The sequence below is a fragment of the Triturus cristatus genome, chromosome 7, assembly GCF_964204655.1.
Source record: "Triturus cristatus chromosome 7, aTriCri1.1, whole genome shotgun sequence".
Lineage (NCBI taxonomy): Eukaryota > Metazoa > Chordata > Amphibia > Caudata > Salamandridae > Triturus > Triturus cristatus.
In genome coordinates this window covers 924082229-924154317 of record NC_140590.1, presented here as the reverse complement: position 1 = coordinate 924154317, position 72089 = coordinate 924082229, and positions in this window count along the sequence as shown.

Below are 72089 nucleotides of genomic sequence, written 5' to 3'. Positions count from 1 at the left end.
AGAGGAGTTGATTATCTCAGTCCAGCAAGGAACAATGGCATGGGAGGCAGCAGCAAGGCAGTTGGATGGTAGCGGGTCATTGAAGTGGTTATTTGGGTTTAAGGAAGAGAGGATTTTAGCAATGGAGTCTTCGTCATAGTATTCGAAGTCAGTCCAGCAAGCTTCGTTTTTAGGTGAGGTCAGTGAGGTTAGTGCAGAAAGAGGGGGTTGGTCATGAGGGGGTTGAGAGCAAGAGGCGGTACTGAGTTCGATTCCTAGAGAGGCGATTTTCTCAGCGAAGAAGGAGGAGAATTCGTCCGAAGATATAAGAGACTTAGGGGATTCTTTAGGGGTTTTGGCCAGCTTGTTAGATTGGTGTTTGACCAGTTCAAAGAGCTTGTGGGGTCTATTCGTGGCATTCCCCAATTCCGATCTGAAGTATTCTTTTTTAGAGTTGAGGATGTGCTTGTTGTAGGAGTTTCTTGCCTGCCGGAGAAGTTTAAGGTGCTCAGTGGAAGGGTGCTGTCTCCAGATTCTTTCAGATTGTCGTAGGGATCTCCTCTCTGAGTTGAGGGAAGCGGAGAACCAGGGGTTTCTGTCTTTGATTTGTGTTCTTTTTAGTTTTAGAGGGGCAAGGTCGTCTAGAATGTTCGATATAGATGCCGAGTAGTGTTCATAGAGGCCACTGACTGTAATTATGTTCGAGGGAGGGCGGAGGTCAAGTTTGCAGCGAGCCTCCAGCTTCATAAGGTCAAGGTTTTTGGTGTCCCTAATCCAAAGTTTGGGAATCACCGGTTGTGGTGTCTTTGTCTTGAGTGATCCAGGTAAGATGAAGGAGATGACGTGGTGGTCGGACCAGTCACAAGGGTCTATGGAGATGAGCTTGACTGAAGATTCCTTAGATATGATCCAGCCAAGGGTGGCTCCTTTTGAGTGAGGGCTTGGTCAGTTAGGAGGTCTTTGATGGTGTTGACGTAAGGATCCTTGGGGTCATTCCAATGCAGGTTGAAATCACCAAGGAAGATCTCTTTGGAATTAGAGCAAATTTTAGATGTGATGACTTCCAGGAGGTGATCGGTGAAAGAGTCATTTGAACCTGGGGGGTTTTAAAAGATGTGCAAATTGTAAAGATGTAAGGCGTTGCTGGAGATGGAGAGGGTGAGGTGTTCGCAGGAGTCAGTAGTGTTCGTTCCGAGTTCCTTGACCAGGAGGGGGGATCGGTAGATGCAGGCGATGCCTCCGCCCTTCCTGCTAGACTGCCTGTCTAGTCTAGCAATGTTATAGTTAGGAGGGACTAATCAGTCCAGACAAGGGGAAGAGTATTAATTGCGCCAAGATTCAGTTAGTATAGCTAAGTCCAAGTTTTTGTTCAAGATGAGGTCAGCGATATCAGCTGCATGTTTAACTGCTAATCGGCAGTTGATTAAGAGACCAGATAGTGGGGGGTCTAGGGGAGTGTCCGGTGTCTGGGTGGATGGGAGTATAGGCGCAAGATTGCTTTTAACCACATTTCTGTTATGTCGGGTGGCTGGCCTATTGGGGTTGATGGTGACTGTGCTGATGGGGTGTTCATGACTTGTGTCAGGTGGGCAAGAGTTGACTTGGGCAGTGTTGTAGTCTTGGAGGATAGCAAGGATTTTGTCTCCCGTGAGGTCAAGTGGAGTAGGGGAGGTGGGGGGGATTGTAGGTGAGTGCCAGAGCTCGGGATTCCTCCTCAGTATGGCGGCAGGGTTGTTTGCGCGGCGTAGGTGTCTCAGGGGAAGCGGGAGAGGGTGCTTGGGATGCTCAGTTAACTGTGGGGGGGAGGGTAGGTGTGGCTTGAAGTTAGAAAGGGAGAGCTCGGCAAGGTGCAGGAGGTTCATAAGGTCCAGAATGGAGCTATGGATGTTCTGGGTTAGATTGGACGCTCTGGAGTGCAGAGTTTTGAGATCAGTAAAGGCTGGGGGTGTTAGCGGGGAGGGGTGAGAAGGTTCGGGAACCGTGTCGGTGGCATTTAACGGCAGTAGAGGCGACAGGTTAGCATGAGCAGACTCTAGTGTCTTTGGAGGCGTAACTGGCTCGCAGTTATTGAGGGTGGCAGGTGGGGCGGTGAGCAGAGGACTGGGGGTGACTCTGGTAGAAGTGCCGAGGGGCGAGCGATAGAGGTTTGTATGATCCACGTTGGGGCCTGGTGAAGGGCTAGTCTGAGCTGTGTAAGGGGTCTTTGAGAGAGTGCCGGGCACCCAGTTTGTTTTTGAGGGGGGTAGGTGGGAGGGGATCGATAGTGTAGGGGAGGGTCCCTGGCTAGGGTCAGAAGATATGCTGGGGGGGGGAGGATGAGCTATGGTGGGGGCCGTAGGGGGAGTATGCGGGTTGCTAGGCATAGTAGGCTGGCAGGACGAAGGGCAGCTGGTGATGGAGTCAGTTCTCCTGTCCGTATCGTGAGCGTGGTTTCTGAGGAGGGTGACTTACTTGGAGAATTCAATAGTAAGCCCTTTGTTTTCCAAAATGCTCAAAACTTTGATGAGTCTAGAATCATGTTCCTCCTTAGGCCCACCATAGATCAGAATATCGTCTTGAAAGAATGTTACGCCCTCCTCCTTCTTAAATAATTGAAACATCGAGGGCTGAAATACAGCCGCCGCTGAGGCGAGGCCAAAAGGCATACGAGCAAATTGGTAACATCCAAAAGGAGTTAAGAATGAAGTAAGATGTTTTGAATCATTAGACAAGTGGAAAACCACTTTGCTCCCTTGATGCAACTTACCATCTCGTTAATCTTGGGTAGGGGAAACCTGTTGATTACAATATTGTTGTTAAGATGGCGAAGGTCGACACAGAGTCAGATTTTCCCATTGGACCGCTTGGTGATAACAAACAGAGAAATCCACTCCGAAGCCTCTATGGGCTCTATTACTTTTGCAGATACCAGTTTTTCAAGTTCTTTGGCCACGTCATCCTTAACCAAGATAGGCACATTACGACAACGATGAACCTTGGGAGTGGCATTCTCTTTAAGACGGATTAAATGTTCGAAGCCACGTAAATTGCCCAGCTTACCACTAAAAACAGAAGGAAATTGTTTCATCATTCTTTACCCTAATGATGAGCCTTCATCAACAATCAAAACCTGCTCTTTGCTATTGGGATCTGAAATAATATGCAGAAGCTTCTGGTCCAACCAACCTAAAACAGGTGGAACGCTCTTGGCTACATACAATTTCCCACGACTGCGGCTGTTCTTGAATTAAAAAACAAACCACCTGTAGCCAAGAGATTAATTTTCTCACCACTGTCACCCTCTGGGTGAATATCTGGTTCTAATAAATGCTCACCTACTTTACCAATGAATTTACTTTTCCATAATTTTTTATCAATTATAGTGTAAGGTGAACCTGAATCAGCGATAATATCCACATTCACACCACCAATCAGCATGTTGCAAATAGGTTTGTTGGTACAAGCTACACCATCGATATTGAGCATCATGTTACTTCTGAAATTCGTAGATAAGTCATCATTCGAAATAATATCACTTGAATCAGTAATAGAGTTGTCTATACCATAGATTGAACTATTCGCAACATACTTCACTCTAGAATTCTTCCTTGTACAAACTTTCGCAAAATGACCTACAATTGGTACACTTTTGCTTAATGGCAGGACACATCTTACTATGAGCAAGATGATCAAGACTGCCACATCTATAGCATTTAGCACAATCTTTAAGGGGGGGTCTATCCTTAAATCTGGAAGGACCCTTATAGTGATCATTAGGCATGTTAATTTTACCTATTAATGCTACATCCTGAGTATTATTTTTTAGGGCAACAGCGACCAGGGATTTCAGCTTTCCTTACGATAGCAAGTATGTCATCCAATGAGGCATCGCCATTCACCCACAATCTATCCTGAATCACAGGATTGGAGGTATTCATGGCGACTTGGTCTCTGATGAGATCGTCATGTAAGGCTCCAAATTTACAATCAAGAGCCAACCTTTTTAATTCAGAAACATAGTTATCAATAGTTTCAAATTTAGTCTGTTTCCTCTGAAAAAATTGGTACCTAGTTACACCAATACAATGTTTAGGTTTAAAATAGTTATCAAATTGTAATAAGGCAATTTCAAAAACATTAAAATCCCCATATGTCACAGTATTGGTCAATTGGTGGTAAGCTTTAAGACCCATTGGACCAAGGGCATGCAATAGTAATCTTTTCTTCTGTTCAGCAGCTATCTTCTTGGCTTCATCAACAGCTTCAATGTAATTAACAAAGTAAGCTTTCCACTCGGACCACTTAAGGGGAGGATCAACTCCAGTGGAACAGAACGGTTGGGGAGAAGAAATGTTGAAATTAGGAGTGTTGACCATAGTTGTGCTTGAGCCCTCCGTAGTCATGGTGACAATGATATGATCTAATTCTTGACGTGCAGTACAATAAAGGAAGTATGAACTGGGAAATACCTAAAATAGGTGATGCAGTACAAAGAATGCAGGTTCCAGTTGCGTGAAAACGACGATAACACAGCTCCGATCAAACTGGTTGCTTAGTAACGATTGCACACAGAAGAAACAAATCCAAAATGGCCGTCTGAAAGGTCATGCAGCATGACCCGCGTGATGATATTGCTCTGCTGATTCAGGAAACATAGTATAGAGGGGAAGGACTGTAAGAAAGTGGGTTTCTGTTGCAGTAACCCCCCCTTTTTTTTGTCTGATAACTGATGCACTTTTTCCTTGTTGCCCTGGGCTCCTGCCAATCAGGTGCCCAGGGCCTGTGTTCCTTCCCTAAAAACTGCCTAACAGCCAAAACCCAATTGGCATCTCTGGTCACCTGTCAGCCCCTGGTAAATGGTACCCTAAGTACCCAGGGCCTTGTGACCAGGGAAGGTCTCTAAGGGCTGCAGCACTCATTGTGCCACCCTTAGAGGCCCTGTACCCTAATACACACACACTGCCCTTGCAGGCTGAGTGTCTGGGTACAAGACAAAACAAGAAGTCGACATGGCACACATCCCTGTGTGCCATGCCCACCACCTACACTGCCCTGGCATACATCAGCCACCCCTCTAGCTGGATGCCCTATGCCAGTGGTATGGGCACAGGAGCATGAGCCCTGTGCCCCTACAGTACCTAGGTCCATTCCTGGGCCCTGTAAGTGCAGTGCTGCCATTTAAGAGTACATGGTGCTGAGAGCTCGTCATACACAAACTCCACAGCACCATAATGGCAACACTGAAGACTGAGAAGTTTGGTATCAAACTTCTCAGCACATTAAATCCGCACTGATGCCAGTGTGGGATTTAATATACCAAGCACCACAGAGGGCATCTTAGAGATGCCCCCTGAAACCTACATACAATCCACGTCTGGTCTGGGAGGCTGCCACAGAGCAGACATGTTGCTGGACCCCTGGGTAGGAGAGCCCCTGCTCTCCTGGGCCTGCAACAATGCACATCCTGGGCGAAGTGCTAGATCTCCTCCCCCAGGATGGACAGGGGGAAGCTTCAAAGGCATGCCGCCTCTGTGAGCTTCCCCAGGCCACTTGCAGCCCCCACTCTGGCGGGAAGTCTGGCCGGAAACCCCAAATAAGGACGGGGGATGTGCCAGCCTGCCAACCCCACCCCTCAGGTGGAGGAGGCGAGGTGAAGCACATCTCCGGGCGCTCGCCATCTTGAAGATGGAAGGCCCTGCCCAATCAGGACTAGGCTACTGCCCCCCTCCCACAGGAGAGTGGCAGAATAGGGGGTGTACACACCCCAGGACAGGGACCCATTGGTCCCTGCCCCTTACCTACCTGTAACGCCCCTAAATCTAGTATTTAGGGGCACCCTGGACCTTCCTTCTCCAGATTCCAGATTCCAAAATACAAAGAAGAGCAAGAAGAAAGAAGACCTGCCGTGCAGCTGCTAAGAAGAGGAAGACACCAACTGCTTTGACCCCAGCCCTACCGGCCTGTCGACCCTCAAACCTGCTCCTGCTACAACCCGGTACCTCTTGTGGCCAGTAACCTCACAAACCCCGGAGGACCTGGCTACCTTTTGGCTCTAAGCACCTGGGACTCCCATGAGCAGAGGCTCTGCTCAAAATCAGCTTCCAATCCCTGGCATCAGCCCGGAACCACGAGCCCTGCACACTCTGCACCCGCCAATCCTGGCCTGTGCCGGAGTGAACTAAGACCACGAGACAACCCCCCGGCGACTGTGACCCCGAGTCCGGCACCCAAGGGCTTCCCTCGACGCTCCTGACGAAGCCTGCAGCCTCAGAACCAGGTACCCCCCCCCAACCGCGATCAACAGAGGGTACGATTTCCCCACCACCAAAAGGAACCCCTGCACCCGGCGCCCTGCGGCCCCCTGTGCCCAACTCCTGGGTACCTACCTATCCTCCAACTACCCAACTTACCTCTCGAAGTGGTGGTGGCACCTGAAGAATCTTTGTCCCCGAGCTTGCAGCCTTTTTCCAACCAGGAGCTTTCCCATTGAAATCAATTGAGCGCCCGAAGGCTCAAAAGCACCCTGCACCCAGTCGCCCGAGTGGCCCTGGCCGTGTAACCTCTACACCTATCTACTTCCCCATTTGCCCTGAGCAAGTGACCAGGAGCCCAGCTCCCACAGCCGCGTGGGCTGCTAGTCAGCAGCCACCAATCAAGGTCCCCCTGCCTCCCATAGAATAACATTGGTCCTAACTCACTCTGCACCCGGCTGCCCCTGTGCCGCTGAGGGTGTAACAACTGTACCTACCTGACCCTGGGAGACCCCTGAGTCTGTGCCCAGAACCTTAACTTTGCCAGTCGAGTACTTACCTGAATGCTGATAACTCAATTTTCTCCATAGGGTAACATTGACTGGTTTCTTCTGAAATTTCTTCTAAGTGTGGAGTTTTCAAAACGCAAACTATTCACCAACAATCAGCCGAGTAACGAAAACGAAAATACTCACCTGCTATTAGGTGAGATCTCAGTGCTGGATCTTGGTGCCCAGCACTGACCCTGAAAAATATTCACAACCGTACTTACCAGTAACCCAATTTTCTTCCATAGGAAACCATTGACTATTTTTCTGTGAAATTTCTTGTGTCGATTTTTGCAAACTTCAAATATTCTTTAAAAATCGTACAAACTGTGAAAACGTAATTACTTACCTGTTTTAGATAGAGGTCCCAGTACTGAGTCTAGGCACCCAGTACTGGATTACAAAAGTAACGAGAACATACTATACCTGCAACTTGAATTTTCTTCCATTGGGAATCATTGACTGTTTTCTATGAAATTTCTTCTGTCAACATTTAAAATAGCAAAATATTGCCTAAAAATCATAACAGCAACTAAGTCGACTTTTATCACTTGTTTCTAAGAACTGTCCCAGGACTGAATCTAGGATCCAGTCCTGGAATTACAAAAGTAATCCTGAAAGTAATCTATTAAAAATGACTTGAAACTTCCATAGAACTCAATGCATTATTGGGTTTAAAATTGTGTTGCCTATTGCAACAACCTGTAACTTTCTACAAAAGCCAATTGCATATTGCAAAAGTATTTACCTAAAGCATCTCATTCTGAGAAAGTATATTTTAATACCTATTGTTGGTTCTAAAATAAAACATGCATATATTTTTTATATAAACCATTGGCCTAGAGTTCAGTTATTGAGTGTGTGAGACCATTTGCTGACTGAGTGTGTGCAACAAGTGCTTTACCCTGTCCTCTGATACTGCCCGACCAAGCTACCACTTTAGAGAGTTAGGTTATATCTAACTTTAGCCTCTGCCAAACCTCTGGGGACTGTGGACTCTGTACACACTGTACCTGTTTGGGAACAGAATATACAGATCCACTTTCTCACAAGGATGTCACACGAAGTCAGGCGCTTGCGAGGATCCGAATGGAAGGCAGCCGAGAAGAAGGAGTACAGAATGTTGAGGGAACTTCAAACAAGGCGATCCCTCAACGGCATCCAAATGAATGATGTGGACGATCCTAAAGCGATCCATCAGCGAACTCCGCAAGTAGATCAAAACAGAGCGGTGCCGCTCGAAGGCTTGCCACTGCTCGCTTCATACCTGGGCTCCTGCTGCTGGATCTCGAGGCTCACCGAGGACATTGCTGTGGACGCTGTGCTGAGAGGGGGTGTTTTAACCTTGTGTATTCCAGTCCGGGACTGCGAGGACCAGGCTGCTTGGCGGTGTTCGCAGCTGTCTCCTCTTCCCGGCCCCTCCCCCCGGAGGCACTTAACGCCTCGCGGCCCCCGCTTCGCGGGGGCCGCTCGAAGGCTTGCCACTGCTCGCTTCATACCTGGGCTCCTGCTGCTGGATCTCGAGGCTCACCGAGGACATTGCTGTGGACGCTGTGCTGAGAGGGGGGTGTTTTAACCTTGTGTATTCCAGTCCGGGACTTCGAGGACCAGGCTGCTTGGCGGTGTTCGCAGCTGTCTCCTCTTCCCGGCCCCTCCCCCTAATTTCCCCAGTCTTCATAGCTCATCCTCGTCTCCACGCGCAAGCGGGACGCGCGCGGGACGTAGCCCGGGGCTAAGCCTGGGCAAAGGGTGGGCCCTCTTAGGCCCTCAGAGGCCGAGCGAGGCCGGGCCGGGCTTGGTTACTAACTCGATAGTATTTTGTAGCGCCTGTATAAGCGCGCACCCTATGTTAATTACCTACCATGACTAACACTTCTACCAAAGCTGTATTGGAACTGACGGGAGGCATGCCAGCCGGCCCTTTGGATACCTACTTCAAAAAGGTGCTTCATGAGGAGGAAAAGGACAATACCATGGCCAAACGCAGAACTGAGCGACGTCGCTCCATAGAACACCTAAAGCTTAGGATCCCTGAAAACTCCAACTTGCAGGTCCCCTTTTGTGTTGATGTCAGTTGTAATGTCATAGCAGACCCTCCTGTACTGCCGAGCGATCCTCTCCCGTTAAGGGAACACGCCCCCACTCCATCTGCTCCTAAAGAGCAGGTTACTCAAGAAAATCATGCTACTGGTCTTTCTGGTTCCCCCCAAGTCGTAAATAAATCCACGCCTTCACTTGGTAAACAGGCCAAGAAATATACTAAGCCGTGTAAAGCAGTTAAGTCTCACGGCCCCCCTCCGTGCAAGAGAAGATGCAAGAAAGGGGGAGTTTCAGCCAAATCTAAGTCCAATCACTCTGATTTTGGGAAACATGCATTGTTGGCCATAAATTTAACTAAAGGGATAGCAGTCGAAGAGATTATTACATCTAAATCGCCTCTTCCAGCTTCATTAGACACCCTTGAATCCGAAGCGCCCCCTATCGTGTCAGGTTGCATCTCTGTTGACTCACTATCTTCAACTTCCCTCTCTGTTGCTTGCCAGGACATTTGGGGCCAGGTGATCAAGTCCCTTATTGCACCTCTTATTGAAGGCTTAGTAAGAGTTGAGAAAAGGCTTGCGGACTTAGAAGCCGCAATAAGCATGAAAGCAGACCCGACTATAGGACAGGGGAAGGCGGTTGCTTCTAGTAGCTTAGATCCCACAGCTGTGATTCCTAACCTTAATCCCCACTTTTCTAAGGCTACAATTCAGCCATCCAACCAGTTAGCTGCAACTCAGTATGTGTCTCTACCCTCTACGACTGGGAGCACCCAGGGAGCGACCACACTGGATGATTTAGAGGGGGGGGGAACAAACACCCATATATTCACCTTGCGGGACAAGAGGGAAAGTTCCAGTATTGACAAACCTGTAACAAACAACATGCCACAAGTTGACCTGCCTCCCGAAGCTGTGCCCCTGGTGGTTGTTTTGACGGGGGTCCCACCTTTGACGGATAATAAAAGAGAAGGGTTTACTGAGCTAAAAAATAAAATCATGTTTTGGCTTAGTAGATATAGACCTATTGAGGAGAATATCAACGGAGAGATATTATATGTTAGACGTCTCCCATGGCTGGGTGGTAAAAGCAAAAACATCGAGCGAGACATCGTGGTAGTAAACTTTAGAGACCCACGAGCAGTTAAGCACATTTTGGACTGGCCCCCCGATACTGGTAACAATGGCATCATTCCCCGCGCGCTAACCTACTTTTACCCCAGATCGTTGGTGTTCCCCCCTTCCCGCATAACTAAGCAAGCCCTATTGTACCCTATTCCATCAGGTACATCTATACCCAGCTATTTGTCACGTGCCTCACATACCACCCATGTTGCTGACCCTTTAAGGTGGAACTTTGTTCCCCCTAGATCCATTAAAAACTACAATAGTGGATGGCACCATTTGAAGCCTTCTACTCCATTAGAGACAGTGAACCGATTCGAAGCTCTCTCTAGCTTGGCAGACTGTGATTGAAGATTAAAGTCACCACAGGGCCAAGAGGGGCAAATAGGTTCACCTAGTCCTGAGGCTGGCACACGCGAGATGTGTCTGGAAGACCCCGGAGTTGCCCCTGTGGTTATAGGATTATTCCCGCCAATCGGAATTGCTACTGGAGGAATTGTATCCCCCTATCAACTTGCACCCTTAGGCCACAGTGCTGTAGACCCTAGGTTGATAGACCCTTTTGTTCAAGTAGATTCTATAGGTGCCCAAACCACGCCTGACCCAGACATGCACCCGGGGGTCCTCTCTGAATTGTATTTAACAGATAATAAAATCTTACATCTAGTCTCATGGAATGTGGCTGGTCTGCAAAGAAAGTTGGATCTACCTGAATGGAATCTTTTCATCGATAAATTCGATGTATGTTTGTTCCAAGAAACATGGAGCATACTTCCACTACATAAATCAGGATATACCACTTTTTTTATACCAGCTCAGAGTAGCGGAAGGGGTAGACCAGCCGGGGGTCTACATGTATGGATCAAGACCGCCCTGAACTGGGAAGTAACTACTCACGATGCTGGGTGTTGTGATATCCAACATATTTCATTTGAGGGGGTAAACAAGGGCAGTAGGATAGACCTATTCAATATCTATGCTAGAGGGAACACAGGGGATACAAATTCAAGCACCGTATCTATTCTAGATCAGGCATTAGCCAATTGCCCCCCTTCCTCTAAAATCATAGTGGGAGGGGACTTTAACTGTACTTTTGAACCACTGGAAGGTGACGATCCCCTGGGCATTGAGGAGGCGGACTCTAGATGGTCTATTCCGACCTTGTCCTTGGCCCCAATAAAAAAATGGTCATTAAAGGTTATACAGATTAATTCCCTTATTGTGGAATATAACCTTAGAGCTCTCAATGGTAGGACTCCCTCCGACCCCGACGGTGCGATGACCTTTAATAGGCTAAGTAGCCCGTCAAGAATTGATTACATCTTATTAGATGTGACACTGTGGTGTGATTTAGTAGACATGGAGGTGACCCCTTCACAGGACAGTGATCACAACCCTTTATGTATGACGATAAGATGGGGGAAGCGGATTAACAACAGGAGGTTAACCTACCCGAGGTCCACCAATGAGGTGATACCATACCAGGGAAATCGTAGGCTAAAATGGGAGAAAGTTCAATCACAGGTTTATAACATGGTAAAGATTAGGGCGCATGTTGAAGAGCTGAGTTCAGATTTGGCGGTGCTTGACCAGGATCCAGCGACCGCTCAGGGCACGTTCTTTGCTCAGGCGTACAACAACTTAATAGAGAAAGTAGGGAAATTCTTTATAATCGATAACAATAAGGGCAGGGGAGGTAGTAGGGGAAACACTACAACTATAGCAAGTAACCCCTGGTACACGGCCCATTGCAAGGTTAAAAGAAATGAGATTAGAACTGCCCTGCGTAAAAAGAACCAATCTCTGGTTAGTGCAGCCAGGAAAGAATATGCAAGGGCTTTGGAGCAAGCTAAACGAGAGTGGGAAGAACAACGCTGGCAAGACCTCAAGGCAGCTTCTAAAAGAAAGAACTCAGCGCTGTTTTGGGATCTGCTCAACAAAGCTAGGTTGAATAGCTCTCGCCCCCTAGATAGTCACATAACAGGCCAGCAATGGCAATCTCACTTTTCCAACCTGTATGGTGGTTCAGAAGTGTCCCTTTCTCCCCCTGACCATGTTTTTAGAACCCCTCCCCTGCATCCGGTCAAGGAACCCTTTTTGCCCTCAGAGGTGGTGCTGGCCATTAGACATCTTACCCCGAAGAAAGCTGCCGGCCCAGATGGGATCCCCGGAGACCTCCTCTTGGAGGAACCGGAGCTATGGGCCAAACTTATTGCAAAAATAATGAACCTGATTTCCAACGGATACCCCGTTCCAGACTCGTGGAAGGGAGCGGAGGTAATCACGGTCTTTAAGAAGGGTGCCAGAGATGACCCTGCCAACTACAGACCAATCAGTTTGATTGATGTGTTGCAGAAGGTGGTTGGCAGGGTAATCATTTTGAGGGTTGGTATCTGGATGGAAGAGATGCACGTTTTGTCTCATCTGCAAGCGGGGTTCCGCCAAAAGGTGGGTACGATGGACCAGGTCTTTCGCTTCTTTGCGATCTATTGGAAGACGGTTACCATCAATAAAGGTAGCTTATACCTGGCTTTCATAGATCTCAGGATGGCCTTCGACCTGGTCCCTCGTGAGAGGCTGTGGGAAGTTCTGGAGGACATGGGGTTCCCAGGTCCCCTTTTGGGTTTAATTGTGCATCTCCATGAAGGAAACTATGCCAGGATTAGGTGGGGTACTCAAGGACAACTGACCTAGAAGATACCCGTGAAGAGGGGTGTACGCCAGGGATGTGTTATGGCTCCTACGCTGTTCTCTCTTTTTGTGAATGGAGTGGTGGACCATCTGAGAGGGGAACCAGCTGATGCTCCATCCTTGGCAGGTGAAAAAATCCCCACACTCCTCTTCGCGGACGATACAATCTTGATCTCTAAGTCCCCGTCAGGCCTACAAAAGCTTTTGAATCGCTTTAGTACATTCTGTAGCGATTGAGGCCTCATCATCAATACTCTAAAAACCAAGCTCATGGCCTTAGCTCCTTCATCCAGATTTAGGAATAATTTTTTACTTAACGGGGAGCCCTTGGAGTTGGTAGACTCCTTTGATTATTTGGGTATAAGGGTTAACAATCGTATGAGCTGGAAGGACCACCTGGCCAAAATGTTGTTAAACTACAAAAGAGTTTCTGGGGCGGTTATGAGAGAACACCGGAAATCTAAGAGCAAGCCTTTATCACCGCTCCTTACTATCTATGAGGGCCAAGTTCTTCCATCCGCCTTATACGGCTCTGAATTATGGGGGTTTGAAAATACTACAGAGTTAGACAGATCCGAAAATAAGTTTTTGAGAGATGTGGTAGCCCTCCCAGTTTCCACCCCGCTAACCCCTCTCCGGGCAGATATGGGCAGACGCCCTCTTAAGGCTCTAGTGCGCTTGCGCCCGATACTTTTTTGGGTTCGCTTACGAAGGACAAGGGAGCTTCAGGATTATGCCGCCGCCCTAGACGAACTAATTCAGCTTAATTCGAACAATAGGATTAAGTGGCTGAGCAACCTGAAGCGGATGGTAGCCCTCCTGGGTCTGAGTGATACCTGGGAAAGTCAATCACCTCCACCCAAGTTAGTGATTAAACAGCTGTATTGGGATCTAGTCCAGAAGGAAACCCTCTCTAGTAGTTTAGGGGGTCCCCTAACTGAGCGATTCTTGTCATTTAAATGGGTTAGGTGCTTTGAACCACTCTTGGACTACATTGAGCAGCCCTTGGACAGAGCTCTTTACATGAAGGTTAGGTTTGGGATTCTCCCAGTAAACGATTTTACATCGGGGTGGAAAAAGCTAGACGGCCGAGCGAATTCATGTCCTGGCTGCGCAGCCCCTACAGAGTCTGTGGCCCATTTTTTCTTTGCTTGCCCAGCTTATAGGGTTGCCAGGAGGATCTGGCTAAAGCCGCTATGTAAGGGGTTGGGTCTTAGATGTCACAAAATGGCCTTGCGGATACTCAGCACTGATACTTCCTCTATTGCTATGGTTTGTGGAGTTGCAAAATTTTTGGGTAGTGCTTGGCGATCCCGTATGAGGCGTTGTAAAACCTCCCCTTTGTCCACTTATTAGCTAAAGTCCATGGTTAGGATTTTTACCTTGTCTGACATGTTTTTTGTGTCTATTTTAAAATGGGGCAATGTCAATTGTTGTTCTTATTTAAATTTATGTTGGTATTTTATATACTGTATGTACTGCTATTTTGTTTCTTTTATGATGAAATCTCATCGAATAAAGAATATTGATTGAATAATTATAATGCAGGAACAGTACATTAAATTTAGCAAAAGCTTACCGGCAAGCTCTGCGTGAAGAAGTCAATAGCGAAGGTACACTTCAAGACCGCACGTACTTCATGAAAACAAGGTATCACGCAGATTCCACGTCTTCTGTGATTTTCTGCACTCGTACGTTCAATGCTTCTCAGGTCCTCGTCGTCAGTGAAGTACTGAGTCGTACAGGTCCAATTTCATAATAAATCTTTTATCACCTGAGGAGCGCTGGTGGACATTACCATCTCCAAGTCCACCCAGTAACGTTCTGCCCCACAACACACTGTGGAACCAGAACATACCATTGAACAGAAACATTCTATACAAGACACGGCCATGCAAAGAGGCAACCTGGTTGCCAAGCAACACAACAATGTGACTATCCAATAACGAGATTGAAAAGCATATTTTTTGGTCTTTTCTGAAATTAAGGAATTCATTCCTCTTCTGAGCTGAGTAAATATGTAGTTCCGATGCAAACAGCCATGTACATGAAGGTATTTGAGAGTACATTTCTGGTAACATGACAACCGTATGTACAGTAGCTTTTATTGGCAGAACTTGGGCTTCTGGTTGGAAAGTAAAGGACGAACAGCTTGGACAGGGAATTGCTGTGGAGTCTCTAAGAAACAAAACAGCTTATTTTTTTAACATAGTTCTAATGGAGGTATTAAATTATTGCATAATGTTTCTTTACCAGGGAAAAGTGTAGGCGAGCATCCTCTTTCTGGGCTTCAGGATATGTGAAGGTATTGATTTCGTTCTTTATGGTGAACCGGGAGTTTGGGAGGCCTGCGCATGTTCGGAATATAGCCACGGCAACCATTATTGCATGGGGACATTGGGACATTGTACACATATGCTTACCGAGTTCATTTATGTAGTTCTTAGAACTTTAAATTGTTCTTGTATTGACCTCTGACCCATAACTGCGAGGTGAGCTGTAAAATGTGACCAATGGCTGCAGCAGAGGACAACGGCACCTAATTATGTGGATATTCGATTCAAACAATTGATGTTTAAATGTTACTAGCCGAGAACGTGTCTTGCTGCAATATACCGGTAAGCTCCACAGTGAACAGAAAATATACACGCCACACAAGTAGAACAATTCTGTGTTTAAACAAAGCAGCGCCATGATACAGCAAGTCTTTCATCTGATCATTTGTATTCGGTGCTGTCAGCATTTCATTTTGCAGAAAAGGTGGGTTTACGAGTCGAAGCATCTTTTCAGTCATCCTATTTAGTGTCACTGGAAAAGGTATGCCACTGAAATGCCCTCTGGCATTTCCACAAGGGATGCTTACACCTCATTAAATACCTTGTCTCTGGAGGCCACTTTTGTTCCACAGTCTCAGTTGCCATGCTGCTATTTTCTTTTAAGTGCCAACACTCAAAAGTGCCTGCAACAGTTATCTTCATGGGAAATTGAAAGAAGAACAATCCCTCTGTTAAACGAACGTGTATTGGTGTACTGGGACTGTTTATAAATAAATTCAGTGGCATTCACATATTTGAGTCAGCATCTTCCCATTTTTCTACCTCTCTTTTCCTCTGCTTGTCTCTTTTGATATATAATGGCATAATAATAGCTAAATAGTAATGTTCTTACTACTTCTACGACTACTACTAATACTAACGTGTTATCATGGTGCTGTTGTTCGTATTCTCTATTATTATTATTATGATTTTTAGTAGTACTAGTATGATGTTTTCTATTGGAAGTCATTAGCATGGAAATCTGGCTAGTCACTACTGTGATGTAACAGCATTAGAAACAAATGTTGTTCCGACTGTTTTGATGTCACAAGGAGAAGCGCTCACCCCCTGTGTTCCACCGCCTACCCGGGTCTCCAGAGATCCAAACAAGGAGTTGAAATGGCGACAGGAGGTCTCACCCGCCTTTGACGGCTTCTCCCGGGTCTCTACAGATCTGAGAGAGCCAGGGGCACGCAGGCAGGGCGCGAAAGGTGCCAGATGCCTGTCATACTTATTGTTTTTAAAATCTTTTAAAAATCTGTTTGCTCGCCTGCCTCCAACTGTCAATCTCGAGCCTTGTGTGCAGCGTGTTCCTCTGGCATCGGGAGCTCGTGGTGTGATGAGGAGCTCTTACGCTGAGCAACAAGTGCATGCTTGGAGCCACCTGGGACACTCCTAGCGTGCGTGATGTCTACATGCCACCATCTTTTCTCCTGGTGATTATGGAGAGTTCATCTGTTTTTCAATGCCACTCATGCTGACGAACACACTTTTGAGTAAAAGTGCTGTTGAGCTTGCGGTCTTGGCGTAGCCTTGTAAATCTGGTGAGGGCTGCATTTGTTGTTTAAAGACTCCGAAGCAACATTCTTGTTTTTTTGGCAATTTCACTGCAGTATTCTCTGCCCCTGGGGAAGCGTTCGGGTAGTGATTTTTGTACTGCAAGGTTAGTATGTAAGCACACCTTGGAACTCTGGCACTATCTGTCTATGACTATGTTAGCCAAATGTGGCCCAACTTTCCCTCTTTGTTGTGCTGGGCAAAGAAAAATTGTAAACTTCATGGAGGGTGTGCTTCAAAAAGAAAGAAAATATGTGTTCATTTAAAAAAATAAATATGCACATTTCATGTATGGGATGCTCTTCTCAAAATGTTTTAATCTCGTTTGCTTAAACCACATATGGTGCTGTGCTTTTGGAAGCTTACAGCCAAAATGTTAGGTCATTATAATAAGTGTTGTGTGTGAGATTACTTTTGTTATTGAGTCACTCTGGGTTTCCACCACGGTGTTGTTGTGGTGTAAGTATATCCTTCACTTTTGTGGTGTGTGTGTGTGTGATGGTTTTTAAGTTCTTAGCCCACTGTTGTTGTTGTAGGTGTGGGTTGATTTTTAGAATCACCCTTTTAAGTGTGGTGTTTGAGTTGACTGGCGTAGAGTCACTCACGTTAACCACCTTTATTTTGATGGTGGTTGACTTTAGGAAACACCCACTGGCATTGGTCTTCCTTCCACTCTTGTGTGGTTGCGGCATTGTTTTTTTATTAGTGTATTTCTTTTGCACTTGTGTTTGCGTTCCTTCCACTCTTGTGTGGTTGTGGCTTATTTGTGCACTGGTTGCACTTGTGTTTGCATTCCTTCCACTCTTGTGCGGTTGCGGCTTATTTGTGCACTTTTATTGGTTTTACTTTAGTGTATTTGTGCACTTGTGTTTGCATTCTTTCCACTCTGGTGTGGTTGCGGCATGATTTTTCTTTAGTTTTTTTGTTTCATTGTGAAGTGATTGCTACTGCACCATTTTTTGTTTGGTTCCCTATGTGTTCATGTCAATTTCAGCCTTGCCAGCTGGTATGTTTGAGGCATAAGGGGTTTGGTTGCTTATTCGTGGTGAAGTAGATGGCGAGCCTGTTTTGGTGTTTTGTGGAAAGGTAGAATATATATATATATATATTTGTCTGTTTTTTTTAGAAAGAAAGAGGATGTGTGTATGTGTAGTCTTTGTGCTTTCTTATAGTCAGATTTTATCTTGCCTAGTGTGTTGTTTTCATCATTGTGAGTAAACGGGTGGGCATTGTCCATTTCTATCTTTTATCATCTTTTGTTAACATGCTAGCAATTTGTTACATTCCTCTGTGCTTTCTTTGCATTTTGTTGTTAACTTGCATGTCCATTGTACTGTTCTATATTTGCTTTTGATTTTAACTTGTATGCCCTTAGTCTTCTTCAGGCCTTTGCAATGGTTTCTTATGTTATTTCCATCCATGTACATTTTACCAATGTATGTTAATTCTTGGACCATTGCATTGTGTTTTTGTTTACCGTACAGAAGGGGGATGTGTCATACTTGCTACTCAGCCGCAGTGCTTAATTTGCAAAATATTAAGTGCCAGGGCTCTGACCAGGAGGCCACTGCATCTTGCACCACCCATCGCCCTTGTCATCGCTGCCAAAACAACTACTAACCCTCTCTCTTGCATGTATATGCGACAGTAAAGATCATTCCAGGTCCCCAAAGCTATAGGAATGGCTGGGGGAGGCAGGTATTAGTCATTTTTTAAATGTATATTGTTTCCCTAAACAGTAGTTATACTGCTCCTCTCTAAATTACATGAGCAGCGCCACCTTGTGGCAGACTGCCCTAAGTGTGGTGTTGACAATTAGGTGCCGGTGCCGAGCACCGGAAACCAACTAAGTGCCGGTGCTCAGCACCGGATAGCTCCGGCTCAAATTAAGCACTGCTCAGCCGGTGTGAGTGTGGTATGGAATGTTCATGTGGATGATGCTGTGGAATTTTGGATGAGTGAGGCTGTCAGTTGGTGTATGGACTGAGCAGCAAGAAGGTTGCTCCTGGTGGGGCGCACTGTACTTCTACTCCCGAACTTATCATCATAATAAATACTACCTAAAGATACCTTGGAGTTGGATCATCTTTTATTCACAACAATGCCCTGTTTCCCTGTCAGCATGGGTGTCTGAGGTCAAAAGTATGCGCTGATCCGTGGTGCCAGTCATTGCTGTGTCCGCTTTGTGGTCTCAGTGTGTGAGCGGAGAGCCTGGCTTTGGGCAGGAGTCAGAGGACTGACACAGAGAGAGGTGGAGTTGTTCGCAGGAGGCAATTCATTTTATTTTTTACAGTCGGGCAGGGATAATGGCAAATGTACAGGGTGTTGGGGGATCTTTGGGTGGGAAGGGGAGGGGTGGCTATGTTCTGTATACGTTTCCATGACCATTTTGTCCTGTGTACATGTTAAAAGAAGGGCAGATGGTTTGGGGGCTCATGTAGCAAAACAATTAGATGGGTAAGACGTGAATGAAGGGGGTGCTTTTCACCTCAGGTTGACGACATCCTAGACATCTCAAGCTTCGCTCTATTTGTTGTCACTCACGATTGGTCAGTGAAAAACATCCAAATTATTAACTGTCACACATGTTTAATTCTTTATATTACTTAACATAATAATAATATATTAATAACAAAAGTATTAATCATCAGTTAAAAGTGCTACAGTTTTGCATTTTGTAAGTGATGTCCATTCATTGTTCTGTCTCTGTACATCTTCGTCTCTGACTGCCTATGCCTTGGAGGCATTAATTAAGTTTTTGGTAGATAGCCATTCTCGTTTCATAATATAACTTAGGGTGTGACTTACTAGACAGAAAAATAAGTTGGTGACGGCAATAGAGCCCGCTCCACTTACATCCATCATTATTAACTCACTTCCTGGTCCCAGTTTTAGGATGCTCCCTGTTAAAGGCCTTAGCCCCAGTTCCATTTTTGCCACTTTCTAAACCTCTAGGTGCATTATTGCCTATATTTATGTCATGGTCTTCTCTTCGTGCTTTGAATTGTTATTATTCGTCTTTACTCAGAGGGTATTATTTGACATTTCATCAATTTACTTCCAATCAAGGTGCAGTGCAAAACTTGTGTAGTGCTGCAAGTGCACCTATGCAACCCTTAAAAGATTTAGGCCTGAATCGGCATCTCATTCCCATCCCTTGAATATCATAGCATATGCGCAGTACTACAAGATATCCATGAGCTGCATGTGTAGGAAAATCAATATATTTTCTGTGATAAGCATAAGCAATCATCTACTGATGAACAGGTGATCATGTTCACTGGGCCTATGTTTTCCATGGTTCCATCCAGGCTAGTTTTATTACTTGGGAACAGAGGCAAACTTATAATTGCCACAAGGAATCACAGAAGCATCGCAAGCATGTTATGTTATGTGTGTATTTGTAAAGAGCACCATCACCCATGAGAGTGACGTAAGAGAATATCTGTCGTCCTGATCTGACGCAGTATATGGGAGGGATGTGAGTAGAAGTTCTGCCAATCATAGGTGTCTGGCTGGTTGGTGGAAAGAGGTGTGACTGTTCAGGTAAGTGGGGCTCGAGCCTAGTGCCTTGAATGTGTGTGTGAGTAGTTTTACTTCAGTGCATTTGTGTCAGGAGCCAGTCGAATTCCCTGAAGTGTGGTGTTATGTAAGTTTAGTGTGGGAGGTTGAGGATGAGTCTGGCCTCCATATACTGTATGGGTTATAATCCTCAAGTGAGTTGCTTGGTAATCCTCATGTAGAGGTCGTTCCCATAGTTCAACTTGCTGATGACTATGGCATGAATGACAGTTTTTCTAGTGTTGCTTGGCAGCCATTTGAAGATCTTCCTAAGCATCTTGAGGATGTGGAAATAGGATGCAGTGACAGCGTTGACTTGAGCGGCCATGTCCAGTTTGCTATTTTTATTCTGCGGTTCCTGGCATTGGTTCTAGGTGTGGGTGTGGGTCGGATTTTGACCGGCCACCAGTTGGAGTTCCATGGTGTGTTCTTCCCAAAGATCACTACTTCTGTCTTGAGACAGTTGGCTTTCATCCATTAGCGCCAAAAGTCCTGTAGGCTTTACATTTGTTTCTTGTTGAGGGTCTTGTCCAAGAGAAAGAGAGTATGAGCTGCATGTCATCAGCATAAAACAGAATGTTGATGTCATGTGTGTGGATGAGGTTGGCCAGAAGGATCATTTATGTATGGAGGAGAGTGGCGCGTGAACCTTGAGGCATTCCGCAGATGAATCTTTGGGCATCCGAGGAGTAAGGTGCCAAGCTGGTAGCTTCTGTTCTATCATTAGGAAGGAGCAGATCCAGCAGAGAGTGGTTCTTGGATGCCAGTCTTGTCCAGGCACCTGTTGAGGATGAGGTGTGAGTGTGTGTCAAATGCTACAGGGAGGTTCAGGAGAAGGACGGCTGCAATGTATCCTGTGTCAAGAGTTATTTGTACGTCAACTGTGGTGGTGATTAGTGCTGCTTCTGTATTGTGATTGGGCCTGAATCCGGACTGTGTGGCATCGAGGAGTAGGTGGTTGCTGAGGTGTTCATTGAGGCATCGTATGATTAGTTTCTCTAATGCCTTCGTCAGGTTTGGTCGGAGGGAGATGGGTCTGTAGTTGAAATCGTGGCTGGGTCAGTTAATGATTTCTTGAGCAGGGGCATGACAATGGCATGTTTGCAGGAGGTGTTAAGGGTGTTAAGGATAGGTGTTAGTTCTTCACTGAGTGGTAGAAGTCCTCCGACGAAGGCATGGTGGTGACAAGAGTCAGATGGAGCCCCCGAGTTGATGGTCTTTATGGTAGAAGCAATTGTGACTGTAGTGATGGCAGGCCATGAGGTCAGGGTTCGTTCATCGACCATGATGGGAAACCAAATTGTGATAGTGACGAGGTCCGATTGAGAGTCAAAAGTGCTGTAAATGTAGGTGATTTATTTTTTAGTTACAGAATAATTCCAAGAGCTTGTTGCAAAGGTTTAGTGAGTGGATGATGTTTATGAAGGAGACAGGAAGCGCAGTGAAATCTTTGATGATGACAAAGATTTCATTGCTGCTTTTGGTGCTGGCATCAATATAATCTGCAAGAGCTGTGCACTTGGTTTCCGTATCTACTGGTGGTAGCTTGTGAGGGCTGATTTGAAGATGTCTTAATCTGTGGTGCCGTGAGTTGTTCTTCTTTTGTGCTCCATTGTTTGCATTGGCATTTCTTCAGCCTGAGTTTCTATGTGTACCAGCTGGTCTGCTGTTGAGCTATTGCTGTTGGGTTGTGCTTGAGGGGAGCCAAGGTGTGAACACATGCAGTGCTCCAGCTGTTGAGGTTCTTGATGGCTTTGAGCAAGTTGCTGATGTGCTCTGGCCAGTGCTCAGAGAGGGTGTAAGCACACTTCTCTAGTGAGATGCTTTTCTAGCTGTGGCGGGAGGTGCCTGTAGTGTTGGTCTGTGGTGGTGTGGGATAGGTATGCTGAAACTGACAGAGGCATGGTCTGTCCAGGTCATAATTGCCGACTTGATGACTGTGATGTTGCTGATTGAGGAGAAAATGTATTCCAATAGGTATTTGGCTGTGTGGGTGGGTTCAGTAATGTGGTGGTTAAGGCTAAGTGTAGTAATGTATAAATATTTATTTAGGGTTTGTAACGACTGTGTTATGTGTTTCTATGAGCTCTATTGTTTCCATGAAACACTCATCTTCAGTAGAGAGTTCTAAGTGGAATGTTTATTGTTGAAGCTGACACTGTGAAAGCCAGTTATCTGGGAGACCTTTCAGAGACTGTGTCTGGAGTTTCTTCTGTGCAGTAAATATTACTTTGGCACTTTTATTCTGTGTGGATATGTTCTTGAAGGTACTATCTTTACATTGCCTATGACTGGCTCTACAACCTATGCACCCAAGGAGAAATTTCAACCCATCTACTCTCTCTGCTGTGCGTAATCAAGCAATGTGCTCTACTTCACTTGTTTCAACTTTCTACTTTCATTATCTCGACCTCAGCTGATCTCCTAAGACTTATCCTATGTACTTTACAAGTTCTTACAGGGCTTATTTCAACGTGTCTATCTTATCATCTGTGCAGCTGTTTGCTCTGGAACAAATACCAGACTGTGACCGGAGTGAAAAGTATTCTGAGTAATTGCAGTTGTCTCGCCGCTTTTGAGCCCTGTGCAGCTTTCCCTCTACCGAATTCACAAACTGAAACTTTGGAGTCAACTGGATTAAACTGAGTGAAGGTTGCAGTGCTAAGGTTGGGGGAGGGGGGGCGGTATAGGGGTTAAAAAAACCCTTTCTGCTGTTTTCCATACTTTTGGGCAAACTTGGTTTCAATTGATTGTACCTCGCTGAGGATCTGAAGGGATTTGGACAGCTAAGATTTTCACAGGTGTGTGCTTAATGACTTTTCATGCATGAACACCGCTGAGCCGTTGTTAGACTTGGCATCTTTTGGCGTGTTTCCCCAGAGTTTTTGCTTTCTGAACTCCCAGTTTTTAGTCTGTTTTTGCTGGCTTAGTGTCTCTGCACACTTTCTCATTGCTGTTCGGTGCTCCTGTTGTAAATTATGTTATGGATTGGTGTTTCCATGATTGGCATATTTGATTTACTGGGGCGGCCCTGGTAAAGGGCACTGTGAGTGCCTGGGCTGGTAAATCAAACGCTACTAGTGGGTTTGCAGCAGTGATTGTGCCACCCACAGAAGTAGCCCTGAAAGGTAACTCAGACCTGCCACCGCAGGGTCTGTGCGCAGTTTGTAACTGCCATGTCAACCTGGCAAGTGCACCCACTTGCTAGGCCCAAACCTTCCCTTATTCTACATGTCAGTCAACCCTAACGTAGGCCCAAGGTACCCCAGTGGGCAGGGTGCTGTGTATGTGAGAGGTAGGATATGTACTGCTGTGTGTGACATGTCCTAGTGGTGAATTGCAGTGTCTTTTGTTTTCCACCAGTGCAAGGCTGCCTGTTCCCATAGGACAGAATTGGGAGTTTGTTTATTACATCTTATGAACATAACTGGCCCTGGGAACAAGGTAGGAAAATAAAGTTTAGTATGCCTGAACTCAGAATGTTAAAATGCATCTTATAGTGAGGGTGATTTTTACATTCTGTGTTTGAAAATACCACTTTTAGAAAGTAGGTATTTTCTTGCCTAACCATCCAGTGTACCTCTGCTAGGTTTGTGTATTGCATGTCTGGCTTTTGGATGACAGGGGCTGGAGAGGGGCAGCGGCTCCAGAAGTCTGATAGGCCAGGGCTGGGCTCAATAGACCTGGGTTGCATTTAGAGTAGTGGGACGTGAATGAAGGGGGTGGTTTTCACCGCAGGTTGACGACATCGTTGACATCTCAAGCTTAGCTCTATTTCTTGTCACTCACGATTGGTCAGTGAAAAACAAGCAAATTATTAACTGTCACACATGTTTAGTTCTTTATATTACTTAACATATTAATAATATATTCATAACAAAAATATTAATCATCAGTTAAAAGTGCTACAGTTTTGCATTTTGTAAGTGATGTCCATTCATTGTTCTGTCACTGTACATCTTCGTCTCTGACTGCCTATGCCTTGGAGGCATTAATTGAGTTTTTGGTAGATAAGCATTCTCGTTTCATAATATAACTTAGGGTGTGGCTTACTAGACAGAAAAATAAGTTGGTGACGGCAATAGAGCCCGCTCCACCTACATCCATCGTTATTAACTCACTTCCTGGTCCCAGTTTTAGGATGCTCCCTGTTAAAGGCCTTAGCCCCAGTTCCATTTTTGCCACTTTCTAAACCTCTAGGTGCATTATTGCCTATATTTATGTCATGGTCTTCTCTTCGTGCTTTGAATTGTTATTATTCGTCTTTACTCAGAGGGTATTATTTAACATTTCATCAATTTACTTCCAATCAAGAGTGCTTGAGGTGCAGTGCAAAACTTGTGTAGTGCTGCAAGTGCACCTATGCAACCCTTAAAAGATTTAGGCCTGAATCGGCATCTCATTCCCATCCCTTGAATATCATAGCATATGCGCAGTACTACAAGATATCCATGAGCTGCATGTGTAGGAAAATCAATATATTTTCTGTGATAAGCATAAGCAATCATCTACTGATGAACAGGTGATCATGTTCACTGGGCCTATGTTTTCCATGGTTCCATCCAGGCTAGTTTTATTACTTGGGAACAGAGGCAAACTTATAATTGCCACAAGGAATCACAGAAGCATCGCAAGCATGTTATGTTATGTGTGTATTTGTAAAGAGCACCATCACCCATGAGAGTGACGTAAGAGAATATCTGTCGTCCTGATCTGACGCAGTATATGGGAGGGATGTGAGTAGAAGTTCTGCCAATCATAGGTGTCTGGCTGGTTGGTGGAAAGAGGTGTGACTGTTCAGGTAAGTGGGGCTCGAGCCTAGTGCCTTGAATGTGTGTGTGAGGAGTTTTACTTCAGTGCATTTGTGTCAGGAGCCAGTCGAATTCCCTGAAGTGTGATGTTATGTAAGTTTAGTGTAGGAGGTTGAGGATGAGTCTGGCCTCCATATACTGTATGGGTTATAATCCTCAAGTGAGTTGCTTGGTAATCCTCATGTAGAGGTCGTTCCCATAGTTCAACTTGCTGATGACTATGGCATGAATGACAGTTTTTCTAGTGTTGCTTGGCAGCCATTTGAAGATCTTCCTAAGCATCTTGAGGATGTGGAAATAGGATGCAGTGACAGCGTTGACTTGAGCGGCCATGTCCAGTTTGCTATTTTTATTCTGCGGTTCCTGGCATTGGTTCTAGGTGTGGGTGTGGGTCGGATTTTGACCGGCCACCAGTTGGAGTTCCATGGTGTATTCTTCCCAAAGATCACTACTTCTGTCTTGAGACAGTTGGCTTTCATCCATTAGCGCCAAAAGTCCTGTAGGCTTTACATTTGTTTCTTGTTGAGGGTCTTGTCCAAGAGAAAGAGAGTATGAGCTGCATGTCATCAGCATAAAACAGAATGTTGATGTCATGTGTGTGGATGAGGTTGGCCAGAAGGATCATTTATGCATGGAGGAGAGTGGCGCGTGAACCTTGAGGCATTCCGCAGATGAATCTTTGGGCATCCGAGGAGTAAGGTGCCAAGCTGGTAGCTTCTGTTCTATCATTAGGAAGGAGCAGATCCAGCAGAGAGTGGTTCTTGGATGCCAGTCTTGTACAGGCACCTGTTGAGGATGAGATGTGAGTGTGTGTCAAATGCTACAGGGAGGTTCAGGAGAAGGACGGCTGCAATGTATCCTGTGTCAAGAGTTATTTGTACGTCAACTGTGGTGGTGATTAGTGCTGCTTCTGTATTGTGATTGGGCCTGAATCCGGACTGTGTGGCATCGAGGAGTAGGTGGTTGCTGAGGTGTTCATTGAGGCATCGTATGATTAGTTTCTCTAATGCCTTCGTCAGGTTTGGTAGGAGGGAGATGGGTCTGTAGTGAAATCGTGGCTGGGTCAGTTAATGATTTCTTGAGCAGGGGCATGACAATGGCATGTTTGCAGGAGGTGTTAAGGGTGTTAAGGATAGGTGTTAGTTCTTCACTGAGTGGTAGAAGTCCTCTGACGAAGGCATGGTGGTGACAAGAGTCAGATGGAGCCCCCGAGTTGATGGTCTTTATGGTAGAAGCAATTGTGACTGTAGTGATGGCAGGCCATGAGGTCAGGGTTCGTTCATCGACCATGATGGGAAACCAAATTGTGATAGTGACGAGGTCCGATTGAGAGTCAAAAGTGCTGTAAATGTAGGTGATTTATTTTTTAGTTACAGAATAATTCCAAGAGCTTGTTGCAAAGGTTTAGTGAGTGGATGATGTTTATGAAGGAGACAGGAAGCGCAGTGAAATCTTTGATGATGACAAAGATTTCATTGCTGCTTTTGGTGCTGGCATCAATATAATCTGCAAGAGCTGTGCACTTGGTTTCCGTATCTACTGGTGGTAGCTTGTGAGGGCTGATTTGAAGATGTCTTAATCTGTGGTGCCGTGAGTTGTTCTTCTTTTGTGCTCCATTGTTTGCATTGGCATTTCTTCAGCCTGAGTTTCTATGTGTACCAGCTGGTCTGCTGTTGAGCTATTGCTGTTGGGTTGTGCTTGAGGGGAGCCAGGGTGTGAACACATGCAGTGCTCCAGCTGTTGAGGTTCTTGATGGCTTTGAGCAAGTTGCTGATGTGCTCTGGCCAGTGCTCAGAGAGGGTGTAAGCACACTTCTCTAGTGAGATGCTTTTCTAGCTGTGGCGGGAGGTGCCTGTAGTGGTAGGTCTGTGGTGGTGTGGGATAGGTATGCTGAAACTGACAGAGGCATGGTCTGTCCAGGTCATAATTGCCGACTTGATGACTGTGATGTTGCTGATTGAGGAGAAAATGTATTCCAATAGGTATTTGGCTGTGTGGGTGGGTTCAGTAATGTGGTGGTTAAGGCTAAGTGTAGTAATGTATAAATATTTATTTAGGGTTTGTAACGACTGTGTTATGTGTTTCTATGAGCTCTATTGTTTCCATGAAACACTCATCTTCAGTAGAGAGTTCTAAGTGGAATGTTTATTGTTGAAGCTGACACTGTGAAAGCCAGTTATCTGGGAGACCTTTCAGAGACTGTGTCTGGAGTTTCTTCTGTGCAGTAAATATTACTTTGGCACTTTTATTCTGTGTGGATATGTTCTTGAAGGTACTATCTTTACATTGCCTATGACTGGCTCTACAACCTATGCACCCAAGGAGAAATTTCAACCCATCTACTCTCTCTGCTGTGCGTAATCAAGCAATGTGCTCTACTTCACTTGTTTCAACTTTCTACTTTCATTATCTCGACCTCAGCTGATCTCCTAAGACTTATCCTATGTACTTTACAAGTTCTTACAGGGCTTATTTCAACTTGTCTATCTTATCATCTGTGCAGCTGTTTGCTCTGGAACAAATACCAGACTGTGACCGGAGTGAAAAGTATTCTGAGTAATTGCAGTTGTCTCGCCGCTTTTGAGCCCTGTGCAGCTTTCCCTCTACCGAATTCACAAACTGAAACTTTGGAGTCAACTGGATTAAACTGAGTGAAGGTTGCAGTGCTAAGGTTGGGGGAGGGGGGGCGGTATAGGGGTTAAAAAAAACCCTTTCTGCTGTTTTCCATACTTTTGGGCAAACTTGGTTTCAATTGATTGTACCTCGCTTAGGATCTGAAGGGATTTGGACAGCTAAGATTTTCACAGGTGTGTGCTTAATGACTTTTCATGCATGAACACCGCTGAGCCGTTGTTAGACTTGGCATCTTTTGGCGTGTTTCCCCAGAGTTTTTGCTTTCTGAACTCCCAGTTTTTAGTCTGTTTTTGCTGGCTTAGTGTCTCTGCACACTTTATCATTGCTGTTCGGTGCTCCTGTTGTAAATTATGTTATGGATTGGTGTTTCCATGATTGGCATATTTGCTTTACTGGGGCGGCCCTGGTAAAGGGCACTGTGAGTGCCTGGGCTGGTAAATCAAACGCTACTAGTGGGTTTGCAGCAGTGATTGTGCCACCCACAGAAGTAGCCCTGAAAGGTAACTCAGACCTGCCACCGCAGGGTCTGTGCGCAGTTTGTAACTGCCATGTCAACCTGGCAAGTGCACCCACTTGCTAGGCCCAAACCTTCCCTTTTTCTACATGTCAGTCAACCCTAACGTAGGCCCAAGGTACCCCAGTGGGCAGGGTGCTGTGTATGTGAGAGGTAGGATATGTACTGCTGTGTGTGACATGTCCTAGTGGTGAATTGCAGTGTCTTTTGTTTTCCACCAGTGCAAGGCTGCCTCTTCCCATAGGACAGAATTGGGAGTTTGTTTATTACATCTTATGAACATAACTGGCCCTGGGAACAAGGTAGGAAAATAAAGTTTAGTATGCCTGAACTCAGAATGTTAAAATGCATCTTATAGTGAGGGTGATTTTTACATTCTGTGTTTGAAAATACCACTTTTAGAAAGTAGGTATTTTCTTGCCTAACCATCCAGTGTACCTCTGCTAGGTTTGTGTATTGCATGTCTGGCTTTTGGATGACAGGGGCTGGAGAGGGGCAGCGGCTCCAGAAGTCTGATAGGCCAGGGCTGGGCTCAATAGACCTGGGTTGCATTTAGAGTAGTGGGAGGAGATTTCCTTGCAGCTGAATGGGCCTGGTCTGCCTTGCACAATGCCTTCTCCACCCCTGCCAAGAAGCTGTGCCAGTGAGGACAGAACTGGTATTGGCTGGGTACAGACACTCTCTGCCTTCAGAGAACAAAGGATCTGGTGGTATAAATATTGGGGCCCAGACCCCAGAACGTTAGAACTCTTTTGGCCCAAGAAGCCTGCCAAGAAGAAGAGCTGGAGAAGCTGTGAGGAGGAACTACCACTTTGCTGAGTGCTTTGCTGTGTTGGCCTGCAGTGGCTGCTTCTGTCTTGGACAGTGAAAGGACTGGACTAAACTTTCTACAACTTCTTTCTTTGAGCATCTCCAAGGGTTTGAGGTAGAGCTTGCCCCCTGTTCAAGAAGTTTCAGGAACAGCAAAGACTTTGAGTTCTTCTGCCCTCAGCACTGGGGACTGTGTGTTGTGTGCTGCAACAGAAGAAAAAGAAACCTGACGCCGTCTACGACACCGCTGCCGACTCCGTGTCCTGTAGGCACCACGGAGGGCACCGCCGCAACACCGCACCGCGACCCCGGTCTCACCGATGACACCTGCTGAAGCTACCACCGAGCCACTGCTCGCACTGCGACCTGTGGGCACCGCACTCCGCATCACCTTGCTTCACGACACCACCTTGGTATCCCCGACGACACCGCTCCATACCAAAATCGACACCGCTGCTGGCACCGTGGTTCGAGGCCACCGCTCGTAACGGTACACGACGCATCGCCTTCATCCTGCACTGCAGCCTTCGCCTGCTTGCGCCATCGACTACCGTTAGCCAGCCGACGAAAGCTCTTCAGCAATGACGCCGCTGCTTGCATCCTGACCTGCCAGCCCCGCGACGAGCACCGCATCACTTCCCACTGCGACCCTGGTCTCACCGACGACACCATCTGACGACGCCACCGAGCCGCTGTTTGCACCACGACCTGAGGGCATCGCATGCTGCGCTGCTGCACTTCGCACCCCAGCACCCGACTCCTGCTGACGCCAGCGCTCCTGATTTCAATTGCGAGGAGTTCGATCTGCAACGCGTGTGACTTCTAAGGCCTGATGACTCCTCTAACGACCTTCGTAACCAACGCTTGCAGATGCCATGCTTTCGGAAGCTGAATGAGAGGTCGCCAACGCCCTGCATTTCTAACGGTACTGTTTTGCAGGTCTTCCCGAAACCGTAGCTATCCCGTGACGCCGCAGACAGCCAGAACTGTTTGGATTTGTTTGTTCACGACAGTGATAACCCCAGAGGCAGCTATCGACTTCAAGGAACTGTTTTTCAAGGTTATTTTGATAACTCAAGTTTTCTAAATACTGTATTGTGGATTTTTTTTATCGTTTTAGTCTTGTCTTAAGTATATAAAAATATTGGATATTTTTCTAAACTGGTGTGGTGTCTTTTTTTATTGCTTACACTGTATTACTGCTGGTTATGTGCAAATGCTTTACACACTGCCTCTAAGATAAGCCTGATTGCTCATGCCAAGCTACCAAGGGGGTGAGCAGGGGTTATTTTAGGAGTGTAACTCCCTTATCCTGACTAGAAGGAAGGGTCCCTACTTGGACAAAGTGCAGACCATTGCCAACTAGAGAACCCCATTTCTAACAGCCGTGTATTTCTTTATACCAACTGCCCTGCTTGTGGCTTCTCATTCTGTGCATTCCCTCACAAGTGCTCTAATCCTATGGAGTGGCATGTCTGCGTTGCTGACTTTTGTTTTTCTCACGAGCCCAGAACAGTGAGCCGCGCTGACCACCCTGACGACGCCTCATTACCCTTGCAGCAGGCGAAAGTGCGCCGCTCAGTGATTTCTTTCATCACGTGCCAATGCTTGCGCTTGTCAAATTAAAAATATACTTATTTGCGCACTGAAGCATTTGTTGTTACTGTGCTCTTCCTGACGTTGCTGCCAGTCCATTGTTCACTGCTCCTTACTTGGTATTTCTAGTCTCAGCCGTCTACTACAACAAAAGAAGGACTATGTAATCCACGGTAGAGGAGGCCTTTTCAATGGAAATTGAAGAAGGACTAAGGGAAATACAGCAAGTGTATTAAGAAGCTGGAAATACATCAATCTTCATGACAGTGAAGTACATATCTATTTATCTTCAGTACATGTATTTTTCTTTCTCTCTTATCTCTTCTTTCTTTCATAGTTAACAAAATGTATTTCCGACAAGTACATCTCGGGTACAACATATTGTATTGGTGATTTTTTGCTTTTACAAAGGTATTGTTTTACTGAATGTGACTTTAGGGTTAATTTTCTAGGTGTGAAACATGCGAGGTATTTCGCCACCCCCTTTCTTTCTCTCCTGTCCCTGAGAACCTCCCCTTACTACAGTCAAAATCGAAAGGGTATTTCTTAACCAACTGAAAGTAAGTGGGCCCCAATGTATCTTCTGGGGAAAAAAACATTTATGTTGATATATTGTCTAGGGTGGAGGGCTAAGAGGTATATGGGAATTTACTGGATATTTTTGGTGAAGAGGATTGTGCTGCCTTGAATGAATTTGAGACAGCACTAACAAAATAAGATACACATTGCTTGCCCAAAGGTTCCATAATATTGCCCAAATTTTATTTTGGCTAGAGGAAATAGAATGATGATGAGTCAGTAGAAGACTTTGTGACAGTGCTCAGACAACTGGCTGCCCAATGCAACTTTGGGGAAGACACGGAGGAAAGAATCCGTGACCAATTTATGTTAGAGTGATAAGCTTAGAGAGGAATTGTGATAAAACGTGACCCCAATCTTACAGTAGGTAAGCAGGTGGAGAGTTTATTGCAATTTACGTGTGATTTACAGAAGTCTAAATATGAGGGTAAAAGTGAGGCAAAAAATACACACAATTGCCACTCAAGAGAAAACCACAGAGTTTTACCCAAACAAATGTGTGTTGTTACCAGTGTGAAGGTCCTAATCACTGGGCGCTTTCCAAGGATTTTCCTGATGTTCGTGTAGTGTGTAGTCTGTGTGGGAGGAGAGGACACTTTGCCAAGCATTGTAAGTAATCTTCCTCTGGTAAAGAAAAGGTGAATGAGGTTTGTGTGGAGGAGGACAACATTGTCTTACAAATGTATGATGTCAATCTCAATGGTGTATCGAATGCTAATGGTACACATCCCTCTGATGTGGTGAAGGTAAATGGGTTGCAGGTGGTCATGATGATGGACTCAGGTGCCGGATTGTCCTTTAGATCTGATAGTGACTATGACAGGTATTTCAAAGGGAATGTGAACCTGATTTCTCACTGTGCAGTATTGGGGGGAAACCAATAGAGTTGATTGGTTAGTTTTAAGCTGATTTTGTGTGGTAGGGAAGGTGTATGTTCCTGGAAAGGGTGATTCAATCTTGAATTGGCCACACCAGAAACTGTTGGGTATATTTTTAGATCATAATTTGAGTCCCCTCGTGCAGGTCAGAAAAGTGAATATCTTGGCGGAGCAGTTTCAATATGAATTTCCACAAGTGTCCTCAGAAAAGGTGGGGTGTGTAAAAGGTTATGTCCATCTCATTAGGATCAAGGAGGGAGCTACAACTGTTGCAAATATATTGTTAAGAATATCCCCTTAAGCTAACAAGACTTAATTCATCATTATGATATCAGAGCTGCCCCAGCCATCCATGAAAGAAGAAGTGCAAACATTTCTTGGAAGGGCAGAATTTTATTTCAGGTTTGTTCTTTAATTTGCGAGTTGCACTGTAGCCATCCGGAGTCTACTTGGGAAGGGTGTCCAATTTGCCTGGACAGAAGAGTGCCACAAGGAATTTGAAAATGTTAAGGTTGCCCAGTCATCTGCTCAATATTAAAAGAGCTTTGTCCCGGGGATGTCTTGCATAATGCTTACGGATGCTTGTGAAAAAGGGCCTGGTGCTGTTTTGAAGCAGAAGAATGGACAAGATGAGGTCACTCTAGCCTTTGCTTCTAAGTCTTTTAGGGGGGCGGTGGTGTAGTACTTGACTATTAAAAGGAAAGCTCTTGCGGTATACTGGGCAATAAGAAAGTTTTGATAGTTTTTGTGGGGTGCGGGTAGACCATAAACCCTTGAAGTAGGTCTTTGGGAAGAAGGATCTTGACTGTATTTCATATAGAATCTGAAAGGGCTAGTAGAACTACAGGATTTTCAATTTGTTGTCTCTTATCTGCCCGGTGTTGACAATAAGGTTGCAGATTGCCTGTCGAGGTTGGCTGTGAATTCTGGATCCAAGGATAATGACGAACATTTGTGGAAGGATTATTTACTTGTAAGTCCCGACGACATCAGACTACATGTAAATTAAATGCTTTGGTAGACTGCAGCACTCATTGCGCCATCCACTAAAGTAGCACTGTACAACATGTCTCCAGGACTGCCATTGCAGCCTGGATGTGCAGTTTTAAACTTCCATTTTGATCTATCAAAATCAAGGCCCCAGCGCCTTGAGACCCTTGGGGTTGAGTAGTTCGCGCTTTACAAATACCAGGTTATTATTATTAATAATCTTTTGCCAAACGTAAACCTTTCTTATTAATACTTATAAGCCATCCCTACGGTAGGCTCTGCATGCCCATATGGCAGGGTGCATAGTATTTAAAAAGTAGCACATGTATATTTATTGTCCTACATGTCCTGGCACTAAAAAACCACCAAAGCCATTTTCACTGTAATAAGGCTGGCTCTCCCATAGTTGAACACTGTTGTTCACTGTTACCTTTAATACGTGCTAAATTCAGTTTGGGTGTAGCTCGAAAAATAGTTCAAGGACTCGTATTACTAGTAACTTAAAATCCATCTTAATGGACGAGTCAGATTTTATATTATTATTTTGCAAATTACACTTTTAAAAAGTTGTCATTTTCCTCCCTAAAACAGAAAGAAATTCCTGCTAGTGTCTAGCTGGCTCCAGCTGTCACATGACCCCTGCATTTAAATGTGTAATTCTCTGGGAAAAGGCCCCTGGGAGTGGGGAGGGGCTTGTCCCTTGACAGGATGGTGTGGGGCTGTGCCTAGTCTCTTCCTGAGCTTTAGAAGATGCCTACCTTATCAAAAAGAGATGAGGCTCTTACCTAAGCCTGCCTCCCCTTTGTCTCTCTGGTCAGGCTGGTATCAACCTAGTGATGGTAGAGTAGCTGCCCAGAACTGGTTTATGCAGTACAAAGCGTTGCCATTCACCCACAGACTAGCACTGAGCATAAAAGTGCACCCGACAGACCTCTCCTCAGAACACCCCTGGACCTGTGAGAAACCGAAGAATTACTAGCCTGCTCTCTGAAACCTGAAAGAAAACTGGACCTGCTTGCCTTGGACCTAAGACCCCATAGGTGACTCCATAGGTCAGTTGGCTGACCTCATATTTGAGCTACAGGGCCACAACAAGATTCTAGAGGCCTTTCACCTTGCAACTGCCCAGCCAATCAGTTCCACCTGGACAAACCCTTGACTCTGCTGTTGGCCTCTGCTGGAGTGAATCCTAACCTCCAAGTGGAGTGGTACCCCCCAAGTCCTGGACCCTTGGCTGGTGTTAGGGTGTATTCCTCCTGTTCCCAAAATGCAAGAGCTGCAATTTTAAAAACTTTTGCCAACTTTCTGTCTTGCGAACAGACGGAGACCAGGGTTGCTGCAGAAGCCATAGCCGTCAACATCGAATCAGTGGACCTTCTCTGCTTACTGGTTTGCCCCGCTAAAGAAGATCTAACTTGCAGAAAAGTTTCTAAGTCAGAATATAGAAGGCTTCACCAAGTCTGATACAGAGCCAAAGCCGATCGATGTTGAGACCTTCTTTCCTCCCACATTTTCTCCATAAAAGTTTAGAAATCAGAAAGCTAACTTTCCCCTGGGATGAACCTGGTTCCTGTATGCTCCATCGTGGTCCCCCTTAACTTTGGAATTTGCCCCAATCTGGCACAACCAGATAACCGCGGTTGGTGCTTTTGCACCTACTGTTATTTAACATTTTGAAAATTCATAACTCCAAGTCTGCTTAGTGGATTTTTGTTGTTTTGCTGTCATTTTATTTACTGCAATACTCTCTATTCTCCTAAATAGGTTTGGGATTTTTTCTTGCATTGTGTTTTCACTTTACTGCTTTTGAGTACTGCATACATAATTTACGCCTTGCCTCTAAGTTAAACCTGACTGATTTATGGCAACTTACCAGAGGGTTCAGCACTGGGTTATTTAGTGGCTTTACTCGTTCACCTTAACAAGGATTGTGATTATTATTTGAGGTGGGTCCCACCTCCCTGAACTAATACTCCAACTTCTTACAGGTGTATATCACTACACTTCAGGTATTCACAGCAGTCACACTCATTAACCCCTCACTCACCTGCCTCTTGTTTCTGTTCTTTTGTTGTGTCTACCAATTGTTCAGTTTGATTGTTCTCACTTCTAATAGAGCTTTGCATATTTTCACAATACTGATATTTTTTCCTTTTATTATTTAGATTTGCTTCTTTATTGTCTTACGTTCTACATCTGTTCCCTCTCTGTGGCTTTCTTACCTGCACTTCATTTTGACACTTTTTGCCAATGTCACTTCACAAACCACTTCGTTGCAGTAGAAGGCTGTGTGGAATCTCTATGATCCCACCAATATCTGACAGAATATGACAATGACTGACAGAAGACCTTAGCTTAGAAATGAGTCAATTTGTGGATGTGTCCATTTGTGGTTTGTATTCTTACTTTCTTGCAATGTCCATTTATTTAATGTTTTTGGTTTCTGTGATTGCTTTGTTTCTTCATGTTTCTGTGTGTATTTTAAATATTTTTGCTATAGTTTGCTTGGGGTGTATTTCTAGCTGAGTAATGTCCTATTACTTACCGGTAATCTTCATTGCTCCTGGTCCCGTAGTCCTCGACACCGTCATGGACAAGTGAGATGTAACTATCTCACTGACAGAAAAAAGAACGAAGGAATGCTGGACCTACCCTTCCCCCTCCCACTGGGAGTACATAAGGAGTACTGGTACCAGCATTCCTCCTGAAATACCAAGCCCCAATGAAGGCCGGCAGACAGGGAGGGAGGGAGGGAAGTTATGACAGTGTCGAGGACTACGGGACCAGGAGTAATGAAGATTACGGTAAGTAATAGGACATTACCCCCAGGTACCTACGTCCTCAACACCGTCATGGACAAGTGAGAAATACCAAAGCAAACACCGGCATTCATACCAGAAAACACAACAAACCACCAGGATAGCAAACAAACCCAGAGATGTATTGGAAATAAAGAAGAAAAAAACATCAGGAACGAACAGAGCTCAACACCCCCAATGCAAAACCTCGATCATCCCCCAACAGATTGAGGAGCCGATAATGCCTGATGAAAGTATTAGAAGAGGCCCACGTGGCAGCTCTACAAATCTCAGAGAGAGGAACACCCTGAACCTCCGCCCAAGATGCAGCCACCCCTCTCGTAGAACGACCCTGAACCCCCAAAGGAGGAGGAGACCCAGACAGAGAGTAGGCCAAGGAAATGACTTGCTTCAGCCAACGGCCGATCGACACAGAATAAGCCTTACCCCCAAGCGAAGCCGCCCCAAAGGAGACAAAAAGGGAGTCCGACTTGCGAAACACCGCCGTGCTGGCAAGATAAATGCGCAAAGCCCTGCACACATCCAACAAGGACCACTGGGGACCACCAGGAGAATCCAAAACAGAACCCAGGGCAGGCAACACCAACTCCTGGCACCTGTGAAATTGCGAAGAAACCTTCGGCACAAAAGAAGAATCAAGGCGGAGCACCACCCCACCCTCCGTGAAGGACAGAAAAGGAGCACGCGCCATCAAGGCCCCCAACTCCCCAAGACAACGAGCAGAGGTGACAGCCACCAGAAAAACCACCTTGAGAGTGAGAAATTTCAAATCCACCTCATCCAAAGGCTCAAAAGGAGGATTGATCAAAACCCGAAGGACCAAAGGCAAATCCCACAGGGGAAAAGAAGGACGAGGCACAATAGTAAAATTGCGGAGAAGACGAGAGACCAAGTCCTCAATATCCGAAAGATTCCCCCACGGGGAACGAAAAGCCCGAACAGCGGCCCACTGGGCACGCAGAGTAGACACAGCCAAACCTTTCTCGAAACCCTCCCTCAAAAATTGAAGGACAACCTGCAAGGAACAGAACAAAGGGGAGACGCCCAACGCCGAACACCAACGACCAAAATTACCCCAATGCCGATCATAAGCTTTGAGGGTAGAAGGCCGCCGGGAACACTGAAGAGCCACCGCTAAATGCTCCGGGAAACCGCGCCATCTCCAACCCTGCCTCTCAACCTCCACACCGACAACCTCAACCGGAGAAGAGACAGGGACGGGGAAGACCGCAGGGGAGACGGAGACAGGGGAAGAAACCAGGGACCCTGAACCGCCAAAAGACGCACCGTCGGAAACCAGGACCTCCGAGGCCAAAACAGCAGGACCGCCACCACCTCCTGATCTTCCTGACACAGACGGGCCAGAAATCTAGGAATCAGAGCCAGAGGGGGAAAGGCATAGAGGAGACGCGACGGCCACGGCAGTCACAGCGCGTCCACCCCCCAGCAACCCTCCCGCAGAAACCGGGAGCAGAAACGAGGGAGCTGAGCATTGTGCCGGGAGGCAAAGAGGTCCAGAAAGGGACACCCAAACCTCCCGCACACAAGCCGAAACGCAACCAGGGTGAGAGACAACTCCAGAGATTTCGGAAAGCACCGACTCAGGACATCCGCCACACAGTTGTCCACTCCCCGAAGATGAACCGCCGTCAGAGACAGCAGATGGCCCTCCGCCCAACAAAACAGGTGGACCACCACCGCATTCAAAGAGGCCGAACGAATCCCCCCTTGATGATTCAGATAAGCCACCGTCACCATATTGTCGGACCGTACCAACACATTCCGATCGAGCAACAGTCCCCGAAAACCCATCACAGCCCAGGACACCGCCGTGAGCTCTCTCCAGTTGGATGACCTGCTACTTTCCAGGAGGGACCAACGACCCTGAAGGGAGCGAGACCCCAAGGTCGCACCCCCACCCAAGGCACTGGCATCCGTCGTCAAGACCAGAGAAGGAGAAGACTGCAGGGGCCGACCCAACGACAGATGACCCCGCACAGACCACCATAGAAGAACTGGGAGGACCACCAGAGACACAGGAACCAGAACCTCCAAATCGCGGGACAGGGGATCCCAGGGAGACAGGAGGTACACCCAAAGGGGGCGCAGATTGAAAACGTGCCCAGGCCACCGTAAAAAACAGTCGCCGCCATCAGACCAATAAGACGCAACCAAAGGCGCACCGGAAAGGCACCCCCGACCCTGAAACGCCTGGCAAGGGACACCAACGTCACAACCCGAGTCTCTGGGAGGAACACACGGTTCAGATCCGACCGGAAGCGGGCCCCAATGAACACCATGTCCTGAGACGGCGTCAGCTGACACTTGGGCAAGTTGAACAGGAAACCATGGGCCCGCAACGCCGAGCACACCACCTCCTGGGCCTCCAACAACAGGACCCGAGAGGGAGCATGGACCAACCAGTCGTCCAAGTACGGGTATACCATCACCCCTTGAAGATGAAGCCACGCAACCAAAGGAGCCACCACCTTCGTAAATACCCTCGGCGCCGACTGAAGACCGAAGGGCAACACCATGAATTGATAATGACGCCCTTGTACACAAAACCGCAGAAACCTGCGGGACCGCGGATGGATCGGCACATGGTAATATGCATCCTGAAGATCCAGGGTACACATGAAGTGACCCGGAAGCACCAAAGGAATCACCCTTTGCAAAGTCTCCATGCGAAAGGGAATCCTTGTCACCCACTTGTTCATAACCCGCAGATCTAAAACCAAGCGGAAACCCCCCGTATTTTTGGGAACCAGAAAGATCAGGGAATAAAAGCCCACCCCTCTCTCCGACGGAGGAACCTCTTGAATGGCACCCTTCCGAAGAAGGTCCAGAATCCCTTGAGAAAGATGAGACCGCTTCACATGACTCAAAGGCCAGGGACTCGGCCGAACTCCGGAGTCTGGAGGAGGAACCGAAAACTCCAGAGCATAACCCTGGCGAATGATCTCCAACACCCAGACGTCGGTACAAGACTGAACCCAGGCATCCAGGAAGAAGCGCAGCCGCCCTCCAACCAACAACCCGGGAACCACCGCCAAAGAGTCAGGAACGCGGCTTGGCAGGCGGAGGGGGCTTAGCCTTACGGTCCCGACCACGGCCAGAAGCAAACCTACCCTGGCCCCTCACAAACTGTCTACGAGAGGCAGGACGAAAGAAAGATTTGGATTTAGAAGGGACAGGAGCAGAAGCAGAGACTTTAAAAGAAGAAGAATGCTTTTTCTCTTTAAATAGCTTGTGCAACTTGGCCTCCAATTCCCCCCCAAACAACATAGTACCCTGAAAAGGCAACCTCAACGCGCATGCCTTCTGCGCAGAGTCAGTTTTCCAGTCCTTAAGGACAAAACTGCGACATGCAGCCACACAAGACCCTCCGGACAGAGCAGAAGCACGCACAACGTCAAAGGAGACATCAGACAGAAGCTCCACCTGACGCTCGATCTGCTCAAGCAAATCCGAACAGTCCGTGGCACTGTCCATAGATTGATAGAGGGACTTCAGGTCAGACAGCAGGGACTGCGAAACAGAAGTCCCATAGATTCCAGCCCGCAAGGACAAGTGGGAACCAGAATACACCTTTCGGAGAGCAACATCCGCTTTCTTGTCAACAGGATCTTTCAGTACAGCGTCCTCAGCAAGGGAAGTGCGCCCCACCAAACTAGCCACAAAGGAGTCAATAGGAATAGAATCCGGCAGATCAGAAGCTATATCCTGCAGAGGATAAAGCCGAGCCATGAATCGCGGAATCAAAATGCGATCCGGATCAGCCCACTCGCGCTTCAAAACATCTTTAATGAAGGGATGTACTGGAACATCGACTGTGGCAGCACTCTGAAATTGTCTCAACAAAGGTCCCCTAAAGGTACTAGGCGCGTCCTTGTCAGGGAACCCCATGTTTTCTTTAACATGCTTCAGAATACTGGGCACAGCGTCTTTGTCCACATATTTGCCCTTCAAATCGCTGTCCCCCAACCACGCAGACTCATCGCCACTAGAGTCCGAAGAAACAGGAGCAGGGCACTTGCGAAGGGACCCAACATCACCCATCTCGGTCAAAGTTTCCCTGATCAAGCGCTTAATATGCGCATCACCACCAGCATCACGGCGCCTGGACCTGGCAGAGGAAGGAGACCTGGAAGCAGTGGAGGAAGAGGAAGATGAAGACCTCTCCCGGTGATGACGTTTTCTAGAACGCTTCCCCATCGCAGAGTAATACACCAAACACAGCCAAAACTCAAGAGAAAACAACCGCTATGCGGTACTCACCCCCTCGGCTCGTTTTAAATGAGCCTCCCACAGCCGGGAACCTCGAGGCGCCTGACTTCCGTCCCCACATTGAAAAACCGGAAGTCAGGCAGGACGAAGCCCGAAAGGGGAAGGAGCTGCAACCAATCGACGAGCAGCACCTCGGCCGCGCCCCCTAGCAAGCCCGGCAGGCCAGGAGGGGCGGCCATCGGGCCATGACAGAGCCAACGCGGTATTACACCGCCGCGCGGCTAAGGATCCGATGAAGCCCGCGCCACTCCCCCCAAGCCCGGCAAGGAGGGAGTGGCCAACAACGAAGGGCCGCCGGCAAAAGGAAAGAACCAGCAGCCACCAAGTAAGTCCAGTAACAAGGCAGGAGCGCCCCCGCTCCTGCCGCGTCCACACACTGTCAGGATGACAGAAAAAAGAACAGGAGGAATGCTGGGACCAGTACTCCTTATGTACTCCCAGTGGGAGGGGGGGAGGGTAGGTCCAGCATTCCTTCGTTCTTTTTTCTGTCAGTGAGATAGTTACATCTCACTTGTCCATGACGGTGTCGAGGACTAAGGGATCTGGGGGTAATATGGAAACTATGCACTGCGTACAGTTTAGATTTTGTTAGTATTGGGGTCAATATATGAACATTCAATTCAAGTGTTCCTGCAGCTTCGCTCCCATTCACAGTTATTGCCTGCTCTAGTGGGCATGAGCATGTCACTGTTATGGCGATGGAAGGCAAACGCCGGCTTTCCATAGGTTTTCGCCAAATTGATGTAATCTCCTTCTCCTAGGCTGCTTCTCGCTTGATGTGACAACCACTTGCTGTGAGCGAACTCAGTGATTGGCCTTTATATTGAAACGTCATCTTAGATATGTCTGGCAATTTATAATTTGCTGAATCAGAGTCGACATATCTGATCGCTCAGAAACGTAAAAGAAATATGCATGCATTTTAAGCAACGACACGTTTTGGTAAAGGTAGGCCCAACTCAATTGGAAATTTAAAACGATGAGAAAAGCCCAGTTATCCAGGTGCAGTTTTTTCATCTCGTCCCATTCTACATTCAAAATTGTATATTTGAATGTGCCAATAGCTTTCCATGGGTGCATTTGGAGTTTTTCCGCACTCTAAAATTCAAGGCTATAAAACGTAAGTAAGAGCCTGCAGCAAAGCCATCCATACATTGAGCATGCAGCAGATTCCATGAAAGAATGGAGGCCTCTGTGGATATAGACTGATGCAAAGTGCTTTGAATGTTACGTGCTGTTGTCATAAAGCACGCTGAGGCAAAGCTGAAGGGGTGATGGGCCCGCGACAAACCCCTATAGGGGGCGGGAGATTGAGCTGGAAGCCCGGGAAATCACCAGGCACTGATTGGGCAGCGTGGTTTAAATGGCCCAATAGGCAGGAGCCCCCAGGATTTAAGGGCATGGGGGGCCCCCATCCAGGACATGTGCCTTTACTGTGGAGGGGGAGACCTCGCCGTGGGATCATCTACGTCACAGATACTCATAGTACGGCCCGCGTGCCGCCAACGACCCGGCAAGCCTTCCTTGGCGTCCCGCGGAGCTTGCAGACATCCTACCTGTGTTTTAAAAATAAAATTTAAATAGTGTTAGCAAACACTGCCGGTTGCAGCAGCCCGGACTCTGGGACTCTGCTCTGTGGGAGCGGGGGGAATTCCAGTGATTGTCAAAGTGGAGATGCAGGGGCGCTAAGAGTAACCCTGGGCGTAGTGGGGCTACGTGGAGCATCACGTAGTGTGGCCAAGTCTACGCACACTCCACGTAGCCCCACTACGCCCTCTTTTAAAATAACTTAAAGTGTTTAAAAGTAAGGAAAATGTCTTAACTGAGCTGCGGCGTCCCGGGGCTCCCTCTTCCTGCTTCATTGGCAACTTCTTCCTTACAATTTCTCGCCAGAAAGGCGCATGCGCGGGCGCCCGCGCATGCACATTTGTGAGGAAGAAGTTGCCGATTAAGCAGGAAGAGGGAGCCCCGGGACGCCGCAGCTCAGGTAAGAAATTTTCCTTACTTTTAAACACTTTAAGTTATTTTAAAATGAGGGCGGGCGGGAGGCGGGTGGCGGGCAACTCTGCTCCGCCGTGGCGTGTGCGTAGCCTGCCTGCTACGCCTACTTCATGGACCACGAAGTAGGCAGCACTACGCACACTCCGCGGGTGGAGCGGAGCACTACGCCCACCCTTAGCTAAGAGGTGAAATACAACAAAGCTTTATTAACATGTAAATGGTCTTTTAAAGACTTGTGAAGTACTCGGGTGCGGCTGTGGGTGCGGCTGTGGGTGTGCAGGGAGGGAGAGGGAGAGGGAGAGAGACAGAGATTGACAGAGGGTGACAGAGAGAGGGAGACAGAGAGAGGCAGTCTGGGGGAGACAGAGGGAGGGAGACAGAGGGAGAGGGAGAGAGACAGAGGGTGACAGAGGGAGAGAGGATGACAGAGGGAGGGAGGGAGGCAGAGGAAGGGAGACAGAGAGAGAAAGAGAGAGGGAAAGAGGGAGGGAGAAAGAGGGAGAGGGAGGGAAGGAGAGGGAGACAGAGAGGGAGACAGACGGAGGGAAACAGAGGGTGACAGAGGGAGGGAGAGGAAGGGAGACAGAGAGAGGGAGGCAGAGAGGGAGGGAGGGAGAGGGAGGGACGGAGAGGGAGGGGCGTAGAGGGAGACAGACAGGGAGGGAGACAGACAGAGAGAGAGAGATAGAGAGAGAAAGACAGAGGGAGGGAGACAGAGGGAGACAGAGACGGGGAGGGCGACAGAGGGAGGAGGGCGACAGAGGGAGGAGGGCGACAGAGGGAGGAGGACGACAGAGGGAGGAGAGCGACAGAGGGAGGAGGGTGACAGAGGAGGGAGGGAGACAGAGGGAGAGAGACAGAGGGAGGGAGACAGAGGGGGAGGGTGACGGAGGGTGACGGCGGGAGGGTGACGGAGGGAGGGTGACGGAGGGAGACAGAGGGAGGGAGACAGAGGGTGGGAGACAGAGGGGGACGGAGACAGAGGCAGGAGGGCAAGAGAGGGAGACAGACAGAGGGAGGAGGGCAACAGAGGGAGACAGACAGAGGGAGGAGGGCAACAGAGGGAGGAGGGCGACAGAGGAGGGAGGGTGACAGAGGAGGGAGGGTGACAGAGGAGGGAGGGAGACAGAGGAGCGAGGGAGACAGAGGAAGGAGGGCGACAGAGGAGGGAGGGAGACAGAGGGAGGGAGACAGAGAGGGAGAGGGAGAGGGAGAGAGAGGGGGAGAGGGAGAGGGAGAGGGAGAGGGAGAGAGAGAGAGGGGGAGAGGGAGAGGGAGAGAGAGAGAGAGGGGGGGGAGAGAGGGGGAGAGAGAGAGGGGGAGGGAGAGAGGGAGAGAGGAAAGAGAGAGAGAGAGAGAGAGAGATGGAGAGAGAGAGAGAAAGATAGATAGATAGATAGATAGATAGATAGATAGATAGATAGATAGATAGATAGATAGATAGATAGATAAGGATGTGTGTATGCATCTAGTTATCGCTCTCTCTCTCTCTCTCTCTCTCTCTCTCTCTCTCTCTCTCTCTCTCTCTCTCTATATATATATATATATATATATATATATATATATATATATATATATGTACAGTTCAGTAGTTCGGTAATTTAGTAATTCTTTAGTGATTTAAAAAAAGACTTGCAGGGGACCAATACTTTAAACAATAATTCTGTAATTAGATAAATAATTACAAAGCCATAACAAGTTGAAATAATTTGACATAAAAAGAGTGGGGAATGAAATGCTACAAAAAACATAACTAAACCCCCTCATTGAATTTCAGTGGGAAGTTTAGTTAAATTTACAAGTGGGCGCATTCAGATGGTATGTGCTATGAACGTTTAGGTCAAAATAATAAAACAAAGAAGCAATGTGTTCTGATTGAAGAAATTGTAAACCGTGATTTAATGAAACCCATGGGAAGAAGGTGGGAAATCTTAAAGAAAAAAACTAATTCCCCTCATGACACTTCATTGCAACCTCGAGTTCTGTTTAGGCCAGCTCACAAGCGAACATGGCCAGATACAGGTTGGCACTATGGCTTTTCAAAGATTTCACCTTCACACTTTGCCTTTCAGATGGAGCAACAATATCTCTAGCATGGCTTGGCTTAAGACTTTATCTAAACAGATTTCTAAAGGTCCAGGCATCCTTAGTGAAAGCCCATGAGGAAGCCAGAAAATCTCAAATCAAAAACGCCAAATGGGAGATGGTTCCTCTTAAAGATTGAGGTGGACTCCAGGGTCATTGGATGACCATGTGGCTTTCATCGGACGATGCTCCTTCTGATGGACACAGGGCCATCTGTTGATGCCGGTACAATTAATCCATAGACTACTTGTAGTATAAAAGACACTTGTAGAGATGGGGTTACATAATCTTTTTGGTAGACTGTATACAGACAACCAGAACAGGGGCCTAGTGACTAATTACGAGTTTGGCACAGCGGAACTGGCGCAACGCCGCCTCAGCTGTGCCAAACCCGTGCAAAATCGCCCAAAGACTGCCGACCGTATTACAAGTTGGAAATGCACAACTCGTAATACGATTGGTGGTTCTTTGCTATTCACATGGTGGTGCCTAGAAAACAGGAACCGCAATTGAAACAACAAAAAAGTTCCACTGCAGCATGGGCGTCCTGTGCTGGAACTTTGTGGGGGTACAGGCGGGGGGCACATGTTGTGGCTCCCTGACTTAATCCCCATGGCAGGGGGGCACTTTGTTCCTGCACCTCCAGCCTTTTCATGGCGAGGCTCCGCCATGAAAAGGCTGGCAGTCCAGGAACTCGTATTATGCTAAGCTGGACTGCGCCAGTCACTGCTCTGCATATTGCGTTGTGGTGGTCCTTCGTCACCGCCAGGGAATGACTGTTCCATGGCGTAGCTGACGGTCCACTGTCGCATCGACTTTAATAGACATATTGGGGCTGACAGTGGACCGCTACTGCTGCACCAGAGTGAGTCTGGTGGTCGGAAGACCACCAGACTCGTAATCAGGCCTCTAGACTCCAAAGCGCAGCTCTCATTAACATTCAATACATAATAGACCTAATATTCTATAAAATTACTTTATTCACAAATCCTGGCACCAAAAAATAGGCCAGGCTATACCATCATACATGCCACTCATATATGAATGATCAAAGGAACAGAAAACATAAACTGGAAACATGAATCACAAGAAATATAAAATATGATTAGAGGCAAAATAGGAACATATTAGAGAACATTATAACACTATTCCTGTTGCAAAAGGTGTAGTAAAGAAGACACCTATAGAAATGAGGCAATGTTTATTGGCAGACAGGTCCAATAGAGAGGCAGCCAATATGGCACCGTGGCTCAACTGCTTAACTGACAGGAAAATTCAACACAAAACATACCATATATTCCATACCAAACTTCAGTGTGCAAGCCCAGGCTATAGAGTGGAGACAGGCTATACTATACATCTCCCTCTTTATAATAGGTAAATGAATGACCAAAAAACCCGGAAAACAGGAACTATAATCATTAAACTCAAAACTAATAAAATGTATACATACATAAATTAGTAACTTAAATAGAGAACACAACAATCCCGTCCTGGTTGACAACATTTTATTATCGAAGACACTGATGGAAATTAAATTAAGTACATCTGCTTTGATAGACAGGTCCACTGGAGGTAACCGCCCCAGGGGCCTGGCCCCAGCAGCTCACTTTACATAGCACACACTGTCCAATCTAGCTATGGAACAGATTGTCAGGCATAACACGCACAAGGCAGGGCACACACTTGATGGGATCTTTACCTCCAATAAAGACCTTAAGATAACTGAAATCCTACCGGTGCCCTGGTCAGACCACAAGGCAATAACATTCGCTATAAATGTGGAAAGGGAAGCGGCTATATCTGGACCGCCTCCCAGGCGCGCCATGTACTTCAACTGGTCAAAGACTGACTCACACATCTTAAAGGAGCATCTCACACTGTCAATTCCTAAATTAGAACAAGACAGTAATTTAGCCGCAAATCAAATTTCGAGCTGGATAATTTCAACCATTAAAATAGCAGTCCCTCAGAAAAAAGATACCTCTAGGAGAAAAACCCCTTCCCAACCATGGTATTCGGTCTCACCTAAGGCACAAAAGCAAAAATGCAGAAAACTAGAAAAGAGATGGCGGATCAACTACGATCATCGGATGAAAGATGACTATAAAACCTCCCATGTCATCTACAAAAAATTAATACTAGAAGAAAAAAGCAAATACTTCACACAAAAAATAAAGGAGGCACAGAATTCTAGCAAAGAACTCTTCACCACAATAAAAAAACTAACGAAAATAGATAGCACCGAACAGACAGCATTAAGCTCCGAATTTTGCAATAACTTGGGCCAATTTTTTGTATATAAAGTTACCGCAGTATATGATTCCTTTAAGATGACAGCCAAATCTCTGCCCATACGGTTCATCATAGAACCTAATGAGGAAATACTTCCACCCAATGAGAACCCTCTATTTCACTTCCGGCCACCATCAGTAGAGCAGATTCTTCAGGTGGTTAGATTAACTAAATCCGGGGGTCTAACGGACCCCTGTCCACCAAAGGTGATGCACTTATTTCCTGAACTACTGAGTGAGCAATTGGATTACAGGAATAATCAGTTCCGGCCACTTCCCAGAGGCATGGAAAAAAGCCTCAGTGCTGCCATTGCTGAAGAAACCAAGCTTAGACCCACAGGAACCCTGTAATTACCGACCCATTGCGAGAATCCCGTTCACCGCCAAAGTACTGGAGAAACTACTGAATATACAGCTGTCTCAATTTCTCTCGGAGACAAACGCCCTAGACCACTCGCAATTTGGTTTCCGAGAGGGACATGGAACGGAGACTGCCCTACTCATGGCAACTGAAGAGCTCGGGAGTGTACTGGATGCCGGAGGAAAGGCCGCCTTGATCCTTTTGGATCTCTCGGCAGCCTTTAACACGGTAAACCATGATACGCTCCTGACCCGACTAACAGAATCAGGAGTCCATGCGTCAGCCCGAACAATGCTGGCCTCTTACCTGTCTGACAGAACGTTTACAGTGGAGCTGGGAGAGGCTAAATCAAAACCATTTAACTCGCTGTGTGGTGTACCCCAGGGGTCCTCGCTAAGTCCCACTCTATTCAACTTATACGTGGCACCTCTCGCAGCAATAATAAGGAACTGTGCCTTCCTACCTGTCTCCTATGCCAACGACACCCAAATTGTGGTGTCAATCGCAAACAATGCCAAAGAAACAGTAGATAGGTTTAAAATATGCATGGAACAGGTTGACCAATGGATGCAAAGCATTTGCCTAAAGCTGAATGGAGATAAAAGCGAAGTCATGCTACTGGGAACAGACATGGAAATCTGGTCCCGGATTGGTGACCAGATAGTTTAGGTAATTGCCCATCCCCAGTCAATAAGGTAAAAAATCTGGGAGTCCTTCTGGACAACAAACTATCTTACGATGCCCAGTCAAACAAATTAGCATCTAACATCTGGTTCACCCTGAAAATGATAAGGAAACTCTTGCCGCTCATTCCCCACGATTCCTGTAAAACAGTTGTAACAACCCTGGTATTATCAAGGCTGGACTACGGGAACGCTCTATATGCAGGGATACAGGTCCAGCATCTGGCTAAACTGTAACGACTCCAAAACGCAGCAGCCAGGCTGGTACTGGGCGTTCCCAGGCCTCAACCTATTACACACAGATTAAAATCCCTCCACTGGCTTCCAATAGGAAAAATAATAAAGTTTAAGGCATTGTGTCTGGCCTACAAAGCCTTGCATGGGATGGGCTCGCAGTTTTTAAAAAAACGTCTAAAACGGTATGAGCCATCCAGAACCTTGAGATCCAGCCAAGCTTATACAGGTGCCAAAATACAAACAGGTCAGGTGGGGGGGAAGAAGCTTTCTACTGCACGCAGCTAGGGCATGGAATATGCTTCCAATAGCAATCAAGAACAGCCCATCTTTGCTTTCATTCAGGAAAGAGATAAAAACTTGGTTATTCAACGTTGGCTAGTTCATAGATTAGGTAGCTCTCCATGTCTCTGCATCTTCGTAGCGCCAAGACGCCCATGGGCATTTGTGCGCTTTATATATAATCAAATCAAATCAATCAAATCAAATCAAAGCAGACAACCTTCATTGGCAACTCCTGGCACAGAAAGGGAGTCAAGGCTACATGCAATGGCACAGAACTCATAGGGTCTGGACATCGCTGTACATGTAGTTTGGACATGGGTTTCTTCCACGGATAGTAAAGCATTCCCTCAAGGCAAGATGCTTGGATGTCTGACAGGTTCACCTGCGGTGCTGTGTTCCGCGCCAAATGTGTTAACGTCAGCGGTGCTGTCGGAGGATTCCCAGTGCAGTTTCTCTCCCCGTCGTTTAACCTTTCCTCTTACTTCAGGCTTTATGTTGTATGCCGCTGAGTAAACCGAGTCTCTCCTCTCCCTCATCTGAGGCTACATGGCAGCCTTCACTGGAGCTTAGATCCTTTGAGTAGTACGACCCTCTCCTTGGGGCTGCAGGGGTCTATGTCAGCGTTCCTCACTGCTGTCCTCTGTCTCTCAAAAACAGGTTTTTATGTTTATGTTGCATGCATCCAACAAGTGCCCTCATTACAACTCTCTTTCACTGCCGTAATACAAAGAGCAACGTGTAGATAAATATAGGATTATAATTTCAATTCCAAGATTTTGGTTAATCACAATCCCTATATTCATATTGTTTGTGTTTTTTCCGCCCTTTTACTCCCATTAAATAGAATTCTTTGACTTCCTTTTTCCCTTACTATTTCCTCATAGGTGAATTCCTCCTATAAAGGCATATCTGTCTTGAATTCATCTGCCCCCACCTCATGTGAGGTATATTCAGTTTGTTGCTCTGCCTTGAATTCTGGATTGTAATTTAACATTTGAAGAAGCTCGTGTCCTGTTTCTCTCTTCCTCGAGCAATTGACGAGAATAGGACAAGTAATGGAGGGTGGAGGAGAGCCACGACCAGGAGATGTTTGACCATGGGTTTCTCTCACCCCCTCACTCCTCATTTTAAAGGTCTTATTATCCACTTCAAGAAGCAACTTTGGGAAACATTACTAACAGCCGACGCTTGTTTTGTCCATTCAGACTTTATTAAGGCATGTACATTTAGTTCCATATATAGATAAAATGTTGTTCTAGCTTGATGGCGGTACCCAGCATTGCTTTTGTCAAGGTATGTATCTTTTTATAGTAAACTCTCTTCATTTTATGCCGAGCATTGTCAATGGTAGATGATGTATTGCTTCCATTTGGGGTTGGGGAAGAGAAAAACAGTCATAGCCTCCCAAATTTTAGAACCTCCGACATTGTGGTCTGAGTTACATTAGGGCAAAAATCCAAAAGCGAAAGGATGAAGGAAAGATGATCAATTAATGGGAGAGGACATATTAACCTAAAAGCCCTGTAGAAATTTCGGGTCTGCGCCATTTTGTTTGTGAAATTTCTCTTTTATTATTCTGGATCACTGACTCTTTTTGTTATCAAAATTGTATTGGCAGATGTATATTTATTAGAGCGACGATAATCATTGGAGTAAATGTGAAGTCTATAAATAAATAACGCAGCTATGATTATTCAGAAATGTCCAATTAAAAAATGCATGCAAAAAGTCCTCATACATTGTGTCAAAACTAAATCTAGCACTTAAACATTTTACCACTAAATCAATCTTTGCTTTCCAATGAGCATTCATCCTCCTTTCCCCGTAAAGTAACAATTTTTTAAGTTGTGCATGTGCTGCAGAAATCCAATCTAAATCCAATCATCTTGATGTGCCCTTTGTAATCCTGCTTGCTGAAATGAAACCACTTTGAAAGATGTCGACCCTGACCTCAATCAGTGTGAAGATGTAACAAGTAATTTTTACTATGAAAAGACACCACAATAAAAATGATGGTGTACAGCAGAGGCATTTCTAAGATCCCCCCACCGAGGGAAAACATATGTAGAGGCATATACCAATGTACACACTAATTTCTCTACAAGGGACGAGGGAAAGTATTGCAAGAGACAACAAAGGGCCCACCACTGACATCTTTGACAGGTCATTAATACGTTAAGAAAGGAAAAATGTGCATGTCCACCACCGGTCATTTTGTGGAAGTTCCCACCCTGGCCCAGCAGTGGAACACAGCAATGATGAGAAACCTGGGGCACAGTAAAATACTAGGGGGTAGATTTGCAAGCCCCTTGCGCTGCCAGTGCATACCTTTTTGTGATGTACCGGCAGCGCATTTCTCATGAGTGGCTTTTCCTGTCCTTGTAAATACGGCCCCTTTACAGCAGCACTTTGAATGAAAGGGGCATTCCGTGGGTGTTGCTGAGGGTATTCCCACCCAACAACCATGGAACCAGACACATTTCCAGATTTACAAGAAATCGTAAATCTGGAAATGCGTCTGAATGCTATGCCTCCCCAGGTGCCTCCATAGGGAGGCGCAACAAGGAGAAATGTATTAATTTCTCTTCTTTTTTTCCCTCTTTCCATGCATGCTGCATTCTGCAGCACACATAGATAGAGGAAATCACCTCTGGTGATTGTTTATGTACAGGAAGGTGTCCCTTCCAGCACATAAACAATCCTTTAAATAAAGACGTTTTTACAAGTTCCATGTGTGCTAATCAGCACACATAGACGTTGTAAAACGCCATTTTTGATTGTTTATGTGGAGGAAGGAAACCCTTCCTGCACATAAACAATCATCCCTGTGGCTCAGGCATCCTTGCACCATGGTGCAAGGGTGCTAGCATCAGCGCATGGCAGCAGTTTGTGCGCCAGTGCAGGGGGAAGCACAGAGATGCTACATATTGTTGTAAATATGTCGCATCCCTGTGCTTCCAAACTAACGCAGCGCGGTGCAGCAAAATGACTTGCTGCACAGCGCTACGTTATTTTATTGTAAATATGCCCCTTATATTTTCTTTCCCATTATTGCGTCTGTGAGGTGTTGCCCAATCAAGTGATTGTAAATCCCAAATAGTGGGGGCTCTCCACAGGTGTAGTAGGATGTAAGGCAGGCCACCGCACTCCTGTGGGGGGAAGGGTCCCCAACCCCTCAAGGGACACACATTTAGCTCAAGATCAATGAATATATGTGAGATATGAGAGACTCATGATCCCCCCTTCATATGTTGTATGGTTGGCGCCATCATTTTGCATTATGCCACTGAGGCGTAGAACAAGCAAAGCTGCTGTAATTATCTTTCAAATCCGCAAGTTATATGGGTGTATTAGTTTTCCCTTTGAAACATTAGACTATTACCCCCCAAATCAACTAGTGCTGTGAGATTTTTTTTTTCTTCTTCAATGAATTGGGTAAAGGTGGCCCTGAACCTGATAGTATTCATTATTCTAATCTAGATAGCTAAGCCTTTCATATATTTTTTGCATCAAGACTTAGAGGACCATGGTATGAACTATTTTATTGCCAAACTAAGAGTGAAATGTAGTTGGCTAGTTTCAGGAATGTGGGCCTCAGATAAAAATTTTATATCTATAAAGATCAACAAGGGTTCTGTCAAAACCTGAAGCTCTCCCACCTTTTCTGTGACTTTCTTGTGGCACATACTTCTTCTAAAAAAATGGCTGGTTTCAGACTAGACACTAAAACCTCTAAAGAATTGAAGTGTCGTTGCTGGTCTTGGCCCCGTCTGCTCCTCACCACAGCTTTTTCCCTCCCTTTGTCTTCTTTGCTGAACCCATTTTTTTTTGCCTTTTGAGACAATTTTCACTTTATGCCTGCTTATCAGTGGTAAATTGTTTTTGCTCTCTCCTGAACCTTTTACCATGATTGGTACATCTAATTTACTTGTAAACCCCAAGTAAATGGTACTATGTGTACCCAGGGCCTAGAAATTAAATGCCACTATTGGACAGCTGTACTCATTTTGACACCCACAGAAGTAGCTTTGTAAAACATGTCTTAATCTTATCAATGAAGATTGTAGTATAGTTTTAAATTGCCATTTTGACCTATCCAAGCTAACCTTTTGTCAGGCCTAAACCCTCCTTTTAATACTTATAAGTCACTCCTAAGGTAGGCCCTAGAGGCTCACAGGGCAGGGTGCATGGTATATAAAAAGTAGGATATGTGGGCTTGCATTTTACGTGTCCTGCTTGAGAAAAACTCCATACGTCATTTTTCACTGCTCTTAGGCTATTTCTCCCACAGTCTAACATTAGGGTACCGTATTATACCTTATAAACTCTAAGGTCAGTTTGAGATTAAATTAAAAAAAAATGCTGTTTGCACTCAAATTTTAATTTAAAATCCTCTTTATGGTAAGTCAGATTTTCTATTTCTATTCAGAAAATGCACTTTTATAAAGTTGATGTTTTTCTGCCCTAAACCAAATGTGCCTTTCTGCCTGGATCCACTGTCACATGACTGTGAATGGCTCTCCTATGGTGTTTGCATATTGCTTCAACACAGAGACAAAAGAGGCCTGGGTGTGGCGTGAGAGGGTCTTCCTGATAAGATGTCTGGAGGGGAGTTCTGTCCTCCCCAGATTATTCTTCAAAGGACCCTGCTTTCAGCACACATAAAGGAACCTGATGCCAGGCCCGTCCTTGCCTATGTCACCTTAGACAGTTAGGAGTTTGGGGAAGGAAACAAACTGCCCAGAAACAGTTTTGGCAATAGGCCAGGGAATTCCCACAAAACAGGGCCGCAACAGGCATGAAAGTGGCACCTTTAGAACCTCTCATCAGAACACTCCTGGGCCTGTTGAAGAATTAGAAGAATGACTGCCCTTGTGTCTGAAGAAGGAAGATTAGACTTGCTTGCCTTGTACCCAGACTCTCCAGAATTTACTGCAAGGGTCTGTTGGCTGACCATCTATATGGGCTAGAGGTGCACAGCATGTTTCTAGAGCACCACCCTGCAACTGCCCAGCTGTTCAGCACCAACTGGACCTGCCTACGCATACCTGAGGCCTGCCTCTGTTGGAGTGACTCCTGATCCTGAAGAGGTCCCCCCAGGTCCTGTGCTCTTGGTGGGCATTAGAGTGTTCTCCTCCTGAGGACTGGTGAAGATACAGTAGTTTTGGGCTAGTCTTGACCACAAAAGTGACCAATTCGCTCCGGCAATCGACTGCCCAGGACAACTGCCAATGTGAAGTTCCAGTGGAATCTGCTTTTCGCACAGACAGTGACCATCTGTGATGACTGCCAATGCCAGCCTCCAACGACAACCAGTTCTTTTTGCAACAGCAGTGACTATTCACGATGCCTGACCTGCTCCCCATGACAACAATGACCTCCTCATGGGCAACGTGAACAGCTGCACTTTCCGCAGACTTGAGAAAATAACTCTTCAGCTGGACGAAACTGGTCCCTGTAACTGACCTACACTCCATCATGGTCAGCATGAGCTTGTGACTTTCCCGGTCCAGTGCGACCAGATTGCTGTGATTGATGCTTTGTTTTTTTAGCACTATTTTCACTTAAAATTTTAATAATTCATAACTCCTGTTCTACTGATTGGATTTTTATTTCTTTGATGTCCTTTTATTTATGACATTTTACTTTATTCTCCTTGTGTTGTGTTTTCACTTTATTACCGTTTGAGCGCTGCATAAATACTTTACACAACGGTTGTGTTTAATACTTGAGGGGGGCGTCCACCCCCCTCAACTAATAGTCTAATTTCTCAAGACGGGCTAGAGAAATGCCAGTACCATTGCTAATCTGTAACATGGATGTACCTAACAATATATGTTTGTTTATCACCATGGGAGCTAATGTGTCAGAATGTCCTGACACCCTTATTATTGGCAGCCTTTTTATATATATATATGTGCATCCCTGAATAATGAAGATCGTGGTCTACATATTAGTATTGTAATCATGGGGACCTATGGGAATTGAGCTGGCATGTAGGGACATCTTGGGGATGGGGGATTTCACGTCTCCTCTTTATAAAGGGAGCAGGGTGGGCAGCACAGTTAACATCTGTCAAAAAGTGAGATGTTTGTTTAGTCTTCTAAAGCAGGATCCAAGCAAAATTAGGCCAAAAAGTTGGAAATTCGTCAGTCAGCTGCTGTCTGACAAGGCAGACAACATTTTTCTGCAAAGAATCGTTGACGTCTTGAACAGTATTACAAGAGGAAGCAGTACTCTTCGAAAGAGGTGAGAAGCATCACCGAAGATAGGAATTTAGAGAAATATGGGTCTAAGCAGAACACATGCTATTAAGAGTCTGAAAAGTGTGGCCCGATTTTGAAAGCATCGCTTTAAAATATACAAATTCTTCGACCCAACCTGTGGAATTCAATGCCTTGAGGAGATCATGCATTCCAGATGATTAAACATATTACATTGCAGTAATAATTATAGAGTATGTTTAAGAGAAGTGGAGACACCATCTCCACTTTACTCAGGCTGGTGTTATTTATGCAAACGCATTTTAAGCAGTAGACTGTTTTTACAATTTCACAGTCTATCGATTGCACCATGTAACAAAAATAAACTCTAACAACAGATTATTTCCCATCACTTTTACAGTGGGTTGCTTTTAGTGCCATAACTTTGCAAAATGGCGATCTAACATGAGATACACGCATATCCACAATTAATGTGGAATATTAACGTTCCAAAGGTGCAAAAACGTAGGATATATCGTTTGAGCTTAGAGAGGAAGAATCATATCCTGGGCATCAATAATGTATCTCAAATGTTCTATTTGTAACGAATTTCATAGCTAAGCTACTTTTCCATATTCCGTGCCAACTAAAAGCTGCACAGCAGTGAAAGAGATGCTGTGTCAAATATGTGGCTTTAGAGCAAGAGGATGATAAAGGTGTAAACCCACGTAAAATATCGAATATTCCTCAGTTTTAGAGTTGATTGCCCCTGTATCCACTTTAACATAAATCATCGTGATACAGGGAGGAAGAGATGTCAGAGGAGAATTGGAGTGTTTATTGTAGGGTGACAAGCGGGATATATTTCAGAATCGTACATTTGAGAAGTGACAGATTTATTAATGATACTATGTCAAGATACAAACATGGATGGCACTTTAGCTAAACAAAAACATCTATCCCAGGCATTAATGTGGCTTAGTGTATTTTCTTTTCTTTCAAGAGTAGGCATACATGTAGCAAACAACAACCGATTTTTTGGGTGTGACTGGTAATTGCCAGTGGCGGCTCCTCTGCTAAGGGGGAGGAGTGCAGCCCCACTGTTTTGCAGCAATGAAGTAAAGGAAACATAAAATTATAATAACTCAATGTTATTATCATTTTATGGTTTCCTGCTGTGGCAGCTTTGCAGGCAGGGTGGGTAGGGCTGGGCTGCTCACCCAGGAGCAGGGGAAGGAGTGGTTTGCCTACTCCAATTGTGCATGAATGTTTGGCCGGCCGTTTGAACGTTTATATGTGTGTGTATTTCACGGGGAGTTTAATAACACCAAGGACAGGCTGACCATGTTGTGTCATCCTGATATGAGATATTTCTTGAAAGCCGCTCAGAAAAGATTTCCATTGTGTGATGGCTGGGAAGAGGGCAGAATCCATGACACGGTTTGATTCCGATTTGTCTTCCCTTTATGGGAATCCGAAGGAGTGTTGCGTACTGTCAAAAATGTGTTTTAATTGTGCATTGCTGAGCTAGTTAGATTCAGATGCGCCAGTCCACTCTCTTGAGACAACACATCTCTCTGCTCCTCTTTAAATAATTAGACTCCAGAGCAAATCTATTCTCATTTACCTTAATGAATCTTTATTTGATTCTACCTTTAATGATAATAATAATAGAGGCTTTTTTTGCTGACACCACTCAGGAAATTTCCTGATTTTCTTTAGCTTACCATAATCTAGAATCTTCACATCAATTATCTTTTCTCTTGTTTGGGGATGCTTCCTGATTCCACTGGATAGATGCATATAGCATTTTTGTATTACTCGCATGTATACTAATTTGAAAGTAGCCTGTGCACTTGTGAGACACACGTTAATAGGTGATAATGTAGATTCTCAGAAATTTGCTAGGTGGAATCTGAAAAAATAAACCTGCTTTGGGGCACCCTGAATACCAGTGCAAGGTGTGGGTTTGGTCAAGAGAATGGTCTCTTTTGCTGAGATTGTTTTAAAGATGAATGAAGGGCAAAATTCTTCCTGGAATTTGCGTCCACTGTCACAACATCACACATAGGTGGTGCTGTAAGAAACAATTAAGGGTGTACTCAAACTAGCTTAACTTAACATACAAATTGAATATAATATGGGACATTTTCTTCATATTGGTTGAAAGTTATGCATTATTGAATGTATAACACACTCAGCGGGTTATGAGTTAACACCTAGTGGGTCAATGGTAACATAAATGTAGTGATCAATTACAAACAGTTCGCCATGCTGTGTTCTCTACATGTCATCAGTTCAACCCTATGTTGAGCTGGCTTATATCTTCATTCTTCTTAAAACAAATTAAGTCTTTTTGCAGTACATCTAACTAGTGGGGGAGTTCCATCATTTTATAGAGAACCGCTCCAACCTTTTTCACAGAGGCCAATCAGAGGCAACAAAGTTCCACTGAGCTGGTAAATCCCTCAGACAGGCATACAAAAAGTGTCTGTTCGGCCCTGATATACGAAGGCGACATTGGAGCCCCTGATCTGCAATTATACTACTGGGAAGCTTAACTCACCTCCCTCTGGACAGGCTCTTTGGCGACTGCCATGACTCTGCTTGGCATTTGAATTTCTAAACACTTGAATCACTCGATTTCTCTCTAAAAACAAACATCACATCTACGACCTTCTCACCGTTGCAAAACCAGACATACTATTCGTAACTGAATCTTGGTTGGGAGATGATATGGCTCCGGTCCTGCATGAAGCCGTTCATCTAGGCTATCAAACGATCACCCAAAACCGTATAGGCAAAAAAGGAGGTGGTCTAGCTGTTGTGTTCAGACAAACATTACATATCACTAAAGTTGACGACATCACCATAAAAAATTGTGAGGCTCTTCTCACCAGATGCAATCCTACACCGTCTTCCTGCTCCTTTACAGACCTCCACCTAGCAAGGTGACATTCCCAGATGCACTTCTAGACACAGTTTCAAACCTGATAACAATACACTCCAACCTATGCGTTCTGGGTGACCTCAACATTTGGTATGACAAACCCAATATGACCCATCCAAATACAATAATCACTGGCCTAAATGCACTAAACCTGCATCAGATTGTCCACAAACCCACACACATCGCTGGACATATCCTAGATGTAATTTTTGCTAATACTGAACTAGTTACCTTTCAAACTATAACTCCAGTCACATGGTCAGACCACCACTTGCTTGCCTCCCAACATTAAACAACACTAAGCGACTCACCTAAAACTACCTTACATCCATGGAACAAACTCAATTTGGAACACTTAAAAACACAACTAACATCCAGTACAAATCTGGAAACAATAAATGATGTTAAAAAACTATATGAGTGGCTACAGGAAAAACCACACAAAAGAACAAAAAGCGCCTTGGAGAAACAGAGAGATAAAAGACATAAAACAACAAATTAGAAAGCGCAACGGACCTGGCTCAAAACAAACGCCAAACAAGACAAACTTCACCTACAGAAAATTAACAGATTAACAGATTATACAAGTCAGCTATCAAAAAAACTAAGAAAAGGTACTATTCAGACAGAATTCAAAATGCTAAATGTGCAAATAAAGAATTCTATAAAATACTCAATGAATTTCGCAAACCAAATTGCCTAGAAGGAACTCATCCTGTTACTCAAGATTTCACAGACAAACTAGCAAATCATTACACTGACAAAGCAGACACGTTGGACTCATACTTAAAACAGAGACAAAGCACCAGCACTAACCCTTTGACAAAACAACAATCCAATAATACTCTAACCCAGCCTCTCCGTTCCTTCCAATACATCTCACACGATGAATTTATGGACCTGGTCAAAGCAAGCAGGCCTGCCGGCAGCCCTACTGACCCGTGTCCACCACAAACTTTCAAGACAATTCTTTTAACAACCTCTGCTGCTGCTCCAGTAAGAAGAATCATCAACGATTCCTTAACTACCGGAATATTTCCAGAAGAACTCAAAAAGGCATACATACGCCCTTTAATGAAGAAAACAAACTTGGACCCACTAAACCCTGACAGCTACAGACCAATTACAAATGGACCTTTCCTGGGCAAACTGATAGAAAGAGCAGCGTTCGCCCAGATGGCGCAATTCATTGAAGAGAATGACATACTTTTAGACTTCCAAACAGGTTTCCGTCTGGGAAGAGGCATTGTGAACGGGCGAAACAAGCACTTCCTTGTGTTCGCGGAACTCTGCATGCTCGTGGAGATTTTTTACCGTTTCGCAGAGCTTTGCGTAGCGCGACTACGCAAATTCCGCCCACCCCTAGTGTCAATTGGAAACATTATGACCCGCTTGCCGCCTGGCCTGATGAACTGGGATCACCACCTAAAGTATTAAAGGAAGTAAGAAACCTCGGAATGACCATGGACTCCGAGCTATTGATGAATGCCCAAGTGGACAAACTAACAAGATCAAGCTTTGTCACTATAAAAACGCTGCAGTGAATTTTCCCTCATTTAGGATTTCCACACAAGGTCCAAGCTACCATCTCCCTTGTTCTGTCGAAACTCGATTAGGCCAATAGCCTCTACCACGGATCAACTTTAAGGACCATGAAAAGACTACAAGGGATTCAGAAATCGGCTGTCAGACTACTCTTGCATATCAAACCACGAGACCACATCTCACCTGCCTTTAAAGCTCTGCATTGGTTACCGGTTCCCAGAAGATCCACGTTTAAGCTGCTTTGTATCACCCACAAAGCAATACATGGATGAAATGGGACCGCTCTTCATCAGGAATAAAATCACCAAACACATTCAACAAAGGAACCTTCGCTCTAAAATGGCACCTCGCCTCAAAATCTCAAGATACAAGAAACAAAACATGGGTGGCACATCCTTCTCTATTCAAGCAGGCAAACTATGGAACTCTTTACCCCCAACATAAGATCCACGGACAGCCACCTTATCTTCTGAAAACTACTCAAGAATTGGCTCTTCCTCACATAAGCACCATACGCAAACAGAAATTTACAGCATATCCCTCTGTATATAATCATTTATTTTTACTTTCGATATGTACCTATCTTTGTGTATTGCTTTGTATAAACATGTAGAATAATTATGTTGAAAAAAATATTAAGTACAAGAACACTTGAAAACTGGAGTTTATCTGGCGCTTCTTTGGTCTACATGTACTTCTTCCATTGTGCATCTATGTACCTTCCATATACTTGGATCTGTGTGTTTGTTACTTTCCTCCTGGAAAGCATATCCAATGCACTACCCTATTTCTCATCCTGTACCTCCATCAATATCTTTAATCTATATATACCTACATCCTTTATGCATCTATATACTTGCAATGTACTTATGGATCTAAATATTTATCGCTTTCTTCTAATTCAGCATATCGAAAGCACTACCCTATTTCTCACCCTACACTTCTCTCAATATATCTTCTAACCCAACTTTCTGACTCATCTCAAACTTCTTTCTACTACTCTTTCCAGTGCACTACTCTATTTCTCACCCTATACATCTATCAATATATCCCACTCTCTCATTTATCCCAAACCCCATACCACCACTATGATCACCAAAATAACCCTTTCTAGACTCTCCCTTACTCTACCCCTCCTTGCATCACCTGACACCTCTTTTACTATACGAATCCCCAAAACAGACCTTTCTAAACTCTTCCCTCTGACTCTTCCCCTCCACAGCCCCTTTTTACTCACCCAAAAGCCTCCTCTTACTGCTATGACCTCCAAAAAAAAATCTAAATCCTTCACTCTCCTATCCCTCCACTATCCTTTTCAATCAAAATAACAGACTAACATGTTCACTTCTCAAAGTTCATATTCCACTATACTAATTCACCACTAATCCTTTATGGGTCCCAGAGTAGCGTGCTACTCACCAAAAAAGCGCTTCAACACCTCATCAGAGGTAAGCAAGCATTATATAAATGCAAACCTTTTTCCCTCTTCTATCCCTCCGCTATCTTTCTCTAACCAACTAAATAACACATCCACCAATCAAACTACTTTCATATTTCACTATACTTATTTACAACACTAATCCTTTATGGGTTCCGGAGTGGCGTGCTACTTGCCAATAAAGCGCTTCAACACCCCATCAGGGGTAGCAAGAGCTATATATATACAACCCTCTTTCCCTCTTCTATCCTGCCACTACCCTTCTCTATCCAAATAACTGAATAACATATCCACCACTCAAATTACTTCATATTTCATTATACTAATTTTCAACACTAATCCTTTATGGGTTCCGGAGTAGAGTGCTACTCGCCAGAAAAGCACTTCAACACCCCTTCAGGGGTAACAAGCGCTATATGAATGCAAACCTTTCTCCCCCTTCTATCCCTCTGCTATCCTTCACATTCCAAATAACTGACTAATCCACCACTCAAATTACTTTCATTTTTCACCATACTAATTCACCACTAATCCTTTATGGGTTTCGGGAGTAGCGTGCTACTGCGTAAATAAAAAAACAAGTGCTTCAACACCCCATCAGGGGTAACAAGCGCTATATAAATACAAACCTTTTTTCCTCTTCTATCCTTCCACTATCCTTCCGAATCCAAATTACTGACTAACCTATCCACCACTTTAATTACTTTCATATTTCACAATACTAATTCAACACTAATCCTTTATGGGTCCCGGAGTAGCGGGCTACTCGCCGAAAAAGTGCTTCAACGCCTTATCAGGGGTAGTAAGCGCAATATATGCAATTACAATACAATGCAACACAATATTGGGGGGGGGTTATAAATTCCTTTATGGTGATATCCTTGCTACCTCCCTGGCTCAGATCTCCAAGATCTCTCTCAAGTGCTATAGAGAGGCACTGGCCTTCATCAGATGGCTTCGGAAGCCAACAGCCCCCACCCCTCACCCCACTCTGGACCGGGTCCTGACTGAAACAGGTCGCCCGGCTAAGGGGCTTCCGCAGGTGGGATTTCATTAGGATCTCCACATTGGGAGACCTGTGGCAACATGATCATATTGTATCCTTTGATCATCTCAAAACGGAATTTGGGCTACACGCCTCTCAATTTTTAAGTCCCTGCAGATCCGACAAGTACTAGATACTCAAAGAGAAGGCCCAAGTGTGGTGCCTGACTTTAACCTACTAGAAGCGAAGTGGGCCATGGGACCATTGGGCCGCAAAGGCATCTCACAATTCTATAGATCCCTACGGCTTAATGCACCATACTCCTTAACTAAACTCGGTGAGAAGTGGGTGGAAGACATCGGGGAACTAGATGACGATCATTGGTGTAAATCTAAAATGCCCTCCGGGATACTGGCCATCCTGGCCACGCTTAGACCGATCCAGCTTAAATATTTTCACCACATGTACTATAGCCCCGATAGACTATGGATGATGGGGAGGGACGAGTCACCTCATTGCTGGAACTGTAGAGATTCAAATTGGTCCTTTTTCCACCTCACATGGTCCTGCCGGAGCATAATTACATACTGAAAGGCAGTAAACACCAGAATCGCAGATCTTCTTTAGATGTCAGAAAGTTTGAAGCCTAAAGTTCCACTGTTGGGGATAACGGAAGGCAGGACACACACCAGACACCAACTCATTTGCAGGAGTGGGGTACTTCATCGTCAAGAGACAGAGCCAGAAATCAGATGGTGGCTTGGAAAGATGGGATGAACTTCTGCTCAAGGGTGGAGAGAGAGATCTATAAATAGAGGAGATGTGCCACCAAACACCTGAAGGTCGGGTTCTGGGACATTCTGAGACTGTTTCAGACGAAATACAATGCCTTCTTCTCGGTCCAATTTTCCTTCTTCACTTGCCTTTTGTACTGTTACTGAGTTTGGCCTTAACGTATGCTCTTTCCTGATAGTAAACTGCCGTGACTTTTTGTTTTGTTCAGTATAGAATTAAATAAACAGATTTATAAAAAGAAATGAGGTCTATTAAGGGCACTGTGCTTTGACAGTGTGAGACTCCAATCTGTTATCCTGGACCATCTGCTGTCCCTTCCAGTCTGTGCACCCTTATAAAATAATGATAAAACTTTAGCTGTCTCAGGGTTGATGAAATGTAATCTATATATGCAGTGTAACGCCTTTTACCATACAGTTAATTAATTGGCGCCATAGGCTTTAGATAAACCGTGCGGACAAAACTGCATTTTTTTTTATTTCGCAAATAACCAGGTTTATAAAGCTTTGCTGAACACCAGATGTTTCTCCTGTGAACCCTGTGGTATGGAATTTTACAACGTTGCAGCTGAGAAACTAAAAGTTCCTCTTGGCACTCTGATAAGTCTAACTTTAGAGAGAGCGAATTTGAAGTGACTCTGAGGACACAGTGCTCGGGACAGTGAGTACCGTGCGAATTCCTGGCAGGAAGAATACACCATGGTGTCTAAACTGTACAGGATGGGTGCGAATAGATGCACGTTGCACACAATGTAAAGTATCGCTAGTTGATTGAATGAATGAATGAATACAGTCATGAGAACGTGGAGTAGGACCGCTGACACGAAGAAACTAACTCCTCATCCAAATTAACGTGTTGATTTACTTCTGGAGTGTGAGGTGCTTAGGTTCATGTCTGATAATCAAAGGAGGATCATTCCAATGCTTTACAGCAAATGAGAGAATGGTTGACCCCTCACCCCAGGGTCTGTTTATTCTGGTTGCTACAAGCGTGATTTGTGAGGCAGCGCGTTGTCAGAGTAGAAGGTTAGTGAAACGGAAACAAGATTAGTAAATATTCGAGTAAACATGTTAAGTGGATACCTGAGGGCGGATGTTCCAATTAGTGAGATGAATGTAGTGTGTGTCCCCTTTCAAGAGGTTTATTGCACAGGTATTATTTTAATTAGTTTCTTTCTCGGTTGTTCTCTAGTGCTGGCATCAGGGCTGGTCTGGCAAAAATGCTCAAACCAACCACAAACCGATCCGCACTGCGTTTAACTCCATCCATGCGGAATCTCTCTCTTTCAATCCATCCGTTCTCTCTTTTCTTCTCCCGTCTTTCTTTTCTCCCTCTCTGGTTGCCTTCTCTGAACCTTACCCTTGCAGCAATTAACCTTGGAGAGCTGGGAACGTGTCAGAGGCACCAGGAGTGGCTCTGGGCTTTCAAAACCAGTCTCCAAGGACTGCAGCCCATCGCGGAAATGCCCGGTGGAATTAAAGGCCTGTCCAAACTTAGCTGGCACACGTGCTTTGGCAGACAAGAAGATGAGAGGCACTTCACAAAACTATTCTTCTCCCTCACACTGGTGTCAGGATTATGGCCGCCCGCGCTGCATGTAGGGCATCAGTTTGGTAGGCAGAAGCTTGTTGCTGCATTCCACTGCAACACAGCACACTTTTGTACTCCCAAAACCCCCCTTCAAGGCTTGCAAAATCCGCGCCTGGGTTGTCAGTTCCCCTCCCTCTATTCAGGTCACTTCCGTAATGAGCGGACTTTATGTACCATGTTAGACCTGGCATTTCATGGCGTGATTACCTCTGACTTTTTGCCTACACCTCCTATATTTTTGGTGCTGTGGTAGATTTTGTTTTGCCAACTTAGATGCTTTGGACACTTTGCCAATGCTGATCGGTATCAAAGTGCAGGTGCTCCCTGTATAAAGTGTAATGGTAATTGTTTGTCCATGATTAGTATGTTTTTCTTACTAGTCAAGTCCCTAGTAAAGTGGACTATGTGTGCAGGGCTGGTAATGCAAATGCTACTAGTGGGCCTGCAGCACTATCTGTGCCACCCACACAAAAAAGGTAACTTAGGCCTGCCATTGCAGGGCCTGCGCACAGTTTGTTAAACTGCAATGTTGTTCTGACAAGTGCACTCACTTGCCAGACCTTACCCTTTCTGTGTACATCAGACACCCCTATGGTAGGTCTAGGTTACCCCCTTGATAGGGTGCAGTGCATGTGAAAGGTAGGACATTTACTAAGGTTTGTATCATGTCCTGACAGTGAAATAATCTCCATTTCGTTTTTCACTGTTGAAAGGCCATCTTGCCCATAGGACAGAATGGGGAGGCTGTGTAATATGTTTTCCAGCCTATCTTCCCAAAGGCTTAAGATGGAAAGGTGAAGTTTAGTATGCCTGAACTTACAATGTAATAACACATCTTTTTATTAAGGTGGTTTTTGCATTGCGTGTTTCGAAGCCACTCTTTAAGAAGTGGCTGAGTTTTTGTGCTCTTACATTTCTGTGTGTCTCTGCCTGGCTGTGGATTGACTGTCTGGATTTGAAAGCGATAGGATCTGGGGAATGTCATGACCCAGGGGAGGAGGTGAGACAGCAACAGGCTGAACTGCATCTGGAGTGTAGGGGGAGGAGAAGCCCTAGAGGTGAAGAGGCCTAGGTTGCTGCTATAAAACAATTGTTTCATCTCCTGCTGAGTCATTGAGAATCCAGACCCCCACTAATCAAAGGAAGAAAGGTGTCACTGGCAGGGAGGCACCAAGAACTGGTTTGAACAGGGTGAGTGCCCCCTGAAACACAAAGACTTCAAAGCCATTGAGGGGTATAACTATGAGAGCTGAAGCTCCTGAAATTTGGAGAATGGCTTGATCAATTGTGAACAAGACTGGAGCTACTTCGTGGTCAAGAGGACCTTTGCCAAGGAAGAAACAACTGAAGAGACTGAAGGATAGGACTGAACCTTGCGGTGTGTTCTGGGGCTGGCCTGCAGCTTGCTGTTTTAACCAAGGAAAGGCTAAAGGGACTTTGCAGTGTGCTGTGTGCCCCTGCTTGAAATGACTTTGCTGTGGCTGTGTCCTGAAGTAACTTATCCCCAAGGGCCCGAGGTGAGCTGGCTCCCTGTTTCGGAAACACAGGAACACAAAAGTTTCCATGAGAGTCACAGTGGCGCTGTGTGTGTGCTCTTGTTGCAACCTGAGACCTCATAAGGTGTGCCCTGTGATCGTGGGCACTTGGAGTCCAAGCAAGGATCAGAGACGCGGTGTGCGTATGGTGTGTGCAGCCTGAACCCCTTTGTGAGGATTGTCCAGTGATCGTGTGCACCGGAATCCAAGTGAGTCTCATCGACGCTGTGTGCATGTGCTTTGTGCACCGTGAGACCTTCATGAGGATTTGTCTTGTTGTTGTGTGCACCGGAATCCAAATGAGTCTCATCGACGCTGTGTGTGGGTGTGTTGTGCACCGTGAGACCTTTGTGAGGGTTTGCCTTGTTATCGTGTGCACCGGAGTTAAAATGTGTCTCAGCGGTGCTGTGCGCGTGATCTTCATTCAGCCTGTGTGTGGAGTGCCCAGTGATTGTGCACCCGAAGCTTAAGGATGACTCAGCGTCGCTGTGTGTGTGTGCTCTGTGGCAGCCTGAGATCTTGGTAACTGCAGCGGCACGGACTGGCAGTCCCGGAGGAGCTGAGTTGCTGGCCCGAGCCCGCCGTTGCCCATTTACAAAGTTGCATTGGAGGCCCATCCACTGGATGAGGAGAGGAGAGTGGGTTTGCGCCCCCCACATAACGTGTCGACTCCTGGGGCGGGGCGCGGGCTCTCTCTCCTGTTGGCAGCGCGAGCCTCTGCTTCGGCTCATATCGCGGCCCGTATTGCCAAGGGAGTGGCAGTACAGGGGCCGGAGGGCGGAGCTGCACTTTTGGATTACATCGTAACCGTGTTGGGGGCAACTGTTGAGAGGCTGACTGCAAGTCAGAAGGAGAGGCGGAGAGACTGCCTGAGGCACAGTGATCGGTGCCTGAGTGTATTACGCATTATTCCATTTCTGCATAACGGAGTACCTGACTGTCGTATTACACATTGCATCATTTCTGCATAACGGAGTACCTGATGAGAGCATTACGCATTGCATTATCCCTGCATAACAAACTACCTGATTAGTGTATGACACATGGCATTTTATCTGCATAACGAACTACCTGATTTTAATATGACGCATTGCATTGTTTCTGCATAACGAACTACCTTATAAGCGTATTGCGCCTTGCATTATTCCTCTATAACGAATTACCTGATTAGTGTATTACGCATTGCCTTATTTCTGCATAACGGCATACCCGGTGGTTGTATTACGCATTGCATTTTTTTACCTTGCAAAGTGCCTGATTGTTGCGTTATGCGTTGCATTCTTTTTACATTGCAGAGTGTCTAATTGCTGCGTTACACCTTACAGTATTTTTACATTGCAAAAGTGCCTGATTCTAGCATTACGAACTGTATAGCATGATATTAGGATTACAGGAGAATGTTTAGAAGTGCTAATTATTACAGAAGGAACTTACAAGGGCTGGCTGGCCTAACAACCGGCCAGGAGAAATAGTACACAACCTCATATGTTGGATTTGTATCGTGTGGTCTTATCGTATATCTTTTTATATAAAGTTTACACTCATTTTCATAAAACTCGTGTGGAGTCTATTTGTGGTGTCATCATTGGGTTGTTGTGAGCATGGTTGCAAATACTTTACACATTTGCCTTAAAGATAAGCCTGGCTGCTCGTGCCAAGCTACCGAGGGGGTGAGCGGGGCTATCTAAGAAAGTGACCTTAAAGTGACCTTCCTTACCATGACGTTGGAACGCGGGTCCCTACTTGGCCTAAGGTACCTACCTCAGGCAAGCAGGGATCCCAAGTCTAACATACCTGTTACCATCGGGACAGCTGTGTTATCAGTTATTTTACTTGTGTTTTTTAATTAAATCTAATGCATTATTTGTTTCAGTTATTGTGTGTCTGGCCAAGGGATATTAGATTTATGCTACTTGTGCAGTTCGTTTATTTTGTGATGACTTCTGGTGCACTCCCCGTGGTCGTTCGTCTTTGTCACTGCGAGAAATTAGGCCCATTGGCTTCTGTAAATAAAGCAGATCTGGTGATTTAAAGCACAGCGTGTGAGGGGTTCTCGAAAAGCACAAACTGCGCCCAGGGTTTAATTTACAATGCAGGCACTGTTGATTTTCTACAGGAGTCCTTTTTGAGACTGTACTAAAATACGTTTTTTGTATTACCAATTTAGCGCCATAAATGCACACAAGATTATTATGTTGCCTCGTTCTCGCCGATTCAAGTATTTTCACACTTTCTAAATTAATAGATTGTAATATTCATATTATTTTCTGCACATATCTCCTAGTTAACAAGAAATATATATTTAACAGAACACGGAAATGCACGGTTTAATTCGCAACCAGATCGAAATAAATGCCTGGTTACGGATATCAACGTTTGTCCAAATCTTTTGGGTTCCTTGGAAACTGAAATGTCCACTTTGTGTTATATTTTCTACCCGAAAACTTCCACAGACAATAACAGAACAAACTATAATTTGGCGAGGTTAGGCATCTTGCAAATATAACCTAAATTTTGCTAAAGCGACTCCTAATTTCAGGAACTTTCCTCGATATCAGAAACAAGTTTCAAAATTCAAATGTGGTTTCCTTGGAAACTGCGAAATGTTTGACCAGAATGTTCTTTTCTACGTGGCAACTTCCAAAGGCAATAGTTTTAGAAGATTTATTTTTGGCAAATGTACACATCTTGGGAATTCAAAGTAAAGCTGCGATAAAAGCAATATCCAAGGCTGAGGGAATTTCCTGAATATCGTAGACAACTTTCAAATGTTAGTCCATATCATCACTTGACGTAGCCTGCAGTATTGTGAAGCAATTCGATGTGGTGTTCGTGCATACATTCATCAAATCGACAAAACATGAATAGTAAATGCTGGGACTGAAAAGATAACTTGGTTGCAATTAGTTGAATATAGTGTTCACAATAGCTCATCTGAATGACATTTATAGCAAGATGGTTACTCCACTTCTTTCAGAATGCAGTTCTATTCAGAAAACAAGGGTCCCCAAAAGCCCGCTAACATCAACGGAGCCGAGCAATTGTTAAATTGGTACAGCAATTTTCTACTCACTGGTGAAGATTCTTAGATCCTCCGTGGCAGAGCAAGAGAATAGGTGTGAACAACATACTATACACAGGATCATTTGCTTATAGCTAAAAAAGTCCACCTGGAATTGTATCTGGGATTCCTTTGTAATGTGTGTAGTTTTATTTGGAATAATTCTTTTGATCGTGTGTGTCCCAAAACAGCTGAGTTTATTGCAGGGACATTTCCAACAGGTTAACAGAAAGTCCATACACCTAAACTAAAAGAGACCCTTACTTGTGTATAAATGAGACTTATGGGTGAGCACAAATTTGAGTTCTTTCAATCCATTTCATATAAGCATCTATGCCAAAAGGTCCTTGGAAGGATTCATGAATAATGTTAGAATAGTTCTGGTTCCTTCTCCGAGACCTTCCTCCGGGACATTCTAACCTCTCCGAATCTCCCACCAGATTGCTGTGCTGATGGCTCTTAGGTATTGGTGTCTGGCTTCATCTATGCTCTCAAGTCCCTCTGGTTGTACAGGCGTGAAGGGTGCTGTCATTTAAGATGTGGGTTTATCAGGTGGAAAGCCTTCTGAAAGCATCTTGAAGCCTTGACTGTGAGACCGAAACTATTGTGCAGGAAACACTGTACAGCACCAGTTTTTGCTAATAACATCGGCTAACGTTAAACTCCACTTCAGGACTTTGCGACCTGGAGCAACAGTATCTGACATCTAAAGGCCTGGGACACAGTAAACTGATGCTGTAACTGTTGAGCCTCAGAGATTAAAACCATAAGATGCCAAGGCATGGAAGGAGCACAAGAATATGGGGCAGGTACCATTGCCATAGTTTTCATTCCAGCACAGGCACCAGCCCTGTTTCCTGTTCATTTGGTAGGTGACTGCCGTTGGCTACTATTGCTCACCACAGACCAATATTGTACATCTTCTGCTATGCCAATGGCCTTTTCTTTCAGCGGTCCTGAAAGAAGGGGTAGCAACCCGTCACAACATGCCTTGCCAAAACTGTAGACCAGGGAATATTCTCAGCCCAGGAACCATATGTTGTCCCTGGGTTTAACTTTGTATGGTGTGTGGCTGGGGGAAAGGAAACCCTCTGAATTTTGCTTTGCCCATAGTGCTTGTGTATGGTGCTTTGCAGCATCAGATTGGAACAGCTGCCCGTGCTCCTCATCTTTGCACTTCTCTGGACAAACAGAACATATGGTTGGTTCATTCCTCTACTCAAAGGACCAGTGTAGCAAGTCCTAAGTCACATGCCACAGATGATCAGCCTTCTCAGTTTAGTGGATTGTAAGCCACATTTTTAATCAGCTATACAATATTGAATTACTAGCAGGAACCCCTTCTAACCCCAAAAACAAAGAGGTCAAAGTAAAGACAACTCCTGAGTACTCCTATATCCTCAATACAAAAAAGGCCGCTGTGATGCCAAAGATAAGACAATCTAGCTTGGCCATAAAGATCCAGGAGCATGGAAGTTCCAAGGCCTGATAAAGCCCCAAACAAGCAGTGCCACTGCTATCCTAAAATACAATGGAAAGAGAGCAGAGCACAACTAGTCTCATACAGCCCATGCAGGGCCAAGGTCACAGGGTGTCAGCAAATGACTAGATGACAACATGACAACAGGCCAAAACCAAACATAGCCTCTTAAAGTCTGATCACACCCAAGCGGCAGTAGCTAGGCCACCACTCTAGACTAGGCTTCTTTCATTCAGGCTGAAGACAAGAGCAGCAGTCCATCGTGCCCTTTTGAAAACTGGAAGACCATTGCCCATAGCATCCAAAACATCTGAGCAAAGGGACTTCAACTCAATTCAGGTATCTACATGAACAAGCTGCCATCAAGAAACCCAAGTAAGACAGAACATGCCAAGAAGTACGTAGGTCCCTCACATCACACATATGACCAAGGCTGCATGTGGTCACAGTGTTCCTAGGCTGTTGAAAGTCCAGTCACTCAAGCACAAGCCTTACCTTCAAGAGCCCCCTTATCGCTCAGACCCTCGTGAATCACCAGCTAACTCACCCACATTATATGGCCAAAAAGTAAGGCTTAGGTCACTCAACTCACCTCTATTGATACATACTCCAGCCTCCTGTGAACACTTACTCACTATTTTTGTTTTAGCCACATTATTGGCGACCAGGTAAGAAAGAGGGGGCAATTCACCCAACAGCGTGTCACAACAGCAAACGGAAGCCTCTCTGAAATGCTGGTCACGTCATCAAATATGTGCTTGAAGTTCAGATTAAAGTTTTATCAATCAATCTACAGTTAATTTTAGCACAGATGTGAATTCATTTTGCTTATTTCCTGCTCAAAACATGCAAGAAGATTAAGATTGTGTCTCTATCAAACACGTTCCGCGGATTCTGTGTTTAGATTAGACTCTCGTTTATCTATCCAGATGATTACTATATTAATATAATTTCACATAAAAGCCATTTATTCCCAAATTTATAACAGAGTAAATATTATATTCATGGGTGTTTATACTTGAAATGTTGCAGGTCGTTCCTGGATGTTTCACAATACTTACTTATGCTGACAAGTAACTCACTGCAAGCCGTTTAAAAAAATATTGTTGGTAATTGCAGTAAAGTTACCTCGCGAGTTATTTTAAATACGGTCACTTCCCCGGTGTGGTAAGCCAGTACAAAGTTTGCTCTCTTCTCTCTTTAGTCCTCCTGGTAATTAATTCCTTTCCTCTTCTTTAACGCCACCCTGATCACCCCCCTCCTGCGGCACTCCCTTTTATGAGCGATTCAGTAGACAGCACTACACGAAACATCAGTCACGGATCAGCGTAACTATGACAACCCGCGCATTTCTAAGGCCTGAAACTGTCAGATTCAATCTGCAGATAACGTTTAACTCATGGATCGTTTGTCCCTGTAGGTTAGGGGTGTGGATGCTCACCAGTGGATCGCCATTTTCTGCGTCTCTTTCTTCGACTGATCTGCCATTAGTAATCCTGGATTCACACTTCCAATAACCTCGATCACTTTATAGATCAATAAATGCGTTCTCAACTCTTCCATTCAATGAATCAGTTTGTCTAGGAAGAAAATCCCATGCCAGCGAAACTGACAGGCTGAGTGCCAACTAGCGACGTGCTCCTATTGATTGTAAAGGCATCATGACGTATCTGAGTCAAAGGTCCAGTATTTTCAGCATGTTTGGCATTAAGCCGATCAGGAGCGTGCCCCCTCAGTAGACCTGCACACCACACACAAATTCTAATTCATGCCACATAGTCAATATTTGTATGCATTGAAATAATTGGCAATAAGGGATTGCGTATTTTGTTTTCGCTTTGACACAAATGTTCTTCTTTGAATCGATTTCCTTTTGAGTTCTTCACTGGAGTGTTGCAGGAATCTTAGAATGTGATGTGGCCCTGTGGCTTTCTTTTTCACCCTCTCAGTGATCTAGCTGATTGTGAGTTATGTTCACTGAATGCACAAGAGTGTTTTCAACCAGTGAGTGGAAGGAAATATAAGGCATTTACAGTAGTACAGTAGGCCCGGTTTACAGCATGCACGGGTGCGTCATTTATGAGGCACTTAGGCACAGATATAGTAAGGACTTGCATCATCCTTGCATGACCCAAGTCATCGCAAATCCTTAAATGGGATTTACAAAGCCATTGAACGGGCTAGTTGCCTCCTTGCCTGACTTTATGCAATGTAGCGGCTTGGACAGTGATGCGTTATATGTCATTATGGTAGGCGTTCCATGGGTGGAGCGTGGACATTCCCATGGATCAAACCAAGAAGTTTGACGTAATCTGAGATTTACTAAAGGTTTTAAACCTGGGATTGCACCAAAATGGTGTACCTACCACAAAAATGCATAACGAGAAGAAACAGGTGTATTTCTCCTTGTTACTTCCTCTTTCTATGCATGATGCATTCTGCATCACACATGCATGCGTCTTAGAATTGTTTTTATGCAGATAGGTGTCCCTTCCTTCATAAAAGCATTCCTGTTTGTAACACAGGAACCCTTGCAGCATAGCGCAAGGGTGCCTGCGTTAGTGCTAGGCAGCTGTAGTGCGCTAGCGCTGGTAGACA